This window comes from Hibiscus syriacus, unplaced genomic scaffold (assembly GCF_006381635.1).
Source record: "Hibiscus syriacus cultivar Baekdansim isolate YM2019G1 unplaced genomic scaffold, ASM638163v2 tig00112347_pilon, whole genome shotgun sequence".
Taxonomy (NCBI): Eukaryota; Viridiplantae; Streptophyta; class Magnoliopsida; order Malvales; family Malvaceae; genus Hibiscus; species Hibiscus syriacus.
The window spans coordinates 591,983-664,071 of NW_024063308.1; the positions used below are offsets into that span (position 1 = coordinate 591,983).

Sequence of the window (72,089 nt, forward strand, 5' to 3'; positions counted from 1 at the left end):
ACAAGATAAACTTTGGCCAATTTGGATCATATGGTTGCTATTAACAGTATCAATTTCTTATTAGGGGTTTGCAGCACCCTTAGTGGGAGTTAATATTGGGAAGTTTGCAGAATCCATGTATGACACTATGTGCATGTTCCCTTGCTTTGGCTTTGTTAGTTTATCTCAACCTAGATCATCATGCACAGTTTAAATTACGCTTCAAAAGTTTTTGAATTTGAATTGGGAAGTAGATAGGATTCCATTAATTGTCATTTTCTTAGACTTTGTTGCAGTGATTCAGCATATAGATAATCGTGGCAGGCTAGAAATCTAATTAGTTAGCATATATATATATATATATATATGAACAAAGTTTGAATGAAGAAAGTTGTGTTTGTGTTCGTTTGTTTATTTTTAAAAGTGTTCATGTTCGGTTTGTATTTATCTCTAATTTTTTTTGGAAAAATAATTTTTTTAAAAATCTTTTGATATAAAATATTTAAAAAAAATAAATATATTTTTAAAAAATTATGGGTACCTTTAAACATAAACGGACACCCATTATTCATTTTCATTTACTTAATTTTTTATATAATTTTTAATTTTGACACCCTAAAATAAATTTTCTCTAAATTTGACATCCAAAATAAAATTTTCTAGCTCCTCCCTTATGTTCGAGTACATTAATGTCAAGAGTACGAGCGTAAAATATCAAATGATTGAGAGTTATTTTTGAATAAATATTACTTTGCCACTATCAAAGTAAAATCACTTTATTAATTATTTTTATTAATTTAAATTTGAGATTAAATTTTCATCATATAAATTGATAAAACATAGTATTGGAGCCACAAACAAAATTTTAAAACTTATATATTTATTATATCTTCTTTAAATTTTCCTAGTGATATTTTTTCATTTATAGAGCGTTGAAGTATACATAATATCTTATATCTTTTAAAATTTATTAAAATTTCTAGAATATCAAAATTTTGAATAATAAACATCCCCTTGACGCGATTCCTAATATTGACTTATTAATTCAAAAATAAATAAAAAAATAAATTGACTTAAAATAATCATCATAAACTTATTAGATAATAAATTGACTTATTTATAATAGATGATGTTTTATGATGATTATTTTAAGTATATCAGTATAAAAGATTTCTATATATAATCCTTCATATCATATTAAAGGGAGTCTTTCTTTTCTCAAAATCTTTATACGATACTACAATGACTATCTATAAATTTATTACTGATTATGAATTATAACTCTTCGTTTTTATAAAAAAATGAATCATTTATAATCGTCATTATCTAAATATTATCATCAACAATATTCAACCCTTATTCAATATGATATCGTATATTTAGTAATTATATTTTTAATTGAATTGTAGACTGTAGCTAATAACAAAACAATATTGTGAAGAAACAAAAACATCCAACACTCATTCACACCTTGTATTGCATATCCAAACTGTGCATTCATCTTCTGCATACGTGTCTCCATCTCTTTAAGCCACGTCTTCCCTTTTGCATGCACCTCTTTCCCTTCCATCTCTCGCACGACTCTTTCCAACCTCAACCGAATCATCCATTTTCATATTTGTTTTGGAACAAAACTGTCGAGCCTTCTCATTTGCCACTCAATGTGGAAACCAAGACAAAAAGAACCCATTTTTTTCATAGTCCAAGAGGAGACGCGAAAGTGAAAGAAGGGAATGGCAGCGAACGAGTGGATAAATGGATACTTGGAAGCAATACTGGACGGTGGGGCAGCAGCCATCGAGGAGCAGCAAAACCCAACGGTGGATTTGAGAGAAAGGGGTCATTTCAATCCAACAAAGTACTTTGTTGAAGAGGTGGTCGCCGGTGTTGATGAAACCGATCTACATAGGACATGGATCAAGGTTGTCGCCACGCGGAATGCCAGCGAACGTAGTTCAAGGCTCGAGAACATGTGCTGGCGCATTTGGCACCTTACCCGTAAAAAGAAGCAGGTCCCTCCTCTATCCTTATTCCCTCTCTATTCTTCATAGAGATATGCATGTATATATGTACGTGTGTGTATCAATATACATATAACTAAGTTTCCATGTCTTTGGATATCCTATGCGTATGCAAGGACTAGTTAGATTGTCTTTCATATTTATATCCGTTCATGTAGCTGTATGGTACCTTGTGTTTGAACAAATTCCTTAGTGAAGATAGTTAACTCATTGAATGGACAATTCTGTAAGTGCTTCTTTATACATATGTGACTGTATATAATGTAACTTTGTACGTATAAATATGTATGTAACTTAGTGTGCACGTCTTTGGATGTCCTATGTGTATGCAAGGACTAGTTAGATTGTCTTTCTCGATTATTCAATCCGATTTACGGTTTTCATATTTATATCTGCTCATGTAGCTGTATGGTACCTTGTGTTTGAAGAAATTCCATATTGAAGATAGTTAACTCTGTGATGTATTCTTTATAGATATGTGTGTGTATGTAACTATGTATGTATAAATATGTATACAACTTAGTGTGCATGTCTTTGGATGTCCTATGCGTATGTGAGGACTAGTTAGATTGTCTTTCTCGATTATTCAGTCCGATTTAAGGCTTTAGTATTTATATTTGCTCATGTGGCTGTATGGTACCTTGTGTTTGAACAAATTCCTTAGTGAAGATAGTTAACTATGTGAATGGACAATTCTGTAAGTGTTTCTTCCTGAATATGGCTAAATGAGAGTTTTGCAAGAATATTTCTAAAGTGTGACATTTCCCCCTTTAGATAACATAGATTGAGCTCCAAGAAACCTGAAAATGAGTTTTTACTTACAGAAGTGAAGCAATTTGGAGTACTCAAATCACAATCTTATGATGTAAATAGTTGGAATGGGAAGAACTGCAACGATTGGCAAAGCAGAAATGGGAACGTGAACTTGTGCGCAAGGATGCCACTGAGGACTTAGTTGAAGACTTGTCAGAAGGAGAGAAGGGAGATGCTGTTAGTGAGTTGATGAGCACTGAGACCCCGAGGAAAACATTCCAAAGAAACTATTCCAACTTGGAAGTGTGGTCAGAGGACAAGAAGGGAAAGAAACTTTACATTATCCTTATCAGGTATCACTTTCCCTCCTAGTGTGCATTAATCCTGAATTCATCTTAAGATTTCTCTATCAATTTAAGCCTACTAGGATTAATTTAAAACTGTGTATTTTATTTAAAACTGTGGAAGAGGAAGGAAGGGCTTCATTAACTAATGATAACCAAATAACCATTGTAATTTAAAACTGTCTACTGATTCTTTAGTTAAACCAATGATTTGTTATTGGAGCAGGCGACAACAACCATCATATTTGTATTTCTCATTTTCCCAATGGATTACACAATTCATTAAATTTTTTAATGCATGTATTTCATAAATTTCTTCATTTCATTATCCATAGAAGCAAAAAGAATGTAAATCGAATAACCGTGCCTGAAAGTTACCATCATGATTTTACTCCAAGTGGCATGACTTGCTTGCATTTTAATGAAAGAGCAACTTAAGAGATTCTATAAGGAATTCTGCATTAACAGTTCAATTGAAGCACTGTTATATTTCTTCTCTGTAAACCAGTTTACATGGGTTAGTCTGAGGAGAAAACATGGAGCTTGGTCGAGATTCTGACACTGGTGGACAGGTAAATGTTGTATTCTACAACAACAACAAAAATTATTGATTGCATTTTGGCTTCACTTCATTTATTTTATGTTTTTAAAACAATAAAATGGTCCTCAGGTCAAATATGTGGTAGAGCTTTCTAGGGCCCTTGGAAAGATGCCAGGAGTGTATAGAGTGGATCTTTTTACTCGACAAGTCTTATCACCTGAAGTTGATTGGAGCTATGGTGAGCCTACAGAAATGTTAACGACCACCGGTGAAGATGCAGATGGAAATGATGTTGGAGAGAGTAGCAGGGCGTACATTATAAGGATCCCTTTTGGTCCACGTGATAAGTACCTTCATAAAGAATTATTGTGGCCTTATATTCAGGAATTTGTAGATGGTTCTCTGGCTCACATTCTTAATATGTCAAAAAATTCTCGGTGAACAAATTGGTGGAGGCCAACCTGTATGACCATATGTTATCCATGGTCATTATGCTGATGCAGGGGACAGTGCTGAGCTTCTCTCAGGTACTTTAAACGTCCCCATGGTTTTAACAGGACACTCTCTTGGGAGAAACAAGCTTGAGCAGCTTCTTAAACAAGGACGTCAATCAAAGGAAGACATCAATCCGACATACAAGATTATGAGAAGAATTGAAGCAGAAGAATTTTCCCTTGATGTTGCAGAACTAGTTGTCACTAGTACCCAACAAGACATTGAAGAGCAGTGGGGGCTTTATGATGGATTTGATGTCAAGCTTGAAAAAGTTTTACGTGTCCGTTCTAGACGTTGGGTAAACTGTCATGGTCGATACATGCCAATAATGGTGGTAACAATAATTATTCTTTTTTTCCTTTCTCTTTCCCCTATTTTGAGATATTGTATTGATCACTGCTTCCGTCATATGGATGTTACAGATGATGTGGAAAGAGAATTACCACAGAAGTATATTTTTCCTTGTTCTGAAACATATTGTTAACTCCGCGTTGTCTCGATCAATGAGATGATACTGAACTATCTGGTTTACACCTCTTATTTTAGTTTTGAAGTACAATTTGTTTGTAGGTTATTCCTCCTGGGATGGACTACAGCAATGTTGTAATTCAAGAAGAAGCCCCTGAGATTGATGGAGAAATTGTCTCAGTTATTGGAGGTACTGATGGATCTTCTCCAAGGCAATTCCAACAATATGGTCAGAAGTAAGTAGGTCAGCTATGTTATACACTCATCATTTAACGGATCTTTTACTGATTCTTCCTAACGTTGGCAGGTGATGAGGTTTCTTACAAATCCCCACAAGCCGATGATCTTGGCCTTATCTAGACCTGATCCCAAGAAGAACATAACCAATCTTTTGAAAGCCTTTGGAGAATGTCTTCCTTTACGAGAGCTTGCTAATCTTGTAAGTTAGTTTCTGCGACAATTTTGATTTAAAGAGTGGAAGAAAGGCTACTAATACTATTTTTTTTTGCAGACACTTATAATGGGGAATTGGGATGATATTGATGAAATGACTGGTCCGAGTGCTAGTGTGCTCGTAACAGTATTGAAACTTGTTGACAAGTATGACCTCTATGGACAGGTCGCCTATCCAAAGCATCATAAACAAGCAGATGTTCCCGATATCTATCGACTTGCAGCAAAAACAAAGGTTAATTGGAGTTCATTTTTGTTCGAGCTAGTTCATGTGCTATTGTTTTTTTTATCAACTCTATGTAAATATCGCAGGAAGATTTCATAAATCCAGCTCTGGTTGAGCCTTTTGGACTTACGTTGATAGAGGTTAGTTTTTATCGGTTGAAATTTGGTTTTAAATGCCATGTTATCAAGTTCAATGAGATATAAACTTTATCTCTATTTATTTGATATAATGCAGGCAGCAGCCCATGGCCTGCCTATGGTGGCAACAAAAATGGTGGACCGGTTGACATCCAGCGAGTAAGAATGATGAACATATCTTTCAATCATTGATACTGTTGGTGGACTTTCCAGAGCTTTCTGAACAAGGGATTAAAAACTTGAGAGGAACTATTTGTTGAAAATGTTTAAAGATTCTAAACATCCACATTGTCGTCTGTACGGTTCTTCTACAAAATGTTACTATAGTTCCAATTCTTAACTTTTTTTCCCTTTCTCAATGAATTTTAGGCACTAAATAATGGGCTTCTGGTGGATCCCCATGACCAGAAAGCGATTTCTTCTGCCCTGTTGAAGTTGGTATCGGAGAAAAACTTATGGCATGAGTGCAGAAAGAATGGTTGGAAGATATACATCTTTACTCATGGCCTGAACACTGCTGTACATACTTGACGAAGGTGGCAGCTTGTCGAATGAGATATCCTCAGTGGCAAACAGATACACCAGGGGATGACGTCTCTGCAGAAGTATCATCTTTAAACGACTCACTTAAAGATGTGATAGACATGTCCCTTAGGCTCTCAGTTGATGGAGATAAAGCTTCACTAACTGGATCCCTTGACCCTGTAGCTTTATCTTCTGGTGATCCTGAGCTTCAAGACCAAGTAAAACGAGTCCTGAGCAAGATAAATAAGCCGGAAATAAACTTGAAAGAAACTGAAGGAGTGAAGCTTGAAAATGTGGCAAGCAAGTATCCTATTTTAAGGCGGCGGCGTAGATTAGTTGTTTTAACACTTGACTGCTATGACAGCAAGGGGTTCCCTGACAAGAAGATAATTCAAATTATACAAGACATATTTAAGGCCATTCGGCTGGACACTCAAATTGTAAAGTTCACAGGGTTTTCTATATCAACAGCTATGCCAGTCTCAGAAACAGTAGAGTTCTTGAAATCAGCAAAGATTCAAGTAAATGATTTTGATGCTCTGATCTGTGGTAGTGGCAGTGAAGTCTATTACCCTGGAACTTACACAGCAGAAGACAGAAAGCTTTTTGCCGATCCAGATTATGCGTCTCATGTTGCCTTTCATTGGGGCTATGAGGGTCTAAAGAAGACAATTTGCAAGTTGATGAACCCTGAGGGTGAGCGAAATTCTCCATGTGTCGAGGAAGATGTGAAATCGAGCAATGCCCACTGTGTTTCATACTTTGTAAAGGATCTTTGTAAGGTATATGTATAATATACCCATTGGTGACATAAGAATTAATAGAATTTCTTGTTTGGATCTTATGGTGGCTGCTTTTACAGGCAAAGAAAGTCGATGATTTGAGGCAGATGCTTAGGATGCGAGGTCTCCGTTGCCACCCGATGTACTGCAGGAACTTAACTAGAATACAAGTTGTTCCTCTCCTTGCATCTCGAGCACAGGCATTCAGGTATAAACTTATGCGGACTGATTTTTTATATTAGGATGATCTTGATTCTTATACAGGAACTAAAACAACCTTATTTAAATCTCTGTCACTTAGATAAAATAAACATACCGGTGTTCGACACATACCCGTATCTCACGCTTATACTCGAATCCGAGTATTATAGGTTTAAATGCTTTAAAGAATGAGACGATCAAAGGTGAATATGGGCATATCTGTAACATGTAAACTAAGTCCATGTCAATCTCAAGACAACTGATATCAAAATGTTCTATTTCTTCTAATAAGAAGCTTTCCTTTATAAGATCTTTCATTCATGATAAAGCTAATTAATACTCAACAATTCCATTGTTGAATTTTTAAGTTGATTTCATGTGTAGTCATTCATGATAAGGTATTAGAACTTGATTATAATCAACTTTCAGGTCATTACTTATTCATCGGATTAATCTGTTTGTTCTGATTATTAGGTACCTTTTCGTGCGTTGGAGACTGAATGTAGCAAACATGTTTGTCATCGTCGGCAAAACTGGAGACACCGATTACGAGGAATTAATAGCAGGGGCTCACAAGACTTTGATCATGAAGGAAGTGGTGACAAAGGGTTCCGAAGCATTGCTCCGAACAATGGACTTTAGAAACGACATCGTCCCTTCGAACAGCCCCTTGATCAGCAGCATTAAAGGTGGAGCAACGCCACAGGAGATATCTGAAGCTTTAAAAGCATTGTCTAAAGCAAACCTCTGAAAACTGCTGCTGTTGGAACATGAAATGGTAGTTTGATTTCCATATTTCAAATAAAAGTTGTTAATGGGAAATTTCCATGTCCTATAGCATTATTCTATCATGTTTATGCCAAATGTAGATAGATAAGTTTCAAATGTTTTTTTCTTTTCTTTCAGGTTTATAAATGTGCAAACTGGTCTGTAATGGCCGCTGCTGATTTCTATCTTGTATTTCATGTAGATAAATTTTTAAGGGAAAATAACATTAGTGACCGAAAATACTTTATAATATACGATTTTAACCAATTTTTTTGGATTTGCCAAAATGACCAACAAAATCGCAACGCGAACTCTAATTTCGCAACTCAGTTTCCAAAATCGCAGCGTGAATAGTAAAATCGCAACGTAAATAGTAAAATCACAACGCGAATTGAAAAATCGCAACGTGAATTTGGAAAATCGCAACGCGAATTGGAAAATCGTAACGCGAATTTAGAAAATCGCAAAATCGCGTTGCGAATTTCAAATGGTAACTCTCTGCTTTTAGACTGGGATTTTAAGTGGAAAATAAAACTTATCTACATGTGTATAGGAATCAACTTTTTCTTAATATAATTCAAAATTTAATTTTTTAAATTTATTTCATTAGTCTAAGTTAAATATTCTTTCAAATTTCAAACTTTAATTAATTGAATTTAGAATAATTTGTAATGAAGATTGACAAATGAAATAGATTTGTTGTTCATTTACATATAAATTTTTTCACGTGTACGAATATTTTTTATAAAAATTATTTATGCACTTTTCCAACAAATTATTATAGATGGATGATAAGAGATAATTTACATATAGATTCGTTGCGATTTTACTATTCACGTTGCGATTTTTACTATTCACATTGCGAATTTGACTATCGCGTTGCGAATTTGACTTTTGTGTTGCGAGTTTGACTATCGCGTTGCGAATTTGACTTATGTGTTGCAATTTACAAATTCGCGTTGCGATTTACAGATTCGCGTTGCGAATTTGGAAAATCGCAACGCGAATTTGGAAAATCGCAATGTGATTTACATATTCGCGTTGCGAAATTGGAAACTGGGTTGCGAAATTGGAGTTCGCGTTGCGAATTTGACTTTCGCGTTACGATTTTGTTGGTCATTTTGGCAAATCCAAAAAAAGTTGGTCAAAATCGTATATTATAAGACATTTTTTGTCACTGAGGTTATTTTCTCAATTTTTAACTACTATTGCTCAAGTTATTGGCGTACCCATATGATTAGCGGTGGATTTACATTTTCTCGTTTCTACCTTAAAATTTGAATCCTTTTGGTTATTTCTCTATTTTATAAAAAAAACTTTAGGGTAAAGTACATAAATGATCCCTTGACTATAGTATATTTCTTTGTTGCGTCTTCCAACTATTAAAGGTTACAAAATGGTCTCATGATTATATGGTGTTACTTTGTTGAGTCCATCGATTGTTAAAAGTTACAAAATAGTCACTCGATTATTTATTAGGTTCTAAATTCGTCTTTTTTCGTTAAATTTTGACAACATTTTGAGCTGGACGTTAACCTGCTGACTAAGATATGATAAAATTTGATCTCATAATCTCAAACGACTATCATATCTCAATCAATATATTGGCATTCAACTCAGACGATCGTTAATTTTTTAATAGAAAAGGATGATTTTGGAACATAATGAATAATCGAGTGATCATTTTATAATTTATAATAGTCAAGGTTTTGAGTTAATCGATTGACGGAATCGGCCAAGAGGGGGGGTGAATTGGCAATAAAAATTTTGGTGGAAGCTTTTGCAGAAAAGTTGAAAGAAATTGCACAGCGATTTAGAGTGATTCGACTTTCTCAACCAAAGTCTACGTCCACTACCTTAGCTATCTACACTAAGGATTTTCCATAAACTCACTAATTTGTCTTTCTTTTGAGGACAAAGAGTAACCTTACAAACCCTCAAGAATTATACCCCAAATTCTTGAGAACACTCTCTCCCAAAGAGAACAATACAAATTTGCAAACTTACAAGGAAATCCTCACAAGGTAGATTGTTTGCACAATTCTAGAACAAAGAAATGAACACTCAAGAATGAATACAATTGAGCACAATAAGTGTTCTTGAAAGCAAAATGAATATTGAATGAAAAATAGGCTTGAAATGCTCAAACTTGAGGTTTGATGCTTTCTCTTTGATTCTCTCTTGATTCTAGTTGCTTGATGTTTCTTGTTCTTGATCAATGGCTTCTAAGCTTGCTTAAATACACCTTGAATCACTTCTGAACGTTGGGAATCATTAATGAAGATAATATAGCCGTTTTAGTGTGAAATCAATTAATAAAACAGTTTGGAGCGTGGGAGGAATCGATACCCCCTATGGGGAATCGGTTCCCTAAGTGTAAAATTCAAATATTTCGACCGTTACACAGGGAGGAATCGGTACCCCCTTGGGGGGGAATCGGTTCCCTCTGAGCAATATGGAATTTTTGGCTTTGAAATAGTTCTAAATACTTTGTAAAATTATTTTGAAATTATTTTAAGATTAAAACTTAATTTTACACTTGAGTAAGGATTAAAAATGATTTTTGAAAGATTTAGAGTAATGTTTTGATATTCGAATAATTATATCGAATATACTTAGAAAACCTTATTGAACAATCTTAAAATTCATTTAACTTAATTTGTTATATCGAAATATCAAAATGTTTTCAACAATCTCCCCCTTTTTGATATAACAAAATATTTTAGTAATTTTAAGATTTTGAAATCAAAAACCGACGTTTTTGAAAATTATTCCCCCTTACTTTAACACTTACTCCTCTTTAAAACTTTAACACTTCTCCTCCTTTTTGTTAAATCAAAAAGACATTTGTAAAGAATTTAAACAAGGTTTTGAAATCATTTAGCCAATTGAGTATATATATTAAGTTGCTAAGATCATAATCAAGAGAAACGTTAGCCATTAGTTTCATAATCAATATTCATAATTAATGTGGCATGGCAAAATTGGTCATATTGCTAAAATGATGTAAATGATACAATAATGAATAAATTTAACCACACCAAATATATAAGTTCTCACCATCCATAAATCCAAACAAATTCAAAATCAATCAATCCACAAATTCAAACATTCCAAAATATTCAAGATGTTAAAACAATAATCTTTTATTTCAAAGTTTTTAAAGCTAAGCACAGAATCAAACATCCAGATCGGGAGGAGGAAAACGAGCTCGTATAGCGGCCATTTCGTGAGTGAGTTCATTAATACGCGCGTTGGTTGCTTCGTTGTTTGCACGCATCTCCCGAAGAATTTCTAATTGTTGAGCTCCCATTGTGGATAAATGGGACTCTATAGAAGTAAAGCGCGAATCCATGGTAGCATATCGAAAATCGAATGTCTCCATAAAGGATTGAAAATATGGAGGCATTTGATACGTTTATTGTGCTTGCTCCTCGGGCTGCTCCTCGGGTTGTTCAGGCTCATCTTCGGCTTCATCGATGTCTCACATTAATTGTTCAAGCTCGGGATCGTCGTCAGCTTCTGGTTGTGCTCGTGAAGAACTTGCTCCCGGAGTATTTTCAGAAGATCGAATCCATTCGCCGGTTTCCTTATCCTTAATCCATCCCGCTCTCGTTAATGAAAGAAGATTAATTTGTTTCTTTAGAGGAAAGGAGGCATCTAGACCAACTCTAAGCCTGGATTTAGAAAATAGGTTACTCAAAATGTAACCGTAAACTAGAGATGAACAGAGTTTCTTGTTAGGAACAAGGTTTACGGTTTCAACAATTTCAGCAAAAATGATCTGAGGTAGGTTTATTTTAATATTGTTTTCAAAACAATGTAACCACCAAAGATCCAAGGCTCTAAGAGTAGAATAACGACCTCCGGATGGTCAGAACCACCAAGAAATCATTAGATGAAGAAAACGTTCATGAAGGTCTAAGACTCTTGCACTATCCCTTCTTTTATAACGAGATCCTAAGATTTGTTTTTCATTTGAAATACCATCGTTATCTAATCCTAATGCCTTGGCTATGTAAGCCGAGTTAATATGTAAGAATTGTCCTAGGAGGTAGGAACGAACTTCTACGGTTTCGGTTTGAGCTCGGTTTTTAATACAAACGGCATTAGAATAAAAGATACGAACAAGTTGATGGTAGACAATGGGTTCAAGATCAAAAAGTTTATCAAATTTCCACTCTTGTAAAAGAGGAAGATATTTAAAATTAATATCTAACATAGCTTGACGAGAAGGGATACGTTCTTCTCTAATTTTGTAAGAGTCGAAATATTGATAATACCAAAAACGATGATTTCTAGGACCAGGATGATTGAAGCACGAGTTTTGGATAGTCAAATTAATATCAATGGGATTAGGAATTGGAATTTCAGGAATAGGAGGAGGATTTGGAGGTGGATTTGGTTGACGGTGTGAGCGACTAGATGATGACCTAGAATGTTTAGGATTTGACATGGTTTAGGAAATCAGAATAGAATGAATAACCTGCAATTTAGAAAACACATGTATGCAATTCAATCAATCCCAAAACTCAATTGAGTCCTCAATATTTCAAGGATCTCTAAATCAATCCTAATGGGCAAAGTTTTTGGAAACTTTTGAAAAATATGGTTTTGAGAAACAATATATGTATAGTTTTCATAACAACAACATAATTCAATCAAAACACAATAATTTGAAAAACAATTTTTTTATTTCAAAAATTTCAATAATTTTTAGAAAATTCTTGTATTTTTGATAAAATTAGTTGTAATATCTAGTTTTTAATCACTAAACAATCAATGCCCGATCATTATTTCTATCTAGAACTAATTAAAACTAGTTCTATGTTCAAAATCAATGAAATAGAGAGTTTAGAAAATTTTACCTTGAAGGATGAGATTGAGTGGATTTTGATGTTGTTTGCACGATTTTAATGATGATAGCAAGTTTAGAAGATGACATTTGAAGTGAATTTCGATTAAAACCGATGATTTGAGGCAAAAATGGAGATTTGAGAGTTTAGAGAGGAGAAACGGCAGAAGGAAGAGGAAGAAGAGGGTTTGAGCAAAAATGTGAGGTTCTACCCGATAAATCCAAAACCCCAGGGGGGTATCGATTCCCCTAGGGGGAATCGGTTCCCCTTCAAAGGGGGAATCGGTCCCCTCATGGGGGTATCGATTCCCTCTGCACCAAAATGCTAAAATCCGATTTTAAACACACAAAATGCTAAATTAATTTTCTCTAGTGGTATTGACAACTCATATATTGAAAATTAATCATGTTCAAACAATCAAATTATTCTTTAAACGATATTTGAACATAAAATTAATTTTTCATCAAGAATCATAAACTCCCCCTAACTAATAGCAATGAATGCAATAAAAAATTAGCATTTTTCATTTAGTCTTAAAAGTGCTAAAATTATTTTAAACACTAAGTGAAGATAGGTTGGTTAAACCTAATTCTCTCCTAAGTGTCCAAAATCTTTCCTTGTCTAAAGGTTTTGTAAAGATATCTGCTAATTGGTGCAAAGTATCAACAAATTCTAGAACTACATCTTCCTTAGTGACATGGTCTCTAATGAAGTGATGTCTTATTTCAATGTGCTTAGTTCTAGAGTGTTGGATGGGATTTTTAGTGAGACAAATAGCACCAGTATTGTTACACCTGATAGGAATGGTACCAACTTCAATTCCATAATCAAAAAGTTGTTGTTTCATCCATAAAACTTGTGCAAAACAACTACCAGCTGAAATGTATTTGGCTTCAGTGGTAGATAATGCAACACAATTTTGTTTCTTTGAAAACCAAGAAATCAACATATTTCCAAGGAATTGACAAGTACCAGAGGTGCTTTTCCTATCTAATTTGCATCCTCCATAATCCGCATCAGAAAAAGCATGCAAGCTAAAGCTAGAGTCTCTAGGATACCAAAGTCCTAAACTAGGAGTGTCCTTAAGGTATCTAAAGATTCTCTTAACAGCTAGTAAATGTGATTCCTTAGGGCATGATTGAAATCTAGCACATAAGAAAACACTAAACATAATGTCCGATCTACTTGCAGTTAGATAAAGTAGAGATCCAATCATTAACCTATATAATTTAACATCTACATATTTACCTCCTTCATCTAAGTCAAGCTTTGTTGAAGAGCTCATTGGAGTGTCATGAGGTTTGCCATTTTCTAGTCCAAACATCTTGAGCATATCTTTGACGTACTTAGCTTGATTGATGAAGATGCCATCTTTTCTTTGCTTGATTTGGAGGCCCAAGAAAAATGAGAGCTCCCCCATCATGCTCATTTCGAATTCACTTTGCATTAGCTTGGAAAATTCTTGGCAAAGAACATCATTAGTAGAACCAAATATTATATCATCAACATAAATTTGAACTACTAATAAATCTTTACCTTTATGCTTTAAAAACAATGTAGTGTCAACCTTCCATTTTGAAAAACCTTTTTCAATTAAAAAATTTGACAATCTTTCATACCAAGCTCTTGGAGCTTGTTTTAAACCATAAAGTGCTTTTGTCAATTTAAGAACATGATTCAAAAATTTTAAATCTTCAAAACCTGGAGGTTGTTCCACATACACTTCTTTTATAAAACCATTTAAAAATGCACTTTTAACATCCATTTGATATAATTTAAATTCATGAAAACATGCAAATGCTAGTAACATTCTAATTGCTTCCATCCTAGCTATGGGAGCGTATGTTTCATCATAGTCTATGCCCTCTTCTTGAGTATACCCTTGAGCAACAAGTCTAGCCTTGTTTCTCACTATATTACCACTCTTATCAAGCTTATTCCTAAATACCCATTTAGTACCTACAATAGATTTATTACTAGGCCTTTAAACTAATGTCCATACTTTACTTCTCTCAAATTGATTTAACTCTTCTTGCATAGCCATAATCCAATGTTCATCATTTAATGCTTCTTTAATATTCTTAGGCTCTATGCATGAGATAAATGCAACATAATTACAAATATTTCTAAGAGAAGATCGAGTTGTTACCCCTTTGGATGGATCACCTATAATTTCACCATCCTTGACATAGTTGTACTCTCTTGGATAAGACACTTCCCTTTCTTCAATGGTTGGATTCTCAAGAGGATCATGAGTTTCCTTATTTTTTGTTTCTTCTTTTGATGATGGTTCTCTAACGTCATGTCTAACGTCATTTGTATTTATAACACCTTCAACATCATTCACACAAGAATCCTTCCTCGGAAGGGGATTATCATCGAAAACAACATGTATAGACTCTTCTACAACTAAAGTTCTTTTATTAAATACTCGATAAGCTTTAGAATTTAAGGAATAACCCAGAAAAATTCCTTCATCACTTTTAGCATCAAATTTGCCAAGGTTTTCTTTACCGTTGTTTAAAACAAAACATTTACATCCAAAAGGATGAAAATAACTAATGTTAGGCTTTTTATTTTTGAAAATTTCATATGGAGTTTTCTTGAAAATAGGCCTAATCATTTCTCGATTTACAACATAACAAGTGGTATTTGTGGCTTCCGCCCAAAAATATTTTGGCAAATTATTTTCACAAAGCATGGTTCTAGCCATTTCTTCTAAAGTTCGATTTTTCCTCTCAACAACTCCATTTTGTTGAGGGGTTCTAGGTGCTGAAAAGTTGTGACTAATACCATTAGAATTACAAAACTCAGTAAATCCAAGATTTTCAAATTCAGTGCCATGATCACTCCTGACACTAGTTATAGAGTAACCTTTATCGTTTTGGATTGCTTTTGAAAATGTGATAAATTTTTCTAATGCATCATCTTTAGTACTTAAGAATAGAACCCAAGTATATCTAGAATAGTCATCTACCAAGACAAATGCATATTGTTTTCCACCCAAGCTAGTAGTCCTAGTTGGCCCAAAACGATCTATATGGATCAATTGTAATACTCTACTAGTTGATACGTCATTAATGGATTTAAAAGAAACTCGCTTTTGTTTTCCTTTAGCACAAGCATCATAGATTTTATCATTATCAAATTTAAGCTTAGGCAACCCTCGAACTAAATCACCTTGAATTAGCCGTTGCAAAACACTCATACTAGCATGTCCTAGTCTCCTATGCCATAACCAACTATCATGTTCATCCTTAGAAACTAGGCACAAATTAGTCATATCAATAGAATCTAAATGCACCATGTATATGTTTCCTATTCTATGACCAACAAGCATAATCCGATTAGATGCAATGTCAATGACTTTACAACCATTAATATCAAACATGACATTGAATCCTTTATCACAAAATTGACTAATACTCAAAATATTATGCTTTAATCCATTCACATATAAAACATTCATAATTTGTATGGAAGAGGTATTACCGATAGTACCAATACCTTCAATGTGACCTTTTGAATCATCACCAAAAGCCACTTCCCCTCCATTTTTGACGTTAAGCTCAATGAACCAGCTTTTGTCTCCGGTCATGTGTCTTGAGCATCCACTATCAAGGTACGATGAATTTGAATTTGTTTCCCGTGCCTTGTAGCAATGCTCCTTTTCCTACAAACATAGATTAATTTCTAATTTTTGGTACCCAAATTCTTTTGGGTCCATATTCATTAGTTTCCAAAATTCTAGTCCCCTTAGGTATCCATTTGTGTAGGATATCTTTATCTTTAGTAGTAATGAGCTTTTTAGGAACCCATATACTTCTAACGATTTTTCCATTAGAGGTTCTTTGGGGACCTTTATGATTGTAGTTTTTAAAACTTTTTCTAACAAAGTTGGATTTTGAATTTTCTCCATTTTCAAAACGTTTTGTTCCAACTTTATCAAAAGAAGCTTTAAGATCATCAATTTTCTTTTGATGATCATCATTGACCTTTGAAAGTAAATTTTACAAATCTAAATTTTTCTTTTCAAACTCTTCTAGTTTGATTTGCAAATCTTTGATTTTATTTTCAAGATCGTTGTTGGTTTTGGATATGAGTTTATTTTCATTTTTCAATTTTGAAACATCATTTTTATATTTAAAAAACAATTTCTCATAATCCGAAGCCAACCCATTATATTCCTCTAATAGCTCATCATAGGATAAATCATCAAAATCAGATGAGTTAGAGGTTACCTTAGAATCTTCCCCGAATGCCATTAAGCACAAGTTTGCTACTTCTTGTTCCTCTTCATCGGAATCTTCTTTATCGCTCCATGTAGCCACATGAGCCTTGTGCTTATTCTTTGATTGACTCTTTCTCTTCAATTGTGGGCAATCATATTTGACATGCCCCGGCTTTTTGCATTCATAGCAAATGATCGGGTCCTTCTCTTTTGGTTCATTTTTGAGGCCTTCATTTCGTTTGAATTTTCTTCCTCGGTAAGGTCTCATCATTTTTCTGAACCATTTGGTAAACAATGCCATTTCCTCGTCATCGTCATCTTCATCCGAATCACTCTCATTTTTTGTGGTTTTGAGAGCAACTCCAATGTTTTTCTTCTTCTCCTTCTCCTTTGGCGTCTCTTCAATCTTATCAAGGTCCACCTCATCTTCAAACATCATTTCATGAGTGAGGAGTGAACCGATTAGCTCTTCAAGAGTTAAGGATGTTAGATCCTTAGACTCGATGATTGCCGTCTTCTTTGATTGCCACGATTTTGGGAGGGAGTAGACTAACTTCCTCACTAGCTTTTCATTTGAAATGATCTCTCCATATGATTTGAGACCATTGACAATCGTTGAAAATCTATCCGTCATAGCTTTGATATCTTCATTTGGTTTCATCCTGAAATTTTCATAGCTATGTGTTAGAATACTAATTTTAGATTTCTTTACCTCATCGGTACCTTAATGAGTGACTTGAAGTTTGTCCCATATTTCTTTGGTGGTTGTACAAGATGAAACTCTCCCGTATTCATCTGGTCCAAGAGCACAAAATATGATATGGATGGCTTTGGAGTTGAGCTGGAACATTTTTGTCTCTTCTTCACTCCATAATCTTGGATGAGTGAGAGGCTTGAAATATCCTTCTTCTACGACATTCCATGCTCCCATGTCACTTGCTTGAATGAAGTACATCATCCTATTTTTCCAATAGGCATAATTAGCCCCATTGAAGAAAGGAGGCTTGTTGACGGACATCGAATCGAGACCGGATTCGAAGTTTGAAGTAGAGGCCATTGATGACTTTGATTATCGATGTAACTCTTCCCGAATCGACTCAAGAGGCGATTAAACCTTCAAATGAGTTAGGCTCTTATACCAATTGTTGAGTTAATCGATTGACGGAATCGGCCAAGAGGGGGTGAATTGGCAGTAAAAATTTTGGTGGAAGCTTTTGCAGAAAAGTTGAAAGAAATTGCATAGCGATTTAGAGTGGTTCGAATTTCTCAACCAAAGTCTACGTCCACTACCTTAGCTATCCACACTAAGGATTTTCCACAAATTCACTAATTTGTCTTTCTTTTGAGGACAAAGAGTAACCTTATAAACCCTCAAGAATTATACCCCAAATTCTTGAGAACACTATCTCCCAAAGAGAACAATACAAATTTGCAAACTTACAAGGAAATCCTCACAAGGTAGATTGTTTGCACAATTCTAGAACAAAGAAAAGAACACTCAAGAATGAATACAATTGAGCACAATAAGTGTTCTTGAAAGCAAAATGAATATTGAATGAAAAATAGGCTTGAAATGCTCAAACTTGAGGTTTGATGCTTTCTCTTTGATTCTCTCTTGATTCTAGTTGCTTGATGTTTCTTATTCTTGATCAATGGCTTCTAAGCTTGCTTAAATACACCTTGAATCACTTTTGAACGTTGGAGATCATTAATGAAGATAATATAGCTGTTTTAGTGTGAAATCAATTAATAAAACAGTTTGGAGCGTGGGGGGAATCGGTTCCCTAAGTGTAAAATTCAAATATTTCGACCGTTACACAGGGGGGAATCGGTACCCCCTTGGGGGGGAATCGGTTCCCTCCGAGCATACTGGAATTCTCGGAGCCAAACCATTCAGGGGGAATCGGTTCCCTCTGAGCAATCTGGAATTTTTGGCTTTGAAATGGTTCGAAATACTTTGTAAAATTATTTTGAAATTGTTTTAAGATTAAATCTTAATTTTACACTTGAGTAAGGATTAAAAATGATTTTTGAAAGATTTAAAGTAATATTTTGATATTCGAATAATTATATCGAATATACTTAGAAAACCTTATTGCACAATCTTAAAATTCATTTAACTTAATTTGTTATATCAAAATATCAAAATGTTTTCAACACAAGGGACTCAACAAAATAACACCTTATAATCGGAATATCATTTTATATAACTTTTAATAGTCGAGATATTTAATAAAATAATATGTAATAATCGGGAGACTATTTATGCATTTAAAAAACTATTTTTGGATTTGTTACGATGATATTCTTATCATATGCGATTCTATGCCCAGGAAGATTATATTTATTTTTTAAATTCAATAGTAAGTATCAAATATATTAAATTAATATTTTTATATAGCAAGTATTATATGAATTATATTTTCAAAAGAAGTATTAGCTGAATTATTTATCATTTGAATTATTTTCCAGTATTTTGTGCAAAATAGTCCATGGGACTTAAAAGAATAACGCAATATAGTTTTTTGTCTTTAAACATATATTATCTTGTATTTATCTCAAATGTATCAAAAGAAAATAAAAAAATAAATATTTATTCAAAATTATTATAGGCGTTACGTAAATAACCAATAAATCTAGTGTGATGAAATACTAAATCTTTTAAGTAAATTGAGGGATTTAAATAAGGACGTTTGTGAATGGAGTAAATTAGGTTAGAAGGTCGTTCTTACTTCTATATTAATCGATTCGAATTAATCGATTAATATATTAGATACCAATGATCATACTTAAAAAATTACTGTAGCTGTTTCGTTATACTCTCTCAAATTTCATTAAATACAGTAATCAATAAACAATATTTTAGTTCCATTTTATCAGGAGATAATCAGACAAACATATACACGAACTATGATCACAAAACTTCATTTAAGAGACACAGTTGTCACAATATTTTAGATTATTGGGATTAAATTTCAAATTAAATCCCCACTCATTAAATCTAAAATTAAGGATTTAGGAGTTTATATATTTATAGATTTGGGATTCTAAAATATGTGACCATCAATCGTGGTTGGTGACAGAGGTGATAATTGACGATGACTGATAATATAATTAGAATGAGAGATTTTAATTTTTCGGGTTCTTTTATAATTTCAGAAAAAGTTTGGATTTTTTAAAATAATAATATTTTTTATTTTTTAAATAAAAATTTAAAAAATATATAAATGTGATATGTATCTCTTATCGATTTTTTTTAACTGTTGTTATGATGTATGCACCTAAAAATGTAACGTTGAGAATATTACACACATAGTTTTAACCACACAAAAACTAGACACCTAAAGTTAACTTAGAATATAGTTTGAACACTTATTTTTATATTAAACCTAAAATTTAATTAAACTTAAAAATTTAAATATATAATTAAACAAAATCATAGTTATATATTTTATTACGTATTAATTCAAATTTCATTAATAATTTTGAAATTTTCGGTTTATATTAAAGTAACAATGTAAATATCAAAAACTAGATTTTTTAAACAAAGTCGAGCAACAAGGTTTGAAGAAAAGAAGTGGCTAAAAGTTTTAAATATATAATTTAATAAGATCGTTCTTAACTTGTTTTATTACGCATTAAATTAAATTTCATGAATTAAATTACTTCAGAAGTTAAAGGAATGGGTTTCATTCTTAGATGTTCTAGATTCGAGCACCATAGACTGTCATGTTATTTAAGTGTTCCTTGTCAAATGATTGAAGATATTTAGAACATATACTACCACGTCTAAGCACCCTATATAAGATATTTAAATCCTGACGTTTGCGAATAAAGCAAACTGTGATGGAAGGATCGCCCTCATATTTAATTTTTATGATACTTGATTCGCATTAATCAATTAATAGATCGAATATCGATGATTATACGAAAATGATGACAAAGTAAATCAAAGAGAAAATTAACTCAAAAGTTCATAATGAAAGATGGTTTAACACAATACAACTTAGATGGTTTACACAACTGATATTTCAGCAAGAAGCAACTTTATTTGTCGAGGAAGGTGAATCCAGACCCACTCAATTTCTCCTCCACGATGTTGTCAAGGCGCTCACCCATCTCATCACTCAAATAATTCCTCCAATCCCCAACTTTCCCCTTCTTAAAATATGCACTATTCTCCATTATCCCATCCTTTTCACCTGCTTACCACTCTTATTAACCTCTAAATTACTCAAACTCTCAAAGCTACATAGTTGTATGATCTCCTGTATCTTCCTTTCTCTTTCTTCTTTCAAGCTGAAAGGGTACCCAAAGAACTTAGCCAATTTCTTCACACATGATTCAGTCTCCTCCTTCATCACTTCATATCTCAAGAACAACATTCTTTCAGGGTGCTCCAAGCTTTCTTTCCAGTACCCTAACACATGGTCCCAGTATGGTCCAAAAGAAGACATGTTGCAAGTCAAACTCTCTTGGAATTATATAAAAACAATCACATGTGGAGCAATATAAAACACAAGTGCATGTCGACAAGAAGATCCAAACTTTGCAATTAAAATATCAATATGTCTAGAAAAGTCTTGAAATCCTTGGCAATTAAGGAATTCAAGCACGCGACTAGAAGAATTTAGAAGCAAGTTAAGGCGGTTTATTACATATATATATATATATATGTGTGTGTGTGTGTGTGTGTGTGTAATTTGTAGCAAAGCAAGTGTGAGTAGTGAGCGAAAGAAAAAATACAAGTGAGGAAAGAGTAACGATTGAGAGAAAAAAATTAGAGAGAATTAAAAGAGACCTTAGCAAAGCTATATAAGGTGTTTATAAACTAGCCGCGACTAGTATTGTAGTATTGTAATATTGAGATAGTGTCGTTGTAACTTATTTTGTTTTTTTATAAATAATAGTTCGAGTTATAAATTACCGAGTGCCCATCTACGCTTCCAACAAGTGGCCTCAAAGCTTGGTTCGAGTTTAACGTGGTGGAGAAGATGACCAACATGATTCAACCACAAATTTCAAGATTGACAAAGACGAATTATGGCAATTGGAGCATTCAAATGAAGGCATTACTAGGCTCCCAAGATTGTTGGGATATCATCGATGATGGTTACACCGAGCCTGAAAATGCAGCAGCAGAAGTAACTATGGCCAATGAAGAAAAGAAGGTATTGAAGGAATCCCCAGAAAAAGATAAAAGAGCGTTGTTCTTTATTTTTCAAGGAGTAGACGAATCTACCTTTGAATTTTTTTTGATGCGAAGACTGCAAAACAAGCGTGGGAGATTTTGCAAAAATCTCTAAAAGGTGCCGAAAAAGCAAAGAATGTACGCTAACAAACTCTCAGAGCTGATTTTGAGATGTTAAAAATGAAAAATACAGAAACCATTGATGATTATATTAGCTGTGCGAAAGCGGTCGTGAATAAAATGAAAAGAAATGGTGAATCACTCGACGATGTTAGAGTGATGGAAAAAATTTTGCGGTCATTAACAAGAAAATTCGATTACATGGTTATGGCAATCGAAGAATCAAAAGATTTATCCCAAATTTTGATCGATGAGCTTGTGGGATCACTTCAAGCCCATGATCAGAATATGAAACAAAATGAAGATTTTGAAAATTTGGTGCAAGCTCTACAAAGCAAAATGAATGTCAAAGAAGGAGAAGCTAGCAGCAGCTACACACAAGATCGAGGAAATCATGGTGGTTATCGTGGTAGATACAGAGGAGGATGAGGAACTCGTGGATGTGATGGTCGATCATATGGCATCGATTAAATAAGTGAAAATAATCCAGCATCAGGCCGTGGACGAGGATTCAGAGGCCGTGGACGAGGATTCAGAGGCCGAGGTAGAGGCATATATCAACAAGGAAATAAATCCCAGGTACAATGTTATAATTGCAATAAGTATTGTCATTATAGTTATGAGTGTAGATCTGCTCCTAAACAAGAAGAAAGAAATAACGTAGAAATAGCTGAAGAAGAAAAAATTGAAAAATCTCATGTATTCCTCACTTATAAAGGAAATGAAGAATTCAAGAAAAATATTTGGTATCTTGATAATTGTGCCAGCAACCATGTGTTTGGTCAAAGGGAACTGTTTTTGAAATTAGATGAAACAATCCATGGGCGAGTAACGTTCGGAGATGACTCGCACGCAAAACTAAAAGGAAAAGGAGAAGTCATGATTACTCAGAGAAATGGAGAAAAGAAATACATTTCAGATGTTTATTATGTATCTGCTTTGAAAAGCAATATCATCAGTCTTGGTTAACTCCTGGAAAAAGGATATGAAGTGTAGATGAAGAATCAATCACTTTCCATCAAAAATAAAGAAGGAAAATTGATAGCCCAAGTTGATATGACTCAAAATCTTCTCTTTACAATTGATATCGAGTCGGGAGAAGTCAAGTGCATGAAGACCGCAATCAAATATGATTCATGGATATGGAATCTAAGATATGGACATCTTGGATTTTCTGGTTTGAAGCTGTTATAAAAAACAAGCATGGTGAAAGGACTACCAGAGATCAACCCTCCAAATCAATTATGTGAGGCTTGCATCAAAGGAAAGAAACATAGACAAAGCTTTGAAGTTGGTAGATCCTGGCGTGCCCGAAGACCGCTGGAGATAGTACACACAGATCAGGTCCTTTTGATATACCATCACTTGGCGGTAACGGGCACTACCTAACTTTCATTGATGATTTTTAGTAGAAAATGTTGAATTTACATATTGAAAGAAAAATCAGAAGCGCTGGAAAAAATGAAAGAATTTAAAGCAATGGCGAAAAAACAAAGCTGTCAATATTTGAAGACACTCAAATCAGATAGAGGAGGCGTATATACATTAAAGTTATTTGAAGAATTCTGTAAGGAGCATGGCATCATCCATCAACTAACTGCCAGATACACGCCACAACAAAATGAAGTTGCAGAAAGAAAGAATCGCACAATTCTGGACATGGAAAGATGCATGATAAAAGGTAAACAACTACCGAGAAATTTATGGGCTGAAGTAGTTCGATGTGCAGTTTACCTATTGAACAGATGTCCAACAAAAAGTGTGAAGTATATGATGCCAAATGAAGCATGGAGTGGACAGAAACTAGGAGTTGGACACCTCAAGATTTTTGGATGCATCGCATATGCCCACGTTCCTGAACAGACCAGAGAGAAGCTTGATGACAGAGGAGAAAAATGTATTTTCATTGGCTATGATGAAAGAAACAAAGCTTACAGATTATATAATCTTCTTACCAAGAAAGTAATAATTTCAAGAGATGTCGAGTTCGATGAAGCAGACTATTAGAGATGGAGCAAGAGGAAAAGAAAGTTGAAGGACTATTTTTTTAATGAAGATAAAGATGGTGATCTTATCAATCAAGATGAACAAGTTGATGATCAAAGTCCTCAATAAAATGTATCATCGTCGTCAAGCAGCAGCAGCGATGCTAGCAACATAATAGAAGATTCTGAAGCACCTCCCATAGAAGTTCGAAGATCCACAAGATAGAGAAGAATGCCAAAAAGGTACAATGATTATGAATTAAATAATGTTTCACTTTTCTGTTTACTTGTGAATAGTGATCCAATAACATACGAAGAAGCGGTTGAAGATGAAAAAATGGAGGAATGCAATGGATGAAGAAATTTCATCAATAGAAAGAAATGATACATGAGATCTAACAAAACAACGAGAAGGTTATAACCCAATTGGATTAAATGGGTTTACAACACTAAGACCAATAAAGAAGGAAAGGTCGAGAAGCACAAAGCAAGGCTAGTTGTCAAAGGTTATAAGCAAAGACAAGGAATAGAATATGATGAAGTATTTGCTCTAGTAGAAAGGATCGAGACCATTAGACTTCTCACAACAATTGCAGTATAAAAAGGATGGAAAATTTATCAGATGGATGTGAAGTCAACATTTCTTAATGGCTACCTAGAAGAAGAAGTTTATATTGAGCAACCACCTGGGTACATTAAAAATAGACATGAAGACAAAATTTACAGAATGAAGAAAGCTCTATATGGTCTGAAGCAAGCCCCGCGAGCATGGAACACGAGAATTGATGAATATTTCCAGAGAAATGGGTTCATAAAGAGTCCATACGAACATGCCTTATACACAGAAAAATGAAGACGATGATATCATGATTGTGTGCTTATATGTAGACGACATGATTTTCACAGGAAATAATCCAGGTATGTTCAATGATTTTAAGAAAGCTATGACTAAAGAATTTAAAATGATAGATATTGGAGAAATGTCATACTTCCTTGGAGTTGAAGTAAAGCAAATGCAAGAAGGAATATTTATATCACAAAAGAAGTATGCAGAAGAAATTTTAAGAAAATTCAAAATAGAAGATTGCAAGCCGGTAGCCACTCCAGAAGAACCAGGAATCAAATTAAGTGTGAATTCAACAAGAGAGAAAGTGAATCCGACGTTGTTTAAAAGCATCGTTGGAAGTCTAAGGTATCTGACTATCACACGACCAGACATAACATACGCTGTGGGATTGGTAAGCAGATTCATGGAGCATCCGAAACTAGATCATTGGATTGCAGTAAAAAGAATCCTCATATATGTCAAAGGTACAACAAATCATGGTTTATTCTACACGCGATCAGAAAATTCGAAGTTGGTTGGTTATTCTGATAGTGATTATGGGGGAGACTTAGACGATCGGAAAAGCACAATTGGATATCTATTTCATATCGACTCTGCAGCATTTTCATGGTCATCAAAGAAGCAACAAACGGTAGCTCTTTCAACATGTGAAGCAGAATACATAGCCGCAGCAGCGTGTACTTGCCAATCAATGTGGTTAAAGAATATTTTGAACGAGCTAAATTTGGCACAAGAAGAACCAATTACAATTTATGTTGACAACAATTCTACAATTTCCCTTGCCAAGAATCCAGTCTCTCATAGTCGAAGCAAGCATATCAATACAAAGTATCACTTTATACGAGAGTAGGTGAAGAACAAAAATGTGGAGCTAATTTACTGCAAAACTGAAGATCAACTAGCAGATATTTTCACAGAACCATTGAGAGCAGATATATTCAACCGACTCAAAGAAAAGCTTGAAATTGAAAGTCGAGTTTGAGGGGGAGTGTTGGAAGTCAAACTCTCTTGGAATTATATAGAAACAATCACATGTGGAGCAATATAAAACACAAGTGTATGTCGGCAAGAAGATCCAAACTTTGCAATTAAAATATCAATATGTCTAGAAAAGCCTTGAAATCCTTGGCAATTAAGGAATTCAAGCACGCGGCTAGAAGAATTTAGAAGCAAGTAAGGCGGTTTATTATATATATATATATATATATATATATATATATATATATATATATATATATATATATATATATATGTGTGTGTAATTTGTAGCCAAGCAAGTGTGAGTAGTGAGCGAAAGAAAAAATACAAGTGAGGAAAGAGTAACGAGTGAGAGAAAAAAATTAGAGATAATTGAAAGAGAGCTTAGCAAAGCTATATAAGGTGTTTATAAACTAGCTGCAGCTAGTATTGTAGTATTGTAATATTGAGATAGTGTTGTTGTAACTTATTTTGTTTTTTTATCAATAATAGTTCGAGTTATAAATTACCGAGTGCCCATCTACGCTTCCAACAAGACACACCTTTACGGAACAAATCAACGGCTTCCTCAATGGAAACAAAGGATTCTTCTTTGCCTGATTTGTTGGTTTTCACCATCTTTTTGAAGAAATGCCACATGGAAACAAATGTGTCCTTTGGATCTCTACAAAGGTAGACGATTTTACAACCCGAATGTGTTATTGATTTCGGCAGACATGTGTAGCGGAGGTGTGAGGCGTAGAGTAGGATTCTGGGACCTTTGGGTGAGTACAGTACTCGCCCAATTCCAGCATTGGGATGCAGTCGTGGGGCAATGCGTTTCGGATAGGGCTGTCGGAATCGTCGAACATGGTTCGGGTTATGATGGTGAAACTTAAGGCCTTGAGCCAAGTGCAACCGGTTTTGATGAAGTTGCAGAGGTATATGTCACCGGGTTGAGCCTGGGAGTAATATTGAGCGTGCAGGGCTCCTTTGATAAAGAAGGAATGGAACCAAAAGTGTTGGTATGAGCGAAGAGACATCATAGAACTCCAACCATTTTCTTTGGGGAGAGTTGATATCTTCTCCTCGTATTTTTGCAGGGATTCCGGTGTGTTATTCGATGCAATGAGCTTTGACTTGGACAAAAATTCCATATCTGGTCACGAGGTAAGAAAAAGAAAAGCTTTCTTCTTGGTAGGAGAAGGACGAGCAAGAAATTATTGTACATTAAGAATTTATATAATTCATTAAACTTCAGTAAAACACACAATAGAAATTAAATAACATATAAATTAGGCTAATCATGTTGCGAATAAAAGTTATATTCATTTATCGATGATTTATCACACGGTCTTTGGTAAAAAGGCGACGTTTTGTGTTTATAGTATTCTAATCCTTAATCTATATTCAAACAAACTCTTAATCTTATTTTATATCTTAACTTTAAATGTATATGAAAATAAACTATTAACATAAAAGTGTCATCTTCTTAGCAAAGACAACTTGTACTCCCAACTTGATTAGCCTAATTTTGACGTTTTCTAGTTTTTTAAGATATTAAAATAATAAAGGAGAGATAGATCCAAGGCAGCACAAACAAACTGATTTTAATACATTTGGGTAAATGAAAAATAGCACATCAACTATTTTACAATAATAATTTGAAAAATATGTAAGAAAAGAACACTTGATTAATTATATTATCATCAAGGAAACAAGTCAATGGTAGTTGTGTTAAATAGGACGATTTTAATAATACGCAATGAAAGACACGTAGGGTATTTGGTGTCTTCATGAAGACGTATGAAAGACATGTCATCTTCTGTATGGAGTTAGAGAGGATAAACACGAGTAATAATGCAAAAGACGTCGTATCTTCTATATGTCTTTCTAAAGACGCTAGGTGATTCACATGATTTTTGATTGGCACTATAACATTTACCTTATTTGAAAAAATAAATTCTCCAACGTCTATATGAACAAATTCATTTTTCCCAATATATTATTTCATCAAATTTGCCCAAAAATTTGAAGAAAAGATGGATGAAATCAATATTTAATTGAAGAAATAAGGATTTGAGTGATTTAATTGGACATACTAATCATACCTGTAATATCCTCAAGAGAATCAGATTATTTAAACAAGAATGAAGAGAGACAGTGCATGGTCAAGGCTTCTAATGGACCCCTGATTATCTCAACAGATCACTAACCCCTCAACCACTTACACCAGTGCAGCACAACAACCTAGCTGCACTTGATGATATATCATAACATTCATCTTACTTCCTATATTTTACAAATAAAAAACAACCTACAAGACAAAAACACAATCAAAAAGAAATAATAAAGGAATACCAAAGAACAAGAATCATACCTCGCGCTTAGGTAAATTAACTGTATGAATAATCGCGTGGGATGTATCTTTATATAATTGCCATCTAAACTATGTACTTTGCACAAAATTATACTTTTGGCTTAGATACACAATTTCCCTCTAAACTATCTATTTTCTATTGAGTTATCTCTTAAAGTATCTTTTAGGATATCTTGTCCCTTAAAATTTAAGTCGTTAGGTCATTTGACTCAAATTGTAAATTCTATTAAAAAAAACAAAGGTAAATTATATATTTAGTCACTCAACTATTTCAATGGTTTCGTTTCGATCATCTAATTATTTTTTTTCAAAATCATCACTAAATATAAGTTTTTATTCTGTTTTGATCATCAAAACTACGGTATCCATGAAAGCAATCAGATTCTTAACGTTCAAGCTTGTAGAACTGGCCCATACTGGTTTCCCCAAACCGAAAATCAACTTTGTAGAGAGGAAATCTGCATAAACTAGTGAAAATAAAATGGATCGCCTCTCCCTTAATTACTCGACTCAAATAAATCCTCATCAGCCTTAAGCTTCCCCACGTATTCTTTGTCGATTTTTCTAATGGATTCCCTCATATGCCTAACAAGATTACACAAATCGTATTTTCCATTATCCATGAAAGAAATTGTTGCAGCAACTTGAAAAATGTTCCCAAAAGACTGAGGTAAAAGCAGCAGCTCAATTTTTTTAACTGTTTGATTATCTCTTCGCATATTACTTGAACCTCGAGCTTGAGGATTTATATTTCAACACTTAAGTATATAAACATAAATATTATGCTTAATATAGTTTTAATCAGGTCAGGTACTGTTATTGAAATTTATACTATGATGTGCGGATTTTAAAGGTTACATTAAAAATTTCAAGGAATATGAAATTAGATAATTAATAAAAAATATAAAAAAAACTTAAAATATAAGAGAACTTGAATTTTTTTAGGGATTCGGTTATCCCTAAATGAGGTGTTAACATTGTGTGGACCAAGCATATTAGTACATGCACGTATATAACCATACTTGATTTATTTTTTAATTTGAAAGTTTTGCTAGATTTATATAATATTCAAAATAAATATAAAAAATTAAAACTTTTAAAATTAATAAATAATTTAAAAATCTTTTAAATAAAGTTATATAAAGGAAAAACTAATGTTTTTATAAATCAAATCATTTCATTCAAAAAAAATTATTGAATTATAAAAATAAAACTATTAAAATAATTGAATGATTAAATATATAATTTACCCTTGTACTTATAAACTAGTTAATGATATGCATAGTTTACGAGGAACGGAACATTTAAGCAAAAATAAAATCAGAAAAGGAAAGAGAGAGCTCTTCTCAACTCTCTTTCCTCTATTATTTTCGATATCTTATGCTCCAATTCGAACGGGGATGGGTATAATTTTAGCGAGTAGTGGGCGGGTGTGGATTTATAAAGTGGTACCCGTCATGGGTGGTGGGCGGGTAATGGGTTTGAGAAATTACCCGCCCCACATCCGCTCACCCAGTTAAATATCTATTAAATTTTGGACCATTATGAATTTAGGTATAATTTTAGAGACTAATTTATAAATTTTAATATTGTATAATATATAACATATAATTTATCCAAATATTAAGGATATTTAGACTTTAATCTGGTCTTTAATTAGAGAAATATTCGGCTCTTTGATTAAACCCATAATCCCACTAACCAAGTCACTTTTCATGTTCTTTAGCCCATGATGCCCATCCAAACACAAATTAGCCGTACTATAAGCATTAACATCAAAAGCAGCAGTTTCCATGTTCTTTAGCCCCTCAAAACCCATATTAGGCGCACTATGAGCATTAACATCGAAAGCAACACAACAATCCAGCTCTGCGACTACGTGCTCCCTACAATCTGTCTCCATAACATTCGTAGAGCTACTCCTCTGACAAATTGAAGCATGCGCTGCTACCCCATCACGAACTGTCAAGGAACCAACTCTAACATCCTATTAGTTTGCTGTCAGACGGGTCTAGATGGGTATGTCGCTTGTGGGTAGTGGGTGTGGGGATAGATTTGAAAATGTACCCGCGTGGGGGTGTGGATTTGAAAATTTATACCCATCATGTGGTGGGCGGGTGGTAGATTGAAAAATATTAGGTGGGTATGGGGATGGGGAGGGAGTATCCGCACCCGACCCGCCCGTTTTCCATCTTTATTATCATCTCCCTGTGTATCCTACTTTACCATGTGAAGTAGCTTTCCTCTCCTCCCCTCCATGGCACTGCCAGTCTTAAACCTTCCATTGTTCATCCTCTCCTTACTCTGTTGTTCAAGAAGCCAGCTGGTGATGCAACCTACAAACCTTTTCAAACTATACTTGGTTATGCATAGCTCTGCACTCAGATGGTCGCAGTTTCCTTCCCAACACAGCCCAAGCAATGGCTCTTGCTTCCTTCCACATTGATGGCATTGCCACTCTTGCTAAACATATCCCAGTTTGTTCATCATCTCTTTATTTTCCTTCATTTTCTAAAACTGGGTTTTCGCCTTTTTTGTTTCTTTTTTTCATCATTTCTCTTTTTTCTTTTGTAGGTTATGGATCTTGTATGTACCCATCTTCTCAAAGGTATTCATGTTTTTCCCTCCATTTAGGTTATGGATCTTGTTTGTATATGTACCCATCTTCTCAATGGTATGCATGTTTTTTCCTCCACCTCTACTCCTTCAGCTTCACAAATTCTACATTTTTTTCTGTATACTGTCACTAGTGCTAATAGTGGTAATATGCATGGTTATCAAAATCGGATCGGATCGGATCGGTCGGTTCAACCGGTTGAACCGTGAATCGGTAGTCTGTCCGGTTCGGCTATCTCACAAAACCGGTCTCGCAATGAACCGGCTGAAAATCGCTAGAACCGACTGAAAATCGCTAGAACCGACTGAAAATCGGTAAAACTGGGGTGAACCGGTTGAAAACTGGCAAAATCGGTTTGACGGTTCACTTTTTTTCTTTTAAAAAAATTAAACCAGACGACGTCGTTTGTTCAACGAGTCAGGTCAAATTCGAGTATTGCTAAGCTCGACTCGAACTCGAAAACTTTAAAAGTAAGCTCAACTCGACTTAAAAACTCACTAGCTAAAAATTATCAAGTTCAACTCGAACTCGAAATATAATATTAAAACTTGAACTCGAAAAGGCTCAAACTCAAAAAAATTTAGAAGTTCGATTGAAGCCTAAAATTTGAGCTCAATTGAAGCGAAAGAATAGTTCGCTCTGTGCTTACTAAAAGGCTCCATAATTTTGAATATCAAATTACCTCTATTATTTATAGAAGTAAGTTGGAATGCTCTTCTATATTTCTTAACCATGTGAGATTGTTTTGTTTTCATATTTTTACTCTTTAAATTTTTGGGATGATCTTCTATGTTTTTTAGCCATGTGAGATTGTTTTTTTAAATTAAACCAAATGACATCATTTGTTATGATTTTTTTAAACCCCAATTTTATTTTTTTGATTATAGTTTTATAATTATATTTATTATTTAATATGTTTTACCTTAAATATTATGTTGTAGTTGATTTGAATCATTTTGTTTCACTTGATTTTATGGTTTTTAATTTATATATGTTATGACTTGTGATATTTTTATACCTTTTAATATTGTAAACTTAAAAAAAGTGTTACATATATATTAATATTGCTTTGAATATAATGTAAAATTTTAAAAAATATTATTTTATATAAAATCCGGTTCAACTGTAGTTTAATCTGGTTGAACCAGTGAACCAGTACCTTCATCGGTTCAATGTCCGGTCCGATTTTAAAAACATTGATAATATGAGTTAATTGAAGGCTTAAAGTAAAAAAATAAGTATTTAAATGAAACCCCTAAACATTGTTTTCCAAATAAATTTGTTTTTAAATTATTATATTTAATCATTTTAAATTTTATTTTTTAATTAAAAATTATTTTTTACTAATAAAATATTAATACCTTATGTACAATTTAAATATTTATTTTGATTAAAAAATAATTTAGGAACTTATAGTGAAAAAAATTAATTTAGGGATTTTTTCTAGTTTAAGCCTTAAATTAATAAAGATTAAATTATTCTTAAAATTATAATATGACATTATATTTTAATTTTATTTTGATAATTTATTGTTAAAATGTTATATATATATATATATTATTAAATATTAATAATAATATTAACATGATATTTTTTATTTTTAAATATTGATAAAATATTATTTTATAATGATACAATAATATTATTATTAATTTTTTAATGATAAATAATTATAATATAACTTAGATGTAATCTTAAATATGATTTTATAAAATAATAATAATTAAATAATTAAAATAAAGAATTTATCCATGAATTAATTATCATTTTTCGTATTTGAATGAACAATGCATGTGAATTTCTAGTGCAGTCAACATTTTTCTCTCGTGATTCTGCAATTTAATAGATGCGTGACACGTGTATTTATGGATGGCGTCTTCGTCTCTAACCGCTCATTTTGTGCGTGTCTGATTACTTTTTCCAATGCCTTGGTTTCCCCGCTTGGCCTATTCTGTTTACGTCTGCCATGTTTCTATGGGACCGGCTCTTTCTTTTTAACCGTTCCATGAGTCTCGGCATTCAATTATCGAGATTTTATGGGCGAATTTCTCTAAAAATTATCTTTATTTTTTTTTTCAGACACTTATATAAGTATATTTTTCAATCTAACATCTTTTATAGAAAGGTGTGATTCATGTATCGTGCCTTACGTTGATGTGATGCCACGTGGCACCACGTTGGGTAAGGCGCGGTGCATAGGCCGCGCCTTACTGTTGTCTGACACACGCGCCAGATAGGCGCGGTGCATGGGACACACCTTGTATAATTGTATCTGCATTTCTCGGTTTTAAAGCGTTTCCTCTCGGCTATAAATAAAACGCTCTCACTCTGTAAACTTTCACACAACAATTATCTCAACCGAAAACATCAAACAATAATCCTCTCAACCAGTAAATATTACCCGACAATCCTCTTATCTTTAATTCAGAAGTTCGTTCGATCTTTCGTTGTAAGGTAATTTTTTATAATTATATATGATTATTTGAAAAAAATATTGTACTAATTGTTTTCAATTAATTTTATGATTGTAAAATTGGAAAGCGGGAGCATACGTCGAAATATTTTTGCCGATACAATAATAATATAAAGTTATATTTTTTAAATTATTTACGTTTATGTGTAAAAATTTTATTACGTTATATTTTAATTCATTTATTATTTATTTAATTAGGTTTGTTTCAGGTTTTTTTTTTGCATATATAAGATTGTCTCACTTTCAAACTCTAAAAATGACGCGAATTTCAGCTATTGCTTATTATGATAGAAAAATTCGGGAAGATGAAAACGGCGTTGTTTTCGTATCAAATCATTATGTTAAAATATCATTAAAGAGAAACATAACTCTTGAGGAGCTGATAACGAAGATTTCAAGAAAAATTCATGTTGGAAGTACTAGAAAAATGTCGTCGCTTCAGTACAGATTTCCAACATCATTGTTTCCGTTAACTTATATAGTGTTCGAACTATCGAACAATGATGATGTTGAAATGATGGTTGATTCTCAAAATCATTATTCAGACGCCGATATGGAGATGTATGCAAAGTTTGTTGAAGTGTGTGCTGTTCGAGGTCTGTCATTAAGCTCCCACTATGGGCTGACTGAACAAGCTGATCAAGTTGATAGCCCAACTACAGTAATGTATAATGATTTGAATGCCATAATGAGAAATTCACATCGTGGTGTCATCCCATCAACTTTAATGGGGAGACATTCATCAGCATTTCCTTACGATCTGTACCGAGGTGGGTCCACGAACAATCCATATGCCAACATCGCGTCTAGTTCAAGGGGAAGACATTCATCTGCCAATTTATTTGACCTAAATATAGAGATGCCCTCGACGCAACAATCTGTGCAGTTTTCATTTGACACGATGGCTTCAAGCTCTAGGGGAGGCATTTTACTGCGAGCTTTTTCGATCTCAATGTCGTTATGCCTTCTAGTTCAAGGGGAAGGCATGCAAGTAGTAGATTCTTCGACCTAAATGTGGAGAGCATGGAGGAACCATCATCTCCGCCAGAAGAACCGCTTCGTGAGTTAGGTGGGATGATGCTGAGACTGGACTATTCATTCACCCAGAATCACTGCAGTTCAACTCCGATGATGATAATGATGTAGATGAAGTTCCTACAAATGTGGCACAAACTGAACCTCTAGTACACATGTATGAAGCTGATTATGGTGCAATGTACGGGCCAGAATTTGCGGATATGCTTAATCTCGGTGACTATGGATTTTACTCATCAATAAATAATAGTGAGTTATATATAGACATGGAGTTTTCAAGAAAAGAAGAAGCGACGATAGCTATAAAAATTTACAATATCCATAATTATGTTTAGTCCAGAGTCGACCGCTCTACGCTAGAAAAGTATTCTGCCACTGTGTCCGACGTGAAAACGTATTCAATTGGATGGTTCGTGTATCGAAGAGGATGAGGAAAAATAATATGTTGAGTTAATCGATCGACGAAATCGGCCAAGAGGGGGTGAATTGACAATTAAAAATTTGGTGGAAGCTTTTACAGAAAATTGAAAGTAATTGCACAGCGATTTAGAGTGGTTCGACTTTCTCAACCAAAGTCTATGTCCACTACCTTAGCTATCCACATTAAGGATTTTCCAACAAATTCACTAATTTGTCCTTTCTTTTGAGGACAAAGAGTAACCTTACAACTCCCTCAAGAATTATACCCCAATTCTTTAGCACATTCTTTTTCAAAGAGAAATACACAAATTTGCAAACTTACAAGGAAAACCTCACAAGGCAATATGTTTGCACAATTCTAGAAAAAAAATAAGAACACTCAAAGATAATTATAAATGACCACAAATTGTGTTCTTGAAAGCAAAATGAATATTGAAAGGAAATTTGGCTTGAATTGCACAAACTTGATGTTTGATGCTTTCTCTCTTGTTTCTCTATGATTTCTTCTTGATTGTTGTTGATCAATGGCTTTAGAACTTGTTTAAATACTCCTTCAAATGATTCTGAACGTTGGGGATGATTAGTGGAGTCAATATAGCCATTTAAGTGTGAAAATAATTAATAAAATCAGTTGGGAGCGTCAGTGCATCGATGCATACACTAGGTGCATCGGTGCATCAAGTGTAAAATTCAAATATTTTGACCGTTGGACCCTTAGTGCATCGGTGCACTAAGAGTGCACCGATGCATAAAATGCATTCGATGTTTCAAAATAGCCTGAGTGCATCGATACATCAAATGCATTCGATGTTTTCATAAAACTCTAAGTGCATCGATGCATAGTATGTGCATCGGTGCATGAAATGCATTCGATGTTCAATTTATTCCATGGTGCATCAATGCATGGATTGGTGCATCAATTTGAAAAATTGATTTTAGGCTTGATTTTGGTTCAAAATACTTTGTGAAAATTGTTTCAAAAATATATTAAGTATAAAATACAATTTTACACATTTAGTAAGGTTTGAATTTGATCTTGAAAAGACTTGGAGTAATTGATTTGATATTCAAATAATTGAGTCGAATATACTTATAAAATCATTTGTAAAATCTTAAAATTCTTTTAACTTAATTTGTTATATCGAAACATTAAAATGTTTTCAGCAATCTCTTCCTTTTTGATATAACAAAACATGTGTGTAATTTTAAGATTTTCTTTGAAAATAAATTTTGAAAAATTAAGTTTGAAATTACTCCCCCTTACTTTAACACTTCTCCCCTTTAAAACATTTTAACACTTAACATTTCTCCCCCTTTTTGTTAAATCAAAAAGACTTTAAAAAATTGATTTAAACAAGGTTTTGAAAAACATAGTCAATTGATTAAATATATATATATATATATAGCTTAAGCTGCTAAGATCAAAGATCAAAAGAGAGATTAGCCATTAGTTTCATAAACAATATTCATAATCAAATGTTAAATGACATAATTGGTCATAATGAACTAATATGATGAAAAAGTTAATAAACATTAAGCTCAAAATAATAAAGTTAAAATCAAACCAAATATATATAATAAGTTCAGTCACCCAAGCATCCAATACATAACTCCTAACAAATTCAAACATTTAAGGATCCAAAATAAACATTCCAGAAACATCAAAATCAATCTAAGTTTTAGAAAACCAGGAAAGCATAACCAGGAAACAAATCTACTCCACCGAAGGATCGGGAGGAGGAGGAGGATAATGAGCTCGAACTTCAATAGTGAGAGCGTCCATTCGTTCACGCATCTCCCGCTGAAACTCAATAATCTGAGACTCCATGGAGGCAAACCTCAGATTAAACGACTCTAAGAAAGATTGAAAATATGGTGGCGTTTGATCTTCTTGCCGTGCTGGTTCTGGTGCAGGCTCATCGTCTGGTACGTGATCGTTAGTATCTTGCATGAGCTGCTGAAATTATGGATCATCGTTAGCAGCCGGTGCTGGAGGAGGAGGAGGAGCACGAGAAGAGCTAGGAGTAGCTCGTGAAGAACTCGCTCCCTGAGTTTTCTTACCGGGTCAAAAGACCCAAAGACCGGTTACCTCGTTTTGTTTCCAATCGACTTTCTTCAACGAGATGAGATTGATTGAGTTTTGGAGAGGAATAGGATTGTCAAGAGAGACATTTAGACCGAGTTTGATAAAAAGGTTACTAAGAAGACATCCATAAACTAATGTTTCGACATGTTTTGAAGGAACAATGTTTATGATGTCCACTAGTTGACTAAAAATATAATGTGGGGCACATTTATTTTGTTTTTATTCTTGAGACAGTGCATCCACCATAAATCCCTAGCACGAAGAGTGGAGTATCTACCTCCGGATGGTCTAAACCACCAAGAGATCATCAAATGAAGAAAACGATCGTGATGAGAACGTAGAGTACTAAAACTAGCGTTTGGAACATAGGGATAAACCACAGTTTCATTCTCATTAAATAAACCTTCGTCATCTAACCCAAAACGGAAAGCTATAGTCTCGGGGTCAATAGTAATATATTGGCCTAAAAGGTAGGATCTAATAGCTATAGTTCCATATTGAGTATTGTTTTGAATGCATACCGCTTTGGAGTAGAAAATGAGGACTAACTGATGATAGGCGATAGGTTTGAGGTGAAACATTTTATCAAACTTCCAAGTTTTAAGAATCAGAAGGTATTCGAAGTCAATATCAATCATGGCTTGAAGAGAAGGAATACGCTCTTCCCGGATTCTATAAGATTGGAAAGAATTTATATACCTATGGTACAAGTTGTCTCTACGACGTTCAGGCATATTGAAACATGATCCTATAAGACTATTAGGTGGAGGAGGAACGAGATTAGGAGGTTGGTTTGAACGAGAACGGCTCGATGAAGTTCTAGGGCGTTTGGGATTAGACATGGTTTAGGAATCGGAAAAAGGAATATAACCTGCAAATTGAAACACATGTATGCAATTTAATCAATCCCAAAACTCAATCAAGTCCATAATAATTCAAGGTTCTCTAAATCGAATCCTAACAGGCATAGTTTTGAAAAACTGTTTAGAAAACAATGTTTGAAAATTATAATATGTATAGTTTTTTTCATGAAAACAACATAATTAAATCAAAAACATAAAAATTAGAAATCAAATTTAGATTTTCGATTTTTTTAAATTTCAAAAATTCAAAAATTCATTGAAAATTTGTGAGTTTTTGATGAAATTGGTTGTAAAATCTAGTTTGAAATCATCAAACAATCAATGCACGATATAATGTTCATCCTAGAACTAGTCCTAAGATCAAAATATGATAAACTAGAAGTTTTTTTTAAGAAAAACACACATTGAAAATTTCGGATTGAAGAGAATGAGATGTTGTGTTGCACGATTTAATGATAGTAGCAGGATATAGAGATGAAAATCTCAAAGATTCCGACAAATTTTCGTTGATTTTGAGCAAATGGAGGATTTAGAGAGGAAGAGAGGCATACGACTAGAGAGGGTTTAGTTTTAAGGGTTGAAACAAATACGAAAATAAGCCTTTTAAACCTAAAACCTGACGGATGCATTGATGCATGGCCTTGTGCATCGATGCACATTCAAGTTGTGCATCGGTGCACATTCAAGGTGTGCATCGGTGCACATTCAAGGTGTGCATCAGTGCACTTTCATGGTGTATCGATGCACATTCAAAGGGATTCATCGATACACTATTAAGTGTATCGATGCATGAAGCACAAAAATGACAAAAATCCATTTTAAACACTCAAAAATGCTAAATTAATTAGCTCTAGTGGTATTGGCAACTCATATATTGAAAATTAATCATGTTCAATCAATCAAATTAATCCTTACACAATATTTGAACATAAAATTAATTTTCATCAAAGAACATAAACTACCCCTAACTAATAGCAATGAATGCAATCAAAAATTACTATTATAAGCATTTTTCATTTATTCTTAAAAATGTTAAAATTATTTTAAACACTAAATGAAGATAGGTCAGTTAAACCTAATTCTCTTCTAAGTGTCCAAAATCTTTCTTTGTCTAAAGGTTTTGTAAAGATATCCGCTAATTGATGCAAAGTATCAACAAATTCTAGAACTATATATTCCTTAGCGACATGGTCTCTAATGAAGTGATGTCTTATTTCAATATGCTTAGTTCTAGAGTGTTGGATGAGATTTTTAGTGAGACAAATAGCACTAGTATTGTCACACTTGATAGGAATGGTACCACTTCAATTCCATAATAAAAAAATTGTTGTTCCATCCATAAAACTTGTGCACAACAACTACCGGCTGAAATATATTCCGCTTCAGTGGTAGATAATGCAACACAATTTTATTTCTTTGAAAACCAAGAAATCAGCATATTTCCAAGGAATTGGCAAGTATGGGAGGTGTTTTCCTTATCTAATTTGCATCCTCCATAATCCGCATCAGAGAAGGCATGCAAGCTAAAACTAGAGTCTCTAGGATACCAAAGTCCTAAATTAGGAGTGTCCTTAAGGTATCTAAAGATTCTCATAACAGCTAGTAAATGTGATTCCTTAGGGTATGATTGAAATCTAGCATGTAAGCAAACACTAAACATAATGTCCGATCTACTTGCAGTTAGATAAAGCAAAGAACCAATCATTGACCTATATAATTTAACATCCACACATTTACCTCATTCATCTATGTCAAGCTTTGTTGATGAGCTTATTGGAGTGTCATGCGGTTTCCCATTTTCCAGTCCAAACTTCTTGAGCATGTCTTTGACGTACTTAGCTTGATTGATGAAGATGCCATCTTTTCTTTGCTTTATTTGGAGTCCCAAGAAAAATGAGAGCTCCCCCATCATGCTCATCTCGAATTCACTTTGCATTAGCTTAGAAAATTCTTGGCAAAGAACATCATTAGTAGAACCAAATATTATATCATCGACATAAATTTGAACTACTAATAAATATTTACCTTTATGCTTTAAAAACAATGTAGTGTCAACCTTCCCTTTTGAAAAACCTTTTTCAATGAAAAAGTTTGACAATATTTGATACCAAGCTCTAGGAGCTTGTTTTAAACCGTAAAGCGCTTTTGTCAATTTAAGAACATGATCTGGAAATTTTGAATCTTCAAAACCTGGAGGTTGTTCCACATACACTTCTTCTTTTATAAAACCATTTAAAAATGCACTTTTAACATCCATTTGATATAATTTAAATTCATGAAAGCATGCAAATGCTGATAACATTCTAATTGCTTCCATCCTAGCTACGGGAGCATATGTTTCATCATAGTCTATGCCTTCTTATTGAGTATACACTTGAGCAACAAGTCTAGCCTTGTTTCTCACTATATTACCACTCTCATCAAGCTTATTTCTAAATACCCATCTAGTACTTACAGTAGATTTATTACTAGGCCTTTCAACTAATGTCCAAACTTTACTTCTCTCAAATTGATTTAACTCTTCTTGCATGGCCATAATCCAATGTTCATCTTTTAATGTTTTTTTAATATTCTTAGGCTCTATGAATGAGATAAATGTAACATAATTACAAATATTTCTAAGAGAAGATTGAGTTGTTACCCCTTTGGATGGATCATCTATAATCTCACCATCCTTAACATAGTTGTACTCTCTTGGGTAAGATACTTCCCTTTCTTCAATGGTTGGATTCTTGAGATGATCATGAGTTTCCTCATCTTTCGTTTCTTCCTTTGATGATGGTTCTCCAACGTCATGTCTAACATCATTTGTATTTATAACACCTACATCATCATTCAAACAAGAATCCTTCCTCGGAAGGAGATTATCATCGAAAACATGTATAGACTCTTCTACAACTAAAGTTCTTTTATTAAATACTCGATAAGCTTTAGAATTTAAGGAATAACCCAGAAAAATTCCTTCATCACTTTTAGCATCAAATTTGCAAAGATTGTCTTTACCGTTGTTTAAAACAAAATATTTACATCCAAAAGGATAAAAAATAGCTAATGTTAGGCTTTTTATTTTTTTTAAAAAAAGTTCATATGGATTTTTCTTTAAAATAGGCATAATCATTACTCGATTAATAACATAACAAGCGGTATTTGTGGCTTTGGCCCAAAAATATTTTGGCAAATTATTTTTACAAAGCATGGTTCTAGCCATTTCTTCTAAAGTTCGATTTTTCCTCTCAACAACTCCATTTTGTTGAGGGGTTCTAGGTGCTGAAAAATTATGGATAATACCATTTGAATTACAAAATTTAGTAAATCCAAGATTTTCAAATCCAGTTCCATGATCACTCCTAACACTAGTTATAGAGTAACCTTTTTCTTTTTGGATTACTTTTGAAAAATGTGATGAATTTTTCTAATGCTTCATCTTTAGTACTTAAGAATATAACCCAAGTATATCTAGAATAGTCATCTACCAAGACAAATGCATATTGTTTTCCACCCAAGCTAGTAGTTCTAGATGGCCCAAAAAGATCTAAGTGGATCAATTGTAATACTCTACTAGTGGACACGTCATTAATGGATTTAAAAGAAATTCGCTTTTGTTTTCCTTTAGCGCAAGCATCACAGATTTTATCATTATCAAATTTTAGTTTAGGCAACCCTCGAACTAAATCACCTTGAATTAGCCGTTGCAAAACACTCATACTAGCATGTCCTAGACTCCTATGCTATAACCAACTATCATGCTCATCCTTAACAACTAGGCATAAATTAGTCATATCAATAGAGTATAAATGCACCATGTAAATGTTTCCTATTCTATGACCAACAAGCATAATCAAAATAGATGCAATGTCAATCAATTTTGAAAATACTTAATTTAAAAATAAGACATTGTATTTTTTGTCAAATTCATCTAATCAGATTATGCTTTAATCCATTCTCATACAAAATATTATGCAATGCTGATTATCGAGATTAAGAGCACATACATAAAGTTTTTGAAAATGTTATGCATTAAATCTTTATAATATTTTAAAAACCTATGCATAATCATTAAGAAAAATTTAAGGTCAAAATTTTGCAACACCAAAGTTCTTGAAAAAATCGATATCAATTGTTAAAGAGATATCAATTATATTTTAAAAACAATTTTGACCAAAAATTAATATGACGAACTAGAGTTTATAAAACATTACCAAAAAATACTATGTTCATCATACAATATCTTTCAACATACATGAGATAACACATAATCATTTAGAACAATTAAAACCTCATGCATGCGTAAACTAAATGAGCAACCAAATAAAATAAATACATTAAGTTTAGAGGTTACCCGTTCCTTTTTCATGTGTGGCTAGAGCATATTGAATATCATTATCTTCATCACCATTGCTCCCACACACCTACAAGAGACATTTAAGTAGATTTTGGTATCCAAATTACTTTGGATCCGTGAATGTTGGTTTTAATGCCCCTTGTTCCTTTTGGAACCCCTACTTATCTAATTTTAAATCTTTTTCCTTTCTTTAAAGGACAAGTATGTTCCTTATGACCATGATAATGACAATGTGAACATATTGTCGTTATTGAACTAGATGAATTATTTAAAATGATCTCCTTTTCTTTTGTTAAGCATTCAAGCTTAACTTTCAAATCAAAATTTTCTTTTTCAATACTTTCAAATTTCATTTTTGAAAGCTCTAAATCCTTCTTCAAGTGTTTATTTTGATTTTCAAAATCCATTTTCGTTTCTAGAAGAAGTTCGTTTAATTTGAAAATTCCTTTTTCAAAGTGTTCAGATTTTAGTTTTGAAAGCTCTAACTCCTTTTTCAACATTTCATTTTGTTTTTCCAAGTCAGTTTTAGCTTTCAAAAGAAGATCATTTTTAGCTATAAATTTAGAAATCAAATTCCTATATTTGGAGTTCATGGTCTCAAACTTCGAAAATAATTCATCATAAGCATCTTGTAACTCATTAAAAGATTTTAAATTTAATTTATTTGAGTTAGAAGATACCTTTGGCTCTGTGAGAGCTAATAGAGACATCACATTTATTGGTTCTTCTTCTTCCTTGTCTCCATAGATCTCCTCAAGCTTATCCCACATTACCTTGACACTTGAACAAGAAGAAACTCATTTATATACATTAGGATCAATTGCACAGCATAACTTGTGCATAGCCTTTGTGTTTTGTTGATCTTTCTTCCGTTCTTGATCACTCCACTTCTTTGCCTTTTTCGTAGGAGATGAATACCCTTTCTCGATTATCATCCAAGCTTCCATATCAAATGCTTGGATAAATATCATCATAAACCTCTTACAGTGATGATAATTTGTTCCGTTGAAGTGTGGAGGCACGCCAATTGGTCTGGATTCTTCCATGGAGAATGAACAGGAAGTGGACGCCATCTTTATCGATTTAACTCTTCCCGGATCTACTCAAGAGGCGGTTAAACCTTCAAATGAGTCAAGCTCTGGTACCAATTGTTGAATTAATCAATCGAGGGAATCAGCCAAGAGGGGGTAAATTGGAAATTAAAAATTTGGTGGAAGCTTTTGCAAAAAATTGAAAGTAATTGTACAACGATTTAGAGTAGTTTGACTTTCTCAACCAAAGTCTACGTCCACTACCTTAGCTATCCACACTAAAGATTTTCCAACAAATTCACTAATTTGTTCGTTTTTTAGGACAAAGAGTAACCTTACAACTCCCTCAAGAATTATACCCCAATTCTTGAGCACACTCTTTTTCAAAGAGAAATACACAAATTTGCAAACTTACAAGGAAAACCTCACAAGGCAATATGTTTGCATAATTCTAAAACAAGATAAGAACACTCAAAGATAATTATAAATGAGTACAAATTGTGTTCTTGAAAGCAAAATGAATATTGAAAGCAAAATGAATATTGAAAGGAAATTTGGCTTGAATTGCACAAACTTGATGTTTGATGCTTTCTCTCTTGTTTCTCTATGATTTCTTCTTGATTGTTGTTGATCAATGGCTTCAGAACTTGTTTAAATACTCCTTCAAATGATTCTAAATGTTGGGGATGATTAGTGGAGTCAATATAGCCGTTTAAGTATGAAAACAATTAATAAAATCAGTTGGGAGCGTCAGTGCATCGATGCATACACTAGGTGCATCGGTGCATCAAGTGTAAAATTCAAATTTGACCATTGGACCCTTAGTGCATCGGTGCACTAAGAGTGCATCGATGCATAAAATGCATTCAATGTTTCAAAATAGCCTGAGTGAATCGATGCATGGCTGGTGCATCGATGCATGAAATGCATTCGATGTTTTCATAAAACTCTGAGTGCATCGATGCATAGTATGTGCATCGGTCCATGAAATGCATTCGATGTTCAATTTATTCCATGGTGCATCGATGCATGGATTGGTGCATCGGTGCATCACTTTGAAAAATTGATTTTAGGCTTGATTTTGGTTCAAAATACTTTGTGAAAATTGTTTTAAAAATATATTAAGTATAAAACACAATTTTACATATTTAGTAAGGTTTGAATTTGATCTTGAAAAGACATGGAGTAATTGATTTGATATTCGAATAATTGAGTCGAATATACTTATAAAATCATTTGTAAAATCATAAAGTTCTTTTAACTTAATTTGTTATATCGAAACATTAAAATGTTTTCAACACAATAGATGGGAACTAACGGTATACAACGGTCCTCACACATGTTGTGCTGGAGGGATCAATCAAGATCATCCCAACTTGGACTCTGAAGTGATATGACAAGTCATCATGCCCATGGTAAAAACAAGCTCCCATATAACTATTGTTATGTTAATTTTAGCTATACAATCGTAGTATGGGTATTCCGTCTCATACAAAAAAACATGTAAGACAAAGGAGAATGCCATTAAAAAACTTCATGGCGAATGGGATGTATCTTACAATGAACTTCCAAGTTGGTTTAGGGTGGTACGAAGATTGAATCCTGAGACAATTATAGACTTCGACGGGACTTTCTTGTATGGAAATTACAAACAAGTTTTACTATTGGCAGTTGTCCAAGATGGTAATCGTAACATTCTTTCAGTTGCTTTTTCCCTTGTTGAAGGATAAGATACATATTCTTGGGGTTTTTTCCTCCCAAACTTACGTTCACATGCTTTCACGAGGGAAAAAATCGGTGTCATTTCAGATCGCGGAGCTGGGATCAAAGTAGTAATGGTGTCTTTGGGTCCAATGTGCCAACCACCCTTTGTCTAACATAGGTACTGTATCTGACACATTGCTGCGAACTACCATGGAAGGTTCAAGAAGAATGATGAGCGCCAATTACTTGTGCATATGGGTAAGTGAAACTGCTGTAGTTTTATCCTCTTTCGATCATTTTAATTTTTTAAAGAAACAAATTTAGTAAGTTCTACATTTTATGCTCAGGTTACGAACTATTACCTCAAACATTTGAATCTATGCTTCAAGATTTGCGGGCGAAGAACGAGGAAGGATACGATTACATTAGCCTCATCAATAAAGAAATGTGAACAAATGCATATGATGGTGGATATCGATATGGACAGATGACAACCAACTTGGTTGAGGCAATCAATTCGACCTTAAAGGGGGCACGTCACTTACCTGTAGTGGCTTTGGTAAAAACTATATATTTTCGTTTGGGGGCGCTTTTTGCGAAGCTAGGGGGACAAGCTCAAACATGGATGTAAGGCGGTTATGTCTATCACCCTAGATTAGTTACAGATCTACAAAAAATTACTGCATAAAATAAAATGTCTGTAACAAGTTTCTCTAGAACGCATAAATTGTTTTGAGTCACAGAGTTACCGCGACCTCTTCAAGGGATTGAAGCTAACTCGTTAAGAGTAAATCTACAGGACAGTTGGTGCGACTGTGGGTTTTTTCAAGCTCTGAAGTATTCATGCTCTCATGTGATAGCAGCTTGCTCGCATACCTGTCAAGACTATAACTGTTTTGTGGATCCCGTATACCTACTATCAGAAATGTTTAAGGTATACGAATTTGAGTTCCCCCATAGGTAATGAGAAAAACCCTAATGAGATTCAGAATTGGGTTCCGATTGTACCAGATCTGACTTTATTGAGGGACCATGGTCGGCCAAAATCCACTCGAATTCATTGTGATATGGATAAACGAGAAACATCTAGACAAGTCAAAAGATGTGGGAATTGTAGAAACCCAAGATACACTAGAAAAACATATCCACTTCTTTTGTCATCAAGTAACCATTGATGAGGAACTGATGCAGTTGTTTATAAAATAATAGTTCTTGTAGTTTAATTCACATTTACTTAAAGTTAATGTCATTTGATAACCACTGATTAATTTAAAAAATAATACAAGAAAACGAGATGCGACGTTGGCGTTATATGTGATTATAATAAAAGAGATAATAAGTGATAAACTTAAGAAAGTTATCGAACACAATTATTAAATTTTATCAACCTAATAGTAATTTGGTATTTGAATATAATGTTAAATACAACAAACTTTTAAAAGACAAACGTTTTTTATACATAAATTTACTATTTTTATTATAAAAACAATTAAAAAGTACTAAATGAGCATCACCATTCGCTTGAATTAAGTAATAAACAAAATTAACAAAATAAATTAAGTATTAAATGGTAAATAATAATAAAAATTACAATAAATAAAGTCCAACAAACAAGTAAATACAAATATAATAAAATATAAAAAACTATCGATGTTTGCGGTGCGAATGTGTTCCGCAGGGCGGTGACTGTCTGTCTCGAGGAGGATTTCTTCGTATAATTAGTTTTGATTCCTCACTTTCATCATCATCACCATCATCATCATCATCCTCGTCGTCATTATCATCATCATCCTCATCGTCATCATCATCATCATCCTCGTCGTCATCATCATCATCATTGTAGTCAGGAGCAAATACATTTTGTTGATGAGGAACTGATGACGATTTAGCACCTCCATATAATAAGGACCCTAGAGGTGTATGACTGACTATCCCACCGCTCATAGAAAACTGGGAAAACTCAAAAAACACATACATCGATGAGTGAGACGACTATCAGTGATAAGGTTGTACCCGCCAAATAACCAACACGACATCTGATATGGCTGTGGGGTGTACTTCGTTGCAGATGGTGGTTGCTGTGAAGGTTCTGGTGGTGCAGCTAACGACGAACCGGAAGCACCTGCTCTCCGTCCACGAGTCAGAGGACGATAAAGTTGTGACGGTATACGTCTCTGTCGACGTCGATGAATGCTCCGTCCTCGTGCACCCTCGGAAAGCAGAAACGATTTCCCGTTACTATTGAACTACTCATAATAACCATTTGCAACCATCAAATGGTCAACATAAATGGGTTCTCTATGGGGAATGCGCCGATGTCGATCCTCCCATTTAATGACCTACTTATAATGCTTCACCAGCTAATCTATATCCGTCTTACCGCGTCGATCTGGGATATGCAACTGGTCTATATTTTGAGGTTCTTTCAAAATTGGTTGTAAAAAACCAAATTGCCGAAGTACGCGATCAGTGGGGTGCCACTCGACAATCGCATAACAGATCAGAGGGATCACCACCATCCAAACATCTAATGGGCCCCTTAACTCAGGTGGGATGCACATCCTCATATCATCATTACAATAAGGAGCCCATTCAAACTAAAACAAATATATATATAATTCTTATCAAAATAATAATCTAATTATATAACTATAATACAAAAATAGATTTTCAAACATTAAAATAAATACCTCTGTGCCAGCCTTCTGATCGATTAGTAGCCTGATTATTTCTAATTCATCAGGTAGATCCTGATGATTTTTCATGTCGATAGACCACATATTCAAAGAAATAATTTCAAATATACACTGGATAAAATGATTAATATACAAAATCAGTTTTGTAATTACCTCAATAGTAGCGGGAATACGAACGGGTTCTTCACAACATGACATAAAAAGGGTAAGCAATACCATGCCCAAGACTGCAGCAGAAGAAGACATCCGCCGATAGTATTTTTCCTGTAGTCAGTAACTCGACACATCTCTTTATACATGAATGCTGGAACTGGCAAGTCCCAACTCAGTGATACAGCCAGATGAAAATCGCCAAGATGCCGCAACCACATACAATGAACTTAGTTGCGTGATTTGTCCGGCATCAACAACCTTCCTATCAGCTGTAGTATGCATGCCCGTGCATACTTTTTAACTTGATCCTCTAAGACGTCCTTAACCAATTTAACATAATCCGACCACCGTTAAAATTTCGCGGGACATATCCTAGATATTCCTAGCAGAAAGAATTCTAGTTTCCGTGTGCCATCCCTGAAAGCACATCTCCATCCTCCGAAAGCCCCAAGTGCATAGAAACATCCTTCAGTGTAATCGTGCACTCTCCATACAGAAGATGGAATGTGTGCGTCTCCAGTCTCAACCACTCCACTAATGCATAAATCAGGTTTGGTTCTATCCTACAATGGCCTTCATATATAGCTATGTAACCAAATCCGGCCTTGACTATATATAGCCAGACACGAGTTGATATCGCTAACTTAAGGTTGTGAATAAAAGGATCTAATATACGGTTGCTCTCTTAAAAATATTAATAATTACAAAAATTAGTTTATAAACTAATAATAAAAAATCAAATAAATAAATTATTACTAATAATTTAAATTAAATTAAAATGTAAAAATGTTACCATATATAGTCAAGGTTGGATTCGGTTACATAGCTAGATATGAAGGCCATTGTAGGATAGAACCAAACCTGATTTCTGCATTAGTGGAGCGGTGGAGACCGGGGACACGCATTTCATCTTTCGTACAGAGAGTGCACGATTACGCTAGAGGATGTTTCCATGCTCTTGGGGCTTCCGGTGGATGGAGATGTACTTTTAGGGATGGCGCACAGAAACTGGAATTCTTTGTGCCAGGAATATCTAGGAGTGTTTCGCAAAATTTTAACGTTGGTCGGATTCCGTTAAATTGGTTAGATACAAATTTCCAGAATTTGAGTGAGGACGCCTTAGAGGATCAAGTTAAAAAGTATGCACGGGCATGCATACTACAACTGATAGGAGGGTTGCTGATGCATGACAAATCGCGCAACCAAGTTCATTGTATGTGGTTGCGACATCTTGGCGATTTTCATCTAGTTGGATCACTGAGTTGAGGCTCGGCAGTTCTAGCATTCTTGTATAGGGAGATGTGTCGAGCTACTGACTACATGAAAAATGCTATCGGCAGATATCTTCTTCTGCTACAGTCTTGGGCATGGAATCGCTTGCCCTTTTTATGTCCTGTTGCGAAGAACCCGTTCATATTCCCGCTAATATTGAGGTAATTACAAAACCGATTTCATATATTAATCATTTTATCCAGTGTATAATAAAAATTATTTCCTTGAATAGGTGATCTATTGACAGGAAAAATTATCGGGATCTACCTGATGAATTAGAAATAATCAAGCTACTAATCGATCAGAAGGCTGACACAGAGGTATGTATTTTAATGTTTGAAAATCTATTTTGTATTATAGTTATATAATTAGATTATTATTTTGATAATAATTATATATATTTGTTTTAGTTTGAATGAGCTCTTTATTGTAATGATGATATGAGGATGTGGATCCCACCTCAGTTAAGGTGGGTATTAGATGTTTGGATGGTGGTGGTACATCTGATCTGTTATGCGATTGTCGAGTGGCACCCCACTGATCGCGTGCTCCGACAATTTGGTTTTGTACAACCAATTTTGAAAGAACCTCAAAATATGAACTAGTTATATAACACAGATCGACGCGGTAAGACGAATATAGATTGACTGGTGAAGCATTATAAGTGGGTCATGATATGAGAGGATCGACATCGGCACATTCCCCATAGAGAACCCATTTATGTTGACCATTTGACGGTTGCAGATGGTTATTATGAGTGGTTTAACAGTAACGGGAATCCGTTTCTACTTTTCGAGGATGCACGAGGATGAAGGATTCATCAACGTCGACAGAGACGTGTACCGTTACAACCCCATCATCCTCTGACTCGTAGACAGAAAACAGGTGCTTCCGGTTCATCGCTAGTTGCACAACCAGGACCTTCACAGTAACCACCGTTTGCAACGACGTATACCCTGCAGCTATATCAGATGCCGCCACCACCTTTCCCTTGCCAGATGCCGTCGCCGCCGCCATCGTCACAGAGTTATATGACCCCTTATGGAGGATATTATGGTTCTATGTTTATAGATCTGAATTGGGGTTCGTATACTGGTTATTTGGCGGGTGCAGCCTCATCATCGATGGTCGTCGCACAGACACCTCATGTATAGTTTTCTCACTCATCGGTGTCTGTGTTTTCCCAGTTTTCTATGAGCGGTGGGATAGTCAGTCATACACCTCCAGGGTTCTTATTCTATGAAGGTGCTACATCGTCATCAGTTCCTCATCAACAAAAAGTATATGCTCCTGACGATGATGACGATGATGATGATGACAATGAGAAGTCAGAACCAGTTATACGAAGAAATCCTCCTCGAGACAGATATCCACTACCCTGTGGAACACATTCACACTACAGACATCGATAGTTTTTGATATTTTATTATATTTGTATTTACTTGTTTGCTGGACTTTCTTTATTGTATTTTTTTATTATTTATCATTTAATACTTAATTTATTTTGTTAATTTTGTTTATTACTTAATTCAAGCGAATGGTGATGATCATTTAGTGCTTTTTAATTGTTTTTATAATAATAATAGTAAATTTATGTATAAAAACATTTCTCTTTTAAAAGTTTGTTGTATTTAAAATTATATTCAAATACCAAATTGCTATTAGTTTGATAAAATTGAATAATTGTGTTCGATAACTTTCTTAAGTTTGTAAATTATTATCTCTTTTATTATAATCACATATAATGCAAACGTCGAATCCCGTTTTCTTGTATTGTTTTTTTAATTAATCAGTGGTTATCAAATGACATTAACTTTAAGTAAATGTTAATTAAGCTACAAGAACTATTATTTGATAAACAACAACTACATCAGTTTCTCATCAATGGCTACTTGATGACAAAAGAAGTGAACATGTTTTTCTAGTGTGTCTTGGGTTTCTACAATGCCCACATCTTTTGTCTTGTCTAGATGTTTCTCGAATATCCATATCACAATGAATTCGAGTGGATTTTGGCCGACCACAGTCCCTCAATAAATTCGGATCTGGTACAATCGAAACCCAATTTTGAACCTCATTAGGGTTTTTCTCATTACCTATGGGGGAACTCAAATTCGTGTACCTTAAACACTTCTGATAGTTTGTATACATGATCCACAAAATGGTTATAGTCTTGACGGGTATGCGAGCAAGCTGCTATCACATGAGAGCATGGATACTTCAGAGCTTAAAAAAACCACAGTCACACCATCAGTCCCATAGATTTACTCTTAACGAGTTAGCTTCAATCCCTTGAAGAGGTCACGACAACTCTGTGACACGAAATAATTTATGCGTTCTAGAGAAGCTTGTTGCAGACATTCCATTTGATGCAACAATTTTTTTGTAGATATGTAACTAATCTAGGGTGATAGACATGACCGCCTTGTATCTATGTTTGAACTTATCCCCCAAGCTTCGTAAAAAGCGCCCCCAAACGAAAATATATAGTTTTTACCAAAGTCACTATAGGTAAGTGACGTGTCCCCTTTAAGGTTGAATTGATTTCCTCAGCCAAGTTGGTCGTCATGTGTCCATATCGATATCCACCATCATATGCATTTGTTCATATTTCTTTATTGATGAGGCTAATGTAATCATATCCTTCATCGTTCTTCACCCGCAAATCTTGAAGCATAGATTCAAATGTTTGAGGTAATAGTTCGTAACCTGAGCATAAAATGTAGAACTTACTAAATTTGTTTCTTTAAAAAATGAAAATGATCGAAAGAGGATAAAACTATAGCAGTTTCACTTACCCATGCGCACAAGTAATTGGCGCTCATCATTCTTCTTGAACCTTCCATGGTAGTTCGTAGCAAGGTGTCAGATACAGTATCTATGTTAGACAAAGGGTGGTTGGCACATTGGACCCAAAGACTCCATTACTGCTTTGATCCCAGCTCCGCGATCTGAAATGACACAGATTTTTTCCCTTGTGAAAACATGTGAACGTAAGTTTGGGAGGAAAAAAAACCAAGAATCTGCATCTTATCCTTCAACAAGGGAAAAAGCAACTGGAAGAATGTTGTGATTACCATCTTGGACAACTGCCAATAGTAAAACTTGTTTGTAATTTCCATACAAGAAAGTCCCGTCGATCTGGACCATAGGCTTGCAGTATTTCACATCATTAAAGCATTGTGGGTATGTCCAAAAAACCCGGTAGAATTGACATCGATCGCGAAGAACTCGATCATTATGGTATGCATGGCAAGTTTTAATGTCCACAATTGTCCCATGATTCAACCTCCGCACCACCCTAAACCAACTTGGAAGTTCATTGTAATATGCATCCTATTTGCCGTGAAATTTTTAATGGCATTCTACTTTGCCTTCCATACTTTTTTGTAAGAGATGGAATACCCATACTACGATTGTATAGCTGAAATTAACATAACAATAGCTATATGGGAGCTAGCTTTTACCATGGGCATGATGGCTTTACAGATCACTTCAGAGTCCAAGTTGAGATGATCTTGGTTGATCCCTCCAACACAACATGTGTGAGGACCGTTGTATATCGTTAGTTCGCATCTATTATTTTTTCTCTCCCTCTTCGATACGAGAACTATCCAACTGCATCCATTTTCACGTCGAACACAGTGGCAGACATACTTTTCTAGCGTAGAGTGGTCGACTCTGGACCGAACAGAATTACAGATATTGTAATTTTTTATAGCCATCATCACTTATTTTCTTGAAAACTCCATGCCTAAATAAAACTCACCATTATTTATTGATGAGTAAAATCTATAGTCACTGAGATTAGGCATATCTATAAATTCTGGCCTGTAAATTGCACCATAGTCATCTTCATACATGTTTGCTGGAGGTTCAGTTTGTGCCACATTTATAGGAACTTCATCTATATCATCATGATCATCGAAGTTGAAATCCGGTTATTCTAGGTGAATGAATAGTCCAGTCTCAGCACCATCCGCACCTGGCTCACGAAGCGATTCTTCTGGTGGAGATAATGGTTCCTCTATGCTCTCCCCATTTAGGTCGAAGAACCTACTACTTGCATTCCTTCCCCTTAAACTAGAAGGTATATATCGATATTGAGATCGAAAAAGATCGCAGTAGATTGCCTCCCCCTGGAGCTTGAAGCCATCGTGTCAAATGAAAACTGAACAAATTAATGAGTCGAGGGCATTTCCATATTTAGGTCAAAGAAATTGGAAGATGAATGCATCCCCCTTGAATTGGACGCGATGTTTCTATACGGATTGTTCGTGGACCCATCTCAGTACAGATCGTAAGGAGTTGCTGATGAATGTATCCCCATTGAAGTTGATGGGATGGCACCATGATGCGGATTTCCCATTATGGCATTAAAATCATTACACATTACTGTAGTTGGGCTGTCAACTTGATCAGCTTGTTCAACCAGCCCATAGTGAGAGCTTAATGACAGACCCCGAACAACACACACTTCAACAAACTTTGCATATATCTCCGTATCGACGTCTGAATAATAATTTTGATAATCAACCATCATTTCAACATCATCATTTTTTGATAGTTCGAACGTGTATAAGTTAACAGAAACAATGATGTTGGAAATCTGTACTGAAGCGACGACATTCTTCTAGTACTTCCAACATGAACCTTAATTGAAATCTTTGTTATCAGCTCCTCAAGAGTTATGTTTCTCTTGAAGGATATTTTAGCATAATGATTTGATACGAAAATAATGAACGGTTTTATCTTCTCGAATTTCTCCATCATAATAAACAATAGCTGAAATTCACGTCATTCTTAGAGTTTGAATGTGAGACAATCGTATATCTATAAAAAAACCTAAAATAAGCCTAATTAAATAAAATATATGAATTAAAATATAACACAATAAAATTTTTACACATAAACGTAAATAATTTAAATAATATAATTTTATATTATTACCGTATCGGTAAAAATATTTCGACGTATGCTCTCGCTTTCTAATTTTACAACCACAAAAATTAATTGAAAACAATTAGTACAATATTTTTTCAAATAATCATATATAATTATAAAAAATAGTATAAAAATTACCTTACAACGTAAGATCGAACGAACTTCTGAATCAAAGATAAGAGGATTGTCGGGTGATATTTACGGATTGAGAGGATTATTGTTTGATGTTTTCAGTTGAGAGGATTGTTGTGTGAAAGTTTATGGGGTGAGAGCATTTTATTTATAGCCGAGATGAAACACTTTAACGCTAAGAAATGCATATAAAATTATACAAGGCACGACCCATGCACCGTGCCTATATAGCACGTGTGTCAGACAACATTAAGGTGCGGCCCATGCACCGCGCCTTACCCTACGTGGCAAAAGGGGGGTGTATGGGCCACGCCTTACCCCACGTGGTGCCACATCAGCATAAGGTGCGGTGCATGGGCCGCGCCTTTCTGCAAAGGGTGTTAGATCGGGAAATATACTTGCATGGGTGTATAACAGGGAATTCAAAAAAGTTAGGGTGATTTTTGGGGAAATTCACCGATTCTCTGTTTTATTTGTCTAAAACTAAACCTTTTTTTTACGATTTATTGTTATTATGTTAGGATGTTAGTAGGGATGGTAAGTGGGTACCATTTCATGGATTTCGCACCGTATTCACTCCAATTAGGGTGGGAATGTGTATAACTTTAGTAGGTAGTGGGCAGGTGTGGATTTAGAAAGTGGTACCCTTCGTGAGAAGTGGGCGGGTGATGGGTTGGAGACCTTACTCGCCCCACCCCGCATCCACCCACCCCACCCTGCATCCACCCGCCCCACTAAATACAAATTAAGTTTTGGACCATTATAAATTTAGGTATAATTTTAGGGTTTTTCATATGTGTGCCAAATAAAAAAAATATTATGTGTTTGTCATTTATGTTTCTAGGCTTTAATTATGTATTTTATTATGGTATTTTATGTACTTTAAGATCTATGTTAACACTTAAATCAGATATCCTTGGTTTATTTTATTAGATTACTTAATGGACGTGTTTGTCTTAACCCATATGGGTGGTGGGCAGGTGGTGAATTTGAAAATATTAAGTGAGTATGGGTGATGGGGGAGGGGGTATCTGCACCCAACCCGTCCATTTTCCATCCCTAAATAATAGTGGTTGAATTTATCGAATAATAAAGTGAGGAAAAATAATGTCTGACTTAATGCTGTGGAGAGTTTATTTCTTCGAATGGAGTTAATGTTATAGTGTTTCCCGGAGATGCATTGCCCTCTATGCATTGAAGCCCTATCCGTTGATGTCGCATTGTCGTCCCGGCATATCAGCCTAACCCCTTGAAGACGCATGGCTTTCCATGCATTTATGGTTGGAGTTTTCATGCCTTTCGAGTGTTTTCCATGGAAAAGTCGTATGGAATCCCATGTTTTTTTCAACTCCAATGGCACATGGAGTGCATGGCGTCTCCTACTGCCATGGCCATGCTAGTTGCTGGCATTCGGTTATAGGTGGTAGTTGATAGCTGGCATTTGATTAATAAAAGCTTAACCCTTACCCCTATAATAACAAGTTGAACATGAAAAAAAAATCTTTTAGCTATATATATGTAGAATGAAATCAAGAGTGGTCATGGAAAACTAAATATAGGAGCAACAATTAGAGGAGAGTGCAATTGATAGAGGGAGCAATTGCAAAGAAGATTAATAGATGGAGCATTTCAGCAAATTTGGTGTGTTTTTATTTTTTGTTATTCAATATGATGCACTTTTTAAACATCATATTTATAGGTCTTTCAGACTAAAAAATAACTCCAACTTCATTTTTCATAATATGTTCATTGTCATTGATAATTATGAAAAAAGTATTACTAATTTTTTTCCAAATTAAAGTTTTATATTTAGAATAAAAAAACATATTATCGGCTGAATTTGTCGAATAATGTAGTGAGAAAAAATAATGGCTGACTTAACGCTGTGGAGAGATTATTTTTTGAATGGAGTGAATGCTATAGTGTTACCGGGATATACATTTCTCTCCCTGCGTCGAAGCCCTACCCGTTGATGTCACATTGCTGTCTCGATGTCTCAGCCCAACCCCTTGAAGACGCATGATTGTCCATGCATTTATGGTTGGAGTCGTTGTGCCTTATGAGAGTTTTCCACATCAAAGTCGCATGGCTTCCCATGTGTTTCTCAACTCCAATGGAGCATGGAGTGCATGGCGTCTCCCAATGCCATGGCCATGCATCAATCACGTAGATGTAGGCTGGTAGTTGGTATTCGATTATAAGAGGTAGCTGATAGCTGTCATTCGATTGATAAAAGCTTAACCCATACCCCTATCCTAACCTATACCCTGTAATAACAAGTTGAACATAAAAAAAATTTCTTTCAGATATATATATATATATATATATATATATATAAGAAATCGGGAGTGATCATCTAAAAACTAAAGATAAGAGCAACAATTGGAGGAGAGTACAATTGTAAAAAAGATTAATAGAGGTAGCATTTTAGAAAATTTGGTGTGTTTTTTTATTTATTCTAATTTAAGTATGTATTATATGGTAAATTGGTTTAAATTTTGTGTTATTTTTTCTTAAATTAATCCAATAATTTGTTTTTTTTTTGCAAAAAACCCTATGAATTAAGTTTGAAAAAAAATTATTTGAGGTATTTTACTATTAATTATTATGTTAATATTATTTTGATAAATATTTCTTAATTGTACTATTGTTACTATGTTAATATTATTTTTATATTATAATATTATTTTTACAATTTATGATCATAGTATACCATTATTTTTTTATTCTAAAAACAAAGTTTGAATTTGTAAAGAAAATGAGCAATAATTTTTTCACGATTGTCTATTATAATGGACAGATGGAAAATAAGGTCGAAGTTGTTTTTAAGTCTGAAAGACCTATAAATATGATGTTCAAAAGGGACATCGCATTTGTAGAAATGAAGTAGAGGATAAAAAGAAAATTTTGACCTACAGTTGATGGTTTGAAGTACATGTTTATGGTATATCCCGATCCAGTTAGATATGTTGTTGTACCAGTTGAGGAAGATGATGATAGAACCATGATTGGATTATATGAGTAAATAAATATTATAGTTATTGAGTTATTTGTTGATGTGCGTAAGATATTTGATGTTCCTGTATCATCAAGAAATGTGGCTAGAAATTCATCTCAATTTGCTTTCGGAAGTGAGTTTTAGGACCCGAAATACAGATCGATAAACAGTTTTATGGCGCTATTGGAAAGTGGAAATGAAGGCGATGGAACATCCACAACAGTAGAGTATGAGGAGAGAAACATACATTATTCAGAATTGACTTTTGACGTTGATGCTAAAAATCGATGGGGAGAAATCCATAATGATTCCAGCGAAGATAAAGAAACTGAGGAACTTGTTTTAGCCGACGATGATAATTTTCTCGGTGGTGGTGCACCTAACTTGGCCACTGATGAAGTTCCGACACTGTATCAACCTACCCCTCACATGTAAGAGATAGATTATAATGCGATGAGGGCACTAGAATTCCCATACATGCCACATATACATACATACCACATGGCTGAATCATTTGTAAATTTTGGTGAATTTTCAGTTGGGATGCAATTTAGAGGAAAAAATAAAGCTACGTTGGCAATTAAAGAATATTGCATCAAAGGTTATGTTAATTTCCATGTTACAGAGTCCAACAAAAAAGGCATATATACGAAGTGTGTTAAATATGACCCACAGTGCAAGTGGAAGATCAAAGTGTCCAAAATTCAGAGACACGATGCTTGGGTCATCACAAGGTACAATGGTCCTCACACATGTTTGCGAATATCAATCGAACAAGACCACCAACTATTGGACTTTGATATAATATGTGAATACGTGAAGGTATTGGTTGAAAAGAATCCAAGGATCCCTTGTTCAGTGTTAGCTGCTTCTATTAGAAACTAATTTGGATACCAAGTAAAATACGATAAGGTTTGGAATGCGAAAATGAAGGCAATAAAGATGATATATGGAGATTGGGATACATCATACAATGAGATACCATATTTGTTACAAGCAATGAAGCACCTGTATATAGCGAAGAAGGTCAACTTGTTCTAGGGAAGAAAATATTTCATACTCTTTTGGGTATTCAAGTCATGTATAGAAGTATTTTCATTTCGCAAACGTATGGTTTATGTAGATGGTACGTGGTTGTGTGATCAATATAAACATGTATTATTGATAACAGTTGCGCAAGATGGTGAACAAAATATCTTCCCAATTACATTTGCCATTGTTGATAGATAGACAACAGAGGCTTAAGAATTCTTTGTGACCAATCTACGTCAATATGTTGTTTGAGAAGATGAAATTTTCTTGATATCCGATCGAGGAACAAGCATTTTGGCTGCAATTAACGACCAGGAAGTCGTTGAATACCTCTGTATGCATATCCCACATTTTGTATCTACCATATTGGTAAGAATAGTATCGATTAGTTTCATAACTCCCGCATTTGTAGCAGGATAGTGAGCATGAGTAAGTTTTATTTTCAACATGTGTGTATTGATTTATGTGATTTTTTAATTGAGGTTTAGCACAATATATATTATGAAACAAGATACGAACTACGCCTTCCAAATTTTGATAAGAGGTTGGAGAATTTAAAGGTATTTTATGATGATCAGCGTGTTTTGAAGTGGGCTTTGAAAATATCGTGAGAAAAATAGTCGCAAGCATACGATGAGGGTCAGCGATACGAACACATGTTTATAAATAGTGAGTGTCTTATAAATATATATACGTTATCTGCCAATAGTGAGTGTCGTGAAAGAGACATCTTTAGGTTGGCCAAGGTTTGGTCCAATAAAGGCAAGGAGACTGAGTGTCTTATAAATAGATATCAAACTTGGGCTCCTACATTGGTGGAAGCAATGGAAGTAAATGAGCGATTGACAACCTCAATGCTTGTTCATAATTTTGACCGAGTTGGTCATACTTTTGTTATGTCATACATACGCCGCAACGAAGGAGGATCAAACCAAATATTTATAGTTGATTTACTACACAAATGGTATGATTGTGGTCGTTTTTAGGCATGAAGATATCCATGTGCTCATGCAGTAATTGCATGTATGTATGTTGGTGTAAACGCATACAATTATGTCGATTAGTGATTTCACCTACATAGCATATTAAATGTCTACAACTATGCGTTTATACAGATCCCAAATGAATCATATTGCCAGAAAAAGGATCATGACGAATGGTTGCCAAATCTAACGCTTCGTAGAAGTCCAAAGGGTCGACTTGAGTCCAGTCGTATTCATACCAATATGAATTTCCATGCTAGAGAAAAATGTCAACCAAAGAGATGCGAATTATGTAGGGGTAAAGGTCATTCAAAAAAAGAAATGTCTAAATCTACCAATATATAGGCCTCATCAGTAATCATATATGTATTTGTATGTGAACGAATATTTGAATTTTTTATAATAATTAACTTGATTTTATAATAATTTATGTATATATTTGATATCATACTGTATTAATAATTAACTTGATTTTATAATAATTTATTTATTTTTAATATAATAATTTATATATTTTAACTTAATATATTTTATTTTTATCTTAACTTATTAAATATTAAAATATATATTTTATTCTTATTTTTATTAAAAATATATTTTTATTCTTATATAACATAAAAATATATATTTATCTCATCTTAACTTTTAAAATTTAATAAAATTGATATAATTACACATTTGGCCAGTTTGACTTATATATGCTATCAATTTAGTCCTAATTTTAATAAATTAAAATTACTTTATATAATTTGTCTCATCTTAATTTTTAAAATTTAATAAAATTGATATAATTACACATTTCGTCACTTTTACTGATATATTCTATCAATTTAGTTCTAATTTTAAAAAATTAAAATTACTTTATATATTTTATCCCATCTTAACTTTTAAAATTTAATAAAATTGATATAATTACACATTTGGTCACTTTTACTTTTATATTCTATCAATTTAGTCGTAAAAAAGTAAAATTAATTTATATATTTTATCTCATCTTAAATTTTAAGATTTAATAAAATTGATATAATTACGTATTTCGTCATTTCTACTTATATATTCTATCAATTTGGTCCTAATTTTAATAAATTAAAATTGTCATGTCATATGTTAGTAGTGCCAAATATCATGACAAGTGTCTTCACCTGATTGAAAGTTACCATTTATTTTAATTTAATATATTTAGTTTCCACCAACCATTGGGACAAGGTTAATTATTTGCCTTGAAAAATATATTTTTATATTAATTTTAAAATATAATAAGAATAAAATTTAAATATTTAAGTTAAGGTAAAAAAATCTAAAAATATATTTAATTATGTTTAGAAAATACTAATATAATTTAAATATTTAATTTTAAATTATAATAACATTTTATTTATTATTAATTTGTATACAAATAACAATTGACTTCATAATTCTTGTCGATGTCGGGGTGTTGTGGAATGACAATGTCGAAGCGGACGTCGAATGCATTATGCCCATTGCGGTTGCTCAGGAGTATGGTAGTCATCCTTCTTATTCATTGGGGGCATATGATCTAGTGTTGTAAATATATGCCTACCACTATGCTCTCCCATCCCACCACCTTGCTCTCCCATCCCTGTTGGAAACGTAGACTGACAAATAGTTGTATTTGACATCATTGATGTCATTTGCTCAAAGTCATACGTTGATTCAAACATGGGAGAGTAGATGGGTGACTGAGGATGCATCAACTCCAGTTTGTATGCTGGAACAGAAGAATTATCAAATGGTTGTGTTGTTTCCGCTTCATGTTGTTGAGATGAGCTCCCACTTCCACTCGATATAAATTTATCGACTTTACCATTTTTTTCTTATATTTCTTAAACTATTGCCTTTCTCCCAAATTCGTCAGGTATGACCTTACATGATCCCAATAATAGTGAAGGTAAGTCGAAGTCTCAAAAATAAAATCAATATCTTGAATGGGATCAAGAGGTGGCAAGTATGAAGCTCTGTTGTTCCAAGCATTAATGTAGTTCGCATGATTCGCAACCCAATTCAGCAAGGGGTAATGATCCCATGGAATGGGAGGAATAGGTTGGTGGAAGCCGAACTGCCTCAACTTTCGATCCGAAAATTGTATCTCAACAAAAGGAAAAGTAACCAGTGGTGTAATAGCACACCAATATTGAGGACCATCCAAAACATCTTCCGGTATACACGCTATAATTTCTTCCTATATGTGTGACCTCCAATTAAAGTGTAAAATTAAAATTTAAAATAATTAATTAGACATGAAATTATAAAATAAAATAAAATTAAATAGTATTATTATGTTATATTATATTATATTATAAAATATACATTATTTTTGCTATAAATATTGATCTTCAACCAAAACTCTTTAATATTATTACACACTAATCTCGTCTTTTCTATTTTATGCCTCCTTCTGTATATCAAAAAAAATATTCGCTACTTATTTTTAATCACAATAAATAAATTCTAATTAAGAATTTAATTTAAAATAGAGAAAATAAATATTACCTTCCGGCAAGAGGAAAGTTAATCATTGTTCGACTAATCAGTGTTAAAAATGGAAGTTTGTGCCAAGCCCAAGATTGTAGCAACATCAGACATCCACTGATTTTTGTTGTATTAATATTATTGAGGATTATTGATGCCTTGCACATCTCACGGTTCTAGAACGTCAATATCGTAGATCCCCAACTGTACTAATGTTTATTCTGAAAATTTCTCAAAAACGGGAGATACTGCGTGTGAACCAGATTACCGGATTTATCCGACATTAAAACTCCCCCAATCAAATGCAAGATATATGCTCAAGTTTCATATACAATTTCTTCTTGGGTACTATTTTGTTAAAGTTTAAATTGATTCTCCAACTACAACAGCCTAAAATGCCACCATTTTAAATATGGTCTTACTGTTGTATGCCCAAGAAACTCATTGCAAAGTGTTTCCACATTATTGTAATCATTTCGCATCACCACTGGCATCCCATTTGTTGGAACCCCGAGTTAGAATGCCACTTCTTCTAGGGTTATCGTGTATTCTCTGCATGGAAAATGAAATGTATGTGTTTCTAGCCTCCAACATTCAATCAACGCATTGATCAAACTCGAAACCAACTTATACTCTCAAAAAAATGTAATATAATAAAATCCAGCCTCTTGCAGGTGATCTACAATCAAAGGGTGTGACTTAGTGGGAATATTGACCCGATGACGGATGACTCTCTTCTCATCTTCCTACAATTAAAATATTAATGAAATAAATCAATTAATCATAAAATAAACTTTTACCATTTAATAATAATTATTGTTTCACAAATAATAATATTTTATTAAATACTAATAACACAATCTATCCCAAATTGCTAGAAATATGTTGAATGTCAAGATGAAATAGTTAATTTTGTTCTATCAATTGAAATAATTTGTAGAAAAAAATTAATAACATTAATAATTTAATAACACATAAAGTTGCAGTTGCTGAGAGAGAAATGTTGTTATGAGGGAAATTAATAACATTTGGGTAGAAACTAGGCCAGATGATATTATAACTATTTATATATATGGCCAACAGCATTTCCTTCCCAACAGTATCAACTTTATGTGTTATTAAATTATTAATGTTATTACTTTTTTATACAGTTTTGTTCAAATGACAGAACAAAAATCAACAACTTTATCTTGACGCTCAACATATTTCTAGCAATTTGGGATCGATAGTGTTTTTATTATTTAATAAAATATTATTAATTAGGAACAAATAATTATTATTAAATGGTAGAAGTTTATTTTATGATTAATTGAATAATTTCATGAATATTGTAGTTGTAGAAAGACGAGCAGATAGTCCTCCGTTATCGGGTCAATATTCCCGCTAAGCCACACCCTTTGATTAAAGATCACCTACAAGAGGCTGGGATTTTATTATGTTTCATTTGTTCGAGACTATAAGTTAGTCTCGGTTTTGATCAATGCGTTCATTGAACGTTGGAGGCCCGAAACACATACTTTTCATTTTTTGTGCAAAAAATGCATGATTCGGGGTTCTAACAAATGGGATGCCAACGATGATGAAAAATGATTACAATAATGTGGAAACACTTTGCAATGAGTTTCTTGGGCAGACGACAATAAGACCAGATTTAAAAGGGTGGCGTTTGAGGCTGTCGTGGTTGGAGAATCAATTTAAACTCCAACAAAATAATACCCAAGAAGAAATTGTATATGCAACTCGAGCATATATCTTGCAGTTGATTGGGTGAGTTTTGATGTCGGATAAATATGGTAATCTGGTTCATACACAATATCTCATGTTTTTTTGAGAAATTTTCAAAATGCGCATCAGAACAATCAGGGATATGTGATATTGACATTCTTGCATCGTGAGATTGCAAGGCATTAGTAATCGTCAATAATATTAATACAAGAGAAATCAGTGGATGTCTAATGTTGTTACAATATTGGGCTTGGCACAGACTTCCATTTTTAATACCGATTAGTCGAACAACGATTAACTTTCCTTTTGCAGGAAGGTAATATTTCTTTTCTCTATTTTAATTTAAATTCTTAATTAAAATTTATTTATTGTGATTAAATATAATTAACAAATATTTTTTTATATACAGATGGAGGCATAAAATAGAAAAGACGAGATTAGTGCATAATAATATTAAAGAGTTTCAGTTGAATATCGACATTTAGAGCAAAAAGAAGGTATATTTTATAATAATAATAATAATACTATTTCATTTATGTATATTTATTCATTTATGTATATTTATTTCTTTACTTACAATTTTATAATTTTGCCTAATTAATTTAATTTTTAGGGGCCTAATTTTATAATATAAATATAAAATAATACTTATTTATTTATAATTGTATAATTTTTCATCTAATTATTTTTTAAATTTAATTTTACAGTTTAATTAGAGGCCGTACATAGAGAAATAAATTATAGCGTGTGTGCTGGAAGATGTTTTGGGTGGTTCTCAATATTGGCGTGTTGTTACACCATTGATTCATTTTGCTTTTATTGAGATGCATTTTTCGGATCGAGTGTTGAGGCAGTTTGACTTCCACCAACCTATTCTGCCTATTCCATGGGATCATTACCCCTTGCACATATTAGATGGACGGGATAAGCACAACGTGAATTGGGTTGCGAAGCACTCGAACTACGTTAATACTTGGAACAACAAAGCTTCATACTTGCCTCCTCTTGATCCCATTCAAGATGATGATTTTAATTTTAAGACTTCGACTTACCTTCATTATTAATGGGATCATGGAAGGTTGTACCTGACGACGTTGGGAGAAAGGTAACAGTTTAAGAAATATAAGAAAAAATTTGGTAAAGTCAATAAATTTATACCGAGTGGAAGTGAGAGCTCATCTCAACAACATGAAGCCGAAACAACAAAACAATTTAATGACTCTTTTGTTCCGGCATATAGACCCGAGTTGATGCATCCTTAGGCACCCTTCTACTGTCCCATCAATGTATGACTTTGAGCAAATGACATCTATGATGTCAAATAAAACTATTTATTAGTCTACGTTTCCAGCAGGGATGGGAGAGCATAGTGGTGTGCATATATTTACAACACCAGATCATATGCCTCTAATGAATGAGGAGTATGACTACCATACTCCTGAGCAACCGCAATGGGCACAACACATTCGTCATCCGCCTCGACATTATCATTCAACAACACCCCGGTGTCGACAGGAATTATGAAGTCAATTGTTATTTCTATACAAATTAATAGTAAATAAAATGTTATTATAATTTAAAATTAAATATTTAAATTATATTAGTATTTTCTAAACATAATTAAATATTTTTTAAATTTTTTTACCTTAACTTAAATATTTAAATTTATTCTTATTATTTTTTAATTTAATATAAAAATATATTTTTTCAAGGAAAATAATTAACATTGTCCCAATGGTTGGTGGAAACTAAATATATTAAATTAAAATAAATGGTAACATTCAATCAGGTGACGACACTTGTCATGATATTTGACACTACTAACACGTGGCATGATCTAATTCGAAGATTAAATTAATTTTAATTTTTTAAAATTAGGTATAAATTGATAGAATATATAAGTACAAGTGATGAAATTTGTAATTATATTAATTTTATTAAATTTTAAAAGCTAAGATGAGATAAAATATATAAATTAATTTTAATTTTTATTACTAAATTGATAGGATGTAAAAGTGACCAAATGTATAATTATATCAATTTTATTAAATTTTAAAAGTTAAGATAAGATAAAAAAAATATAAATTAATAATTTATTAAAATTATGACTAAATTGATAGAATATATAAGTAAAAGTGACGAAATGTATAATTTTATCAATTTTATTAAATTTTAAAAGTTAAGATGAGATAAAATATATAAATTAATTTTAATTTTTACGACTAAATTGATAGAATATAAAAGTAGAAGTGACCAAATGTGTAATTATATAAATTTTTTAAATTTTAAAAGTTAAGATGAGATAAAATATATAAAATAGTTCGAATTTATTAAAATTAGGACTAAATTGATAGAATATATAAGTTAAATTGACCAAATGTGTAATTAGATCAATTTTATTAAATTTTAAAAGTTAAGATGAGATAAAATATATATTTTTATGTTATATAAGAATAATTGGTTTTAATAAATAAGAATAAAATGTATGTTTTAATTTAATTTGATAGTAAAATATATTTAATAAATTAAGATAAAAATAAAATATATATTTTAAAGTTAAAATAAATAAATTATTATATTAAAAATAAATAAATTTTTATAAAATCAAGTTAATTATTAATACATCCTGATATCAAATATATACGTAAGTTATTATAAAATCAAGTTAATTATTATAAAAAAATCAAATATTTACATACAAATACATATATGATTACTGATGAGGCTTATATCTTGGTAGATTTGGAAATTTCTTTTTTGAATAACCTTCCGCCCTACATAATCCGCATCTCTTTGGTTGACCTTTCTCTCTAGCATGGAAATCCATACTGGTATGAATACAACTGGACTCATGTAGAGCCTTTGGACTTCTACGAAGCATTGGATTTGACAACCATTCGTCATGATCCTTTTTAAGCCAATATGATTCATTTGGGATATGTCTGAACGCATAACTGTAGACATTTAATATCCTTTGTAGGTGAAAGCACTCGTCAACATAACTGTATACGGTTACACCAACATATATACATACAACGACTACATGAGCACATGGATATCTCCATGCCTGAAAGTGACCACAATCACACCATTTATGTCATAAATCAACTATAAATGTTTGGCCTTGTCCTCCACAACAAAGTATAACCAACTCGGCCGAAATTATGAACAAACATTGAGGTTGCCAATTACTCGTTTTCTTCCATTGCTTCCACCACTTTATGAGACCAAGTTTGACATCTATTTATAAGACACTCAATCTCTTTGCCTTTATCGGACCAAACCTTAGCCAACCTAGAGTATGTCTCTTTTATGACACTAGCTATTGGGAGATGATGTGTACCTTTTAGTACTGAATTAATGCCTCAGCAAGGTTTGTGGTCATGTGTTCATATCGTTGACCCTCATCTTATGCTTGCGATAATTTTTCTTGTGGTATTTTCGAAGCCCGCTTCCAAACATACTAATCATCATAAATTACCTACAAATTCTCCAACCTCTTATCAAAATTTGGTCTACGTAGTTCGTATCCTGTTTCATAATATATATTGTGTTAAACCTCAATTAAAAAACCACATAAATCAATACACATATGTTGAAAATAAAACTTACCTATGCTTACTTTCTCGCTACAAATGCGGGCATTATGAAACTGATCGATAATATTCTTACCAATATGGAGGATAGAAAATGTAGGCTATGCATGCGGAGGTATCCAACAAGTTCCTGGTCGATCGATTGCCGCTAAAATGTCAGTTCCTCGATCGGATATCAAGCAAACTCAATCTTCTCGAACGAATATTGTTGTAGATTGGTCAAAAAGAAATTCCAAGCTTCTGTTGTCTCTCCTTCAACAATGGTGAATGTAATTGGGAATATATTTTGTTCACCATCTTGTGCAACTGCCATCAACAATACATACTTATATTGATAATACAACCACGTACCATCTACTTGGACCATACGTTTGCAAAATAAAAATTCTTCTATGCATGACTTGAATGCCCAAAAGAGTTTATTAAATATTTTATTTACTGGAACAAGTTGACCTTATTTGTTATATATAGGAATGGTTTGAGACTTTACTATGGTTCCCGGGATAAATCGCTTCATTGCTTGTACAAATGTGATAGCTCATTGTACGATTTATCCCAATCTCCATATATCAGCTTCATTACCTTCATTTTTGCATTCCAAACCTTACCATATTTTACTTGGTATCCAAATTGGCTTCGAATAGATGCAACTAACACTAAATAAAGAATCATTGGATTCTTTTCAACCAATACCTTCATGTATTCGTATATTACATCGGATTCCAATAATCAGTGGTATTGTTCGATTCAGTTTCCCAAACATGTGTGAGGACCATTATACCTTGTGACGACCCAAGTATCATGCCTCTGAATTTTGGACACTCTGATATTTCACTTGCACTGTGGGCCATATTTAACACACTTCACATATATGGGTTTTTTTGTTGGACTCTACAGCATGGACATCAACATGGCATCCGTCTCCAGAAATGGAGGAATCATCCATGAATATCTCAAGGAAGTCCTCAACCATATCAGAAAAAATGGCTTCCATGCAACGCTGAAAAAGTTGTTGGGGCATTACAGAGTCCAAAAGGCATCATTCTGAAGCATGTACAAAAAACATACAAATCGTGTAAATAATTCACAAAACATCAAGCCCTATAGTCAGTTCTATCATTCTTAATAGTCATTTATATTCAATTTCTAGCCTAACAAGTTCATCATCATCGGGTATCATCAAGACATTTTATCTAATTGTACTACCACTTACTGATGCCATGGCATAATGTTACGCTAATACTATCATGCATATGTTCTAACAAGAACACTACCTCCCCCAAACTTAAAGGAAACATTGTCCTCAATGCTTAAAGAGAACTAAAATAAATAAAACTATATGTCATGCAATGAAATGCAAAATAAATGCAAATGGATGCAAGTGAAGGTACCTCATGTTTTATGTGGTGGTATTGCATTGGAGATGATGGCAGCTCCTCGTCTTGTGCGCTTTCGTAGTGGTACAGGTATGGACTCTGAAGATGTAGAGTAGTAATGCGATACATTGAAGAATCTAGCCGATGTTTTTGTACGTCGGTCGCTGCGTCGTGCAGGAGAGGGGTCAGGCACAGGAACTGGACTGGAGGTTTTTTCATTTGGAACAACAGGTGAGTTAGGGGTTTCAATAGGCGGATCAGCGTCATCTTGCTCGGGAGATGCCTCGGTATTGAATGCCAGGAGAATTTCATCTGGAAAACCTAGAAAATTTTGTTGGATGTGGGGAAGTATTTCTTGGAACATAGTTTCCACCACAACATCTCTGTGTTTGACATAACCAAAGAAATTTTTGATATCACCATTTAAAACATATAATTGAGTATGAGTTTGCATAACAGCTTCTTCAAGAGCAAGTATCCTTGCATCGACATTATATTGTGCATCCTCTGTAGACTTCTCATGAACAGGGGCCTTAGATTTTGGGTTTTCAAGACCCAAAAATAATGCTAATCTAGCCCTAGTAATACCCAAAACTCCAGATAAAATTTCATCAAAGGCATTTTCACTTACTTTTTTCTTTTGACACAACACAATAATCAAATTTGGAAAAACTAAAGCACTAGCCTTTTTTCCTAAACATTCATGCACTTGTTGGATAATGATCCTACCCACATCAATAGAACGGGTTACCATAATCGAATGTTAAAGCATTAAACGACGAAGAGATACCGTCATATTATGGGATGTGAGCATTAACTTGTGCTTTAGGAAATGATTCCACAGTTTGGCACGCGGTTGGAGATGTTTATGGTTAACTGAGTAGCGGCTAGTTTGGCGACCATTCCAGTAGGTATTTGCAAAGCATAAATCCTCCAAACCTCCATCATAAGTGGCACTGTCAGCGTCATTTTCAAACTTTGCATGTTGATCTTCAATACCCTACAAATAAAAGTATCAATTAATAGTTGTTGGTGTAAACCGAATATACTTACCTCGCACAAAAATAGCATGCTAGTTTGGTTTGGAAATGTTAGCATAAAATTCTTTCACCAATGATGCATTCACTGAACCAGGGTACCTTGCAAACTTGTACCATTTATGTGGAACAACTATATCTATTACGTCTGGTCCAAAACCCCCATCCACTTCATCTGTATAGATGAACCCCAACTTAAAGAAAAACTTCATATTTTTGAAGTTTTGAAACCTTGTTTTTGCTTCATCATTTTCGAACTGCATAGTAATAAGAGTTTTTGCCTCTGTGGGTCTCGTACGCACCATTTTTTTCCAGTGTTTTGAAGAAAGAAAAATGAAAAAGGAGTGAGATTTGTTTACTTAGAAAACTTGAGGAAAGATAAAAGGAAAAAGTAAAAAAAAAATTAAGTGAGTGGACGATTAAAAATAAATGAGTGGATGGGGTAAATGGGTAGGTGAGAAAAAGAAAAAAGTAAACTAGAAAATTAATTGTGATGGGACAAGATAATGGAGAGAGAAAAATTAAAATAAGGGAATAAAATAAAAGAAAGAATAAATCAAAAAGAATATTTTCCCCTTTTAATTGCTTTATTTTTTCCTCCCTTGATAACCACTCATTGCACGACTGCAGTATTATGGGTCCCCTACAAAACAAATAAAAATTATATGCAAAACAAAATAAGAACAAAAATAAAGGAAAGAATAAATTTATTATTTATACACAGTCAATGGAATTCAATGTCGTGGCATTGAAATTTGGTTCTCAGTTGGGCACACTTTAACATTGTGCAGGTACAACACTGCCTTGTCGTGCAGTGGTGGAACTCCATTATAAGCTTTCAGACGCTGGCCATTTACTTTGAAAGTCATCCCATCGTCTATATTCTTGATGTCAACGGCTCCATGGGGATAAACATAATGCACCTCAAATGGTCTTGACCATCGAGATTTAAGCATCCTAGGAAATTGTTTTAGTTTAGAATTGTAAAGCAACATTTGCTGGACAATATGAAAATGTCGTGGCATATGTTTTTGGTCGTGCCACTTCTTGGTTTTTTCCTTGTATATTCGTGCATTTTCATATGCTTGTGCTCTAAACTCTTCCATTTCATTAAGTTCCATAGCCGAAATTCCTCAAGTTTTCCAAGCAAACAAAGCTCACTCCTTTTTCATTTTTCTTTCTTCAAAACACTAAAAAAATGGTGCGTACAAGACCCAAAGAGACAGAAGCTCCTATTACTTAGCAGTTTGAAAACGATGAAGCAAAAGCAAGGTTTAAAACTTTAAAAATAGGAAACTTTTCTTTGAGTTAGGGTTCATCTTTACGGATGAAGTGGATGGTGGTTTTGGACTAGACGTAATGGATATAGTTGTTTCACACAAATGGCACAAGTTTACAATAAATCCTGGTTTAGTGAAGGCATCATTGGTGAAAGACTTTTATGATAAAATTTCTAAACCGAACCAACATGGTATTTTTATGCGAGGTAAGTATATTCGGTTTACACCAACTTCTATCAATCGATACTTTCATTTACCGGGTGTTGAAGTCCAACATGCAAGGTTTGAAAATGACACTGACAGTGCCACTTATGATGGAGTTTTGGAAGATTTATGCTTTGCAAATACCTACTGGAATGGTCGTCAAACCAGCCGCTACTCAGTTAACCGTGAACATCTCCAACCGTGTGCCAAACTGTGAAATCATTTCCTGAAGCACAAGTTAATGCCCACATCCCATAATACGATGATATCTTTTCCCCGTTTAATGCTCTGACATTCGATTATGGTAACCCATTCTATTGATATGGGTAGGATCATTGTTCAAAAAGTGAATAAATGTTTAGGAAAAAAAGGCCAGTGCTTTAGTTTTTCCAAATTTGATTACTACTTTGCGTCGAAAGAAAAAGGTAAGTGAAAATGACTTTGATGAAATTTTATCTGGAGTTTCGGGTATTACTAGGCTAGATTACCATTATTGTTCGGTATTGAAAACCCAAAATCTAGGATCCCTATTTATGACAAGTCTGCAGAGGATGCACAATCTAATGTTGAGGCAAGGATACTTGCTCTCGAAGAAGCTGTTATGCAGACTCATTTACATGCTTTACACGGTGATATCAAAAATTTCTTTGGTTATGTCAAACACAGAGATGTTGTGGCAGAAATTATGTTCCAAGAAATACTTCCCCACGTCCAATAGAATTTTCAAGGTTTTCGGATGAAATTCTGTCATCATTCAATCTCAGGTTCAATTGGTTCTAATGAGTCATCAAAATGTCTTCTAGGCATACACCTAATAAGGATGAAAAAGAATAGACTAAAATATCAAATAAATTATACAAAAAATAAAGAAGCATAATAAAGTGTTATGGAAAAACTAATTAATTTCACGTTACCGATCCCCGGCAATAGAGCTAAAAACTTGTTTTGTGTTGTGAGTACTATAATATTATATGCAAATGATGTGCAAGTATACACAATCAAACAAGTAATATAATGATGAGTGAGTATCATCTCCATAGGGATTGATGGAAATTATGAGTTTAACCAAAGCAAATAACTACTTTATCTAAGTATAATTAGTGTGATGGTATGTACCAATGAGAACATCGAGATAAAATGAAATGTATGTTGGTATGGATGAAATGATGGTATGTTGTGATAGCAAATGGAGATATCACAGTAAAAATGATGTAATTGTGTGACAAAATAATTTATGTGTAGTGCAATAAAATGAAAATGCAAAAATAAAACAAAATGTAACTATTGGATTTGAATAAAATGATTTGACAATCCTCACACAACAAGCTACTATAGAAATG

The 72,089-nt window shown here is 33.7% G+C and overlaps 1 protein-coding gene and 2 pseudogenes across 2 annotated transcripts in view; 2 read left to right on the forward strand and 1 right to left on the reverse strand.

The window, feature by feature from the left end:
- The window catches only part of LOC120178318 (WD repeat-containing protein LWD1-like), a 2,189-nt gene extending 2,095 nt beyond the window's left edge, over window positions 1-94 (forward strand). The window contains exon 2 of one of the 2 annotated variants that reach the window (XM_039184187.1): window positions 1-94. This exon is cut by the window's left edge and continues 349 nt beyond it. The gene's annotated coding sequence lies outside the window, so the exon portion shown is untranslated. The other variant, XM_039184188.1, reaches the window with a different exon arrangement.
- A 1,581-nt stretch (window positions 95-1,675) lies between these two features.
- Window positions 1,676-7,880, forward strand: LOC120178375 (annotated as a pseudogene).
- A 12,947-nt stretch (window positions 7,881-20,827) lies between these two features.
- Window positions 20,828-27,037, reverse strand: LOC120178351 (annotated as a pseudogene).
- Window positions 27,038-72,089: the final 45,052 nt, after the last annotated feature.